Source organism: Haliotis rufescens, unplaced genomic scaffold (assembly GCF_023055435.1).
Source record: "Haliotis rufescens isolate VD_foot unplaced genomic scaffold, xgHalRufe1.0.p SCAF_26, whole genome shotgun sequence".
Taxonomy (NCBI): domain Eukaryota; kingdom Metazoa; phylum Mollusca; class Gastropoda; order Lepetellida; family Haliotidae; genus Haliotis; species Haliotis rufescens.
The window spans coordinates 6,922,754-6,979,321 of record NW_025963957.1 but is presented as its reverse complement, the minus strand read 5'-3'; the positions used below and the strand labels follow the sequence as shown (position 1 = coordinate 6,979,321).

Here is a 56,568-nt window from a genome sequence, read left to right as displayed (position 1 = left end):
TAACAACAATCATCAGCTATTCAAACGTGGACCAAAATATTGTGAACCATCTGCTACCCAATGGAACTTGGTAGAAGTGACATGTCAACTGATGCCTCCTATAAGTCAATACAAAGTCACGTTTGCATCAGCTCACCCAGTGACATGTAGGTGGTCAACAGCGTTCCACCACACAGCGGGAAGACAGGATCCTCCATATTGCAGCAAGACGTTATCACTTCGTGACTGCCACCACACTCAGAAATGATATGCAGAACGCCAGCGGCGTTAACCTTTCCACTCAGACAGTGCCTAATTGTCTCTGTAAGGATAGTCTCTGGTCACGGAAGGGCATGCATTCGCAACCCACTGACCCAACATCCTAGTCAGGCATCATTGGATTCGATTGAAGATCACGACAGTTGGACAGACGAGAACTGGACACTTTTCTCAGATGAATCGAGATTCTGTCAAGAGTACTGTTCACAGATCGCCATGCCCGAGTGTGGGGTAAACAAGGAGAACGATTTCAGGATTCCAGCGTAGCAAAACATGACCACTGTGGAGGGGGCTCAATCATGAATGGGGTCGGGATCAATAGAGCAGGAAAACCGATCTCCATGTCCTGCAGCAGAGCACGATAACATGTGTGAGCTCCAGGATGTGATCATGAGACGGTATGCTAGTGCAATCGGACAGGACGATAACACACGACGACATTTTGTCAGGGTCGTTTATGCCTATTTGGAGCAGGAGACCATTGTCCACATGAAGTGGTCAGCACAGTCACCAGACCTCAACCATATCGAAAACATGTGGAACGAGCTGCAGATCGCCCTCTCACGATGCCCTGTCCTTTACTTAAACTTTACTTAAAGTCACCAGTGCTCTTACTGAAGACTGGAAAATTTTCTAGAGAATACACGTGTTTGTGCACAAAGCGTGCAGATAGTCAATCAACAGTTCTTTGTTAAGGCCTTGTAAGCCATTAAGCAGAACATGGCATTTAAAATTTCCCAGATCTGTTCATTGTCGATAGCACCTATGCTGATGTAAATTTACTTTAGAGTTCCTGAAACGACCCAAAGTTGGTTAATTTGTTTATTTAGAGGCCTCTCGTGTATATCCAATGACTCTCTCTTTTCGTTGTATACACATATTGCCCAGGACGGCTGTATTATACCATGACCCTTTATATCTCTGCCTGCCTCATGATAAAAAGAAATTGTGTATGTTTCAGGAATTGAACTGGTAGCTCCGTCCAAACGCCTGGACATTTGCTTTTTTTGTGTTTTTTCATATGACAGGTGTGGTCTACTTTATCCGAGACTGGCACAACTGCGTCCTCATTTTAGCATGTATTCACACAATATTGTCCGTGGCTATTTCAGCAGATGCACACAATTTGACGCATTGACTTTTTAAGCTGTGATCCTTAGCAAACTTAGTAGAATGTGTCAAAACATTTGATTTTTCGACTTTGTTCACCACTATCCCTCAAGACAAACTTAAGGAAAAACGTCATTACGTGATCGTGGTGACCATAGATATAGTTATCATCAAAGGTTCAAAACAATTTGTCAAAATGAAAGCAAATATTACATGAAGTTTACTGACCAAACAATAGGTGAAATGCTGGACTCCTCACAGATAACACAGTTGTAGATTTGGGGATAGGGCATTTAGACAAGAAGGAGGCAATACCCGCTGCTGCCAAATGTTTTCCCCTCCTTGCTGATGTGTTTCTGTCTGGCAAAATATAAACATAGAAATTTGGCCAAGAGGTTTACCTCAGGTTTTGGGTATATCGATTATCTGATATTGTTCAAGGGTCAAATCGCCAATTCCATTCCACTGATTTACCCACCTGAGTTAGAAATAAAGGAGACCAGTGAAACCTCATTATCTGTTTCATATGCATAAAGATTCAGTTACAAAAAACTCTCCAAAAGAATGTATGACAAGAGGGATTGACAAGTAAACAATTGACCTGCCTCTGCATGTGTTGTGATGTGCTGCAGCTGGGTGCATATACCATGTATCATAATTATTTGATAGTGATTCATAAATACATGCTTATGAAGCAGTCAGAATATGCCTGTGGCATATGATTAGACACAGATATTTATCGCTATCTATTACAATTAGATAGCAAAAAAAACATGCAAATTAACTAATATAGATAAAAGAGCAGACGAGTGATTATTAAAATACGCATTTAATCAATACACACACAAAATTATGTGGGGTGCGTTCACAGTCACTTTATGTTGATTTCAGTCCTTGCTCTTCACAGACAGGGTAAACACAGCATTGTCCTGGCCATCTAGAGGCCTCCTCATGTTGTACACATTGGACGCACACTTCGACCCGGATCTGAAAATAAGACAGATATATCCTATATATAATGTTGCTATAAATATATATGCCAGGCATCTCTATCAACTCAAGGGCATTCAATATTTGTATTGCAGGGCCTTTTAACTATGACGTACCACCAGTAATGTTACCTTCCAAGAGTCTTTGTATCATCTACGGTTTCCAAAGACCATGGTATACGACTGTTACCTTCCAAGAGTCTTGGCATCATCTACGGTTTCCAAAGACCATGGTATACTATACCTTCCAAAGCTGTTTGTGTCCTACACGGTGTCCAAGCACCGTGATGTACTACTGTTTCCTGCCACGCATCTTGATGCCATCCACTCTGTCAAAGCACCATGATATACTCCGAGTATTATTACCTGCCAATGTTCTTGGCGTCCTCGATGGTCTCCGGCAGGTCTTGGTTGAGGGTCTCTGGGAGGAAGAAGGTCAACACTCCCGCCGATACCGCCGCACAACCGAACACCATGAGGGGAAGAGCTTCTCCAAACCCGCCCTTCACCAGCATGCTCTAGAAAAGGAAGAAATTACCAAATACAGGTCCAAACAAGACACTGGTTAGAGAGGTTACAAGGCGCAATCTGCAAAGCTAATCGTCTATAGACCCCATTATTGGATGCAGTACTAGAGCCAACAGTATCACTATACAAACAGATGCAAGAACACATGATCTGTATGTGAACTAAAACCTCTGGCAAGGCAGAGAATACAGAATGTGTTCATGTGTGCCTTTTTCAGGCCACGAGAGTTGTATTTTGTGACAATGGTTTTACAAAATGTGCCACTTACACTGAGAATCTTCTGAACCTACCAGATCTGCTATGTAGGGGGAAATGATCCCCCCTATTCTAGAGCACATGCTCCCGACACCAACAGCAGTGTTGCGGACGGGGGTTGGGTAAAGTTCGACAGTGAAGATGTAAAGCGTTGAAAACGCCCCTGCCGCCCCCATCTTGCCTCCAAGGGACAACACGACCAGGGTCCACTTGCTGTCTGGGCAATACAAAAGATCAATAATAGTCACAATAGAAGAAGTATTTACTCCTCAGTTCATCTCAAGGTGTGTGTGTGTAAAACTCATACAGCCTGCATAGATCCAATAATGCAACAAGGTAGGAAACTGTAGTTCTTCAACATTTCACGACAACATTGACTGATCACAAACTGCAGGTGAATGGGTGGTAATAGGCACGTACCCTCTGCAGCATAGAGGACTGGGAAGATGGTGGCGAGACAGGCAAGACCCCCGCCCAGCAAGAAGCTGCAATGCAGCCACTTCCGGCCAAGTCTATTGAGCAGGAACAGTGTCAGCACATACCCCACCGCCTCCACCAGCCCAGAGAGCACGAAGTTGATAATGACATTGCCGCTGAGGTTGGTGACATTCAATGTTAACCCATAGTAGATCAAACTGCAGACGGCCCTGTGTAACACAAATACACATTACAAATGTTCTACTGGATGACCAGTTCTTTTCGGTTCCGGGGGTGTTGAATTTAGGTAAGGTCAAGACCCGAGGAAAGTGACGTTGAAGTAAGAAAAGAACCTCGGTCTTGTTCCACAGAGGGCTCTCGGTGCTACGATTATCGAAAACCTATGTTAAAGTATGGGAGTTACGATCATCTTAGTGCTAAGATCTCTTTGTGGAACAGGGCTCTGGTCACATACCAGTGGAAGTTGATGATCAGACAGCGAATCGCCAGGGTTCTGTTTGTCAGCAGCTCAGACAGTTTGCCCTTGGGTGTATCAGTCTCCTCCACACATTTACCATCAAACATGTCTTCTGGAAGCGTAGTCTTGTTGACCTTTGCAAACTTCCGGATGATGACTTCTGCTTCTTCAAACCTGCCTTTGGACATCAGCCACCTTGGAGACTCTGGCACAATCCTTTAACAGTCAGTGGGAGTGTCATAAAGTGAATGTCATAGATTTCCAAATTTGACGCATCAGTGACAAGAATGATGTCCGAGGCAATTCCTTATTTTGACTTGTACACATATGTTCTCATGTTTTTTTCAGGTAACAACTGACTTGTCTTTGCTTGTGTTTATGAAGGGTGCCACCAATGGAGCAGGGTACGCTCCCCTTTTCGTGAACACCTGGTGTCATTCCTATTTAATAGTGATTCATAAACACATGCTCATGACATAGTCAGAATCGTACAATCGACTCTGCTTTTGGCAGAGATTTCTAATGAATATGGAAAGGGTTCTGTCACATTTATTTATCATGTGAATAACAACTTTGATGCTTACCACCAGTAGGAGAGGAAGAAGACTGAAGGGCCTGCCAGAGCGAGGACGTAATTGTGCCAGTCTCGGAGGAAATAGGCCACACCAGACATCAGAAGCATCCCCAGCATCCATAGAAACAGGCCTCCCATTCCAGTGTAGACACGTTTTGCGGGAGCTACCAGTTCAATTGCTGAAAAATCCCCATCACAGCAACTACACAAGGTACAATGGTATGTCCTCCACACTCATCCAGTGTCTTCAAGTGGCCAACATTGTAGAAAAGGTGAAATTTGAAAAACTAACCCGAACCCGGACCCGGACCCGGACCCGAACCCGAACCCGAACCCTAACGTCACGTTTCAGCAAAGCTTTACAATAAAACATTTTTTTGTGCTGACGAAGGATTGGATAGGAAATGTCCCTGCAATTTTGATGCCATGATCTTGATAATCTCCCTCAAGTTAGATACAATGTAACTGCATGTGGTCAAGCACAATTACGTAATTATCCACAGATCTAGGAATTAACCTTTTTAAAAAGAGTTTCATTTGAAAATATATTTGGTAAGCTTTCAAGAAAAGCTTACATTGCAACATAATACACACAATAACGGCAGCAAAAAAAATAATTGTTGGATGTTATATGATCTTTGTGTTCCAAATGTAGATTTATGTTTTGCGGTCGTTCAGTGACGTACAAACAAAGTGCCCTTGACGTACCCATGAAGTGACCATGACGTACCCATAACGTAGCATGCAATGCCCACCGATGTTGTCCCGCAGCCAGTAAGGAAACGGATGATGATGAGGGAAGCGAAGTCACGGATGACGTAGTTCAGGAAGCCGACACAAATCAACATAAACAGGAAGATCATGCACGCCTTCTTCCGCCCAAACCTTGAAAGGCAAAAATGAATCCAGTTATACCACAGGGCAGATAGAGTTGACCGGAAGTACATATAAGTTCTAACCTAGCTTTCTACCATAGGTAGCATGCTTCAGTAACCCAGAAAACATTAAAATGATACTATCTGAACCAAATGTATTCTTTTCCTGGGCATGCTATAACAGAGTCACAGAGTCACAGCCTATTCTATAATAGGTAGCATGCTTCAGTAACCCAGAAAACATTAAAATGATACTATCTGAACCAAATGTATTCTTTTCCAGGGCATGCTATAACAGAGTCACAGAGTCACAGCCTATTCTATAATAGGTAGCATGCTTCAGTAACCCAGAAAACATTAAAATGATACTATCTGAACCAAATGTATTCTTTTCCTGGGCATGCTATAACAGAGTCACAGAGTCACAGCCTATTCTATAATAGGTAGCATGCTTCAGTAACCCAGAAAACATTAAAATGATACTATCTGAACCAAATGTATTCTTTTCCTGGGCATGCTATAACAGAGTCACAGAGTCACAGCCTATTCTATAATAGGTAGCATGCTTCAGTAACCCAGAAAACATTAAAATGATATTATCTGAACCAAATGTATTCTTTTCCTGGGCATGCTATAACAGAGTCACAGAGTCACAGCCTATTCTATAATAGGTAGCATGCTTCAGTAACCCAGAAAACATTAAAATGATACTATCTGAACCAAATGTATTCTTTTCCTGGGCATGCTATAACAGAGTCACAGAGTCACAGAGTCACAGAGTCACAGAGTCACAGCCTATTCTATAATAGGTAGCATGCTTCAGTAACCCAGAAAACATTAAAATGATACTATCTGAACCAAATGTATTCTTTTCCTGGGTATGCTATAACAGAGTCACAGAGTCACAGCCTATTCTATAATAGGTAGCATGCTTCAGTTACCCAGAAAAGAATAAAATGATACTATCTGAACCAAATGTATTCTTTTCCTGGGCATGCTATAACAGAGTCACAGAGTCACAGCCTATTCTATAATAGGTAGCATGCTTCAGTAACCCAGAAAACATTAAAATGATACTATCTGAACCAAATGTATTCTTTTCCTGGGCATGCTATAACAGAGTCACAGAGTCACAGAGTCACAGCCTATTCTATAATAGGTAGCATGCTTCAGTAACCCAGAAAACATTAAAATGATACTATCTGAACCAAATGTATTCTTTTCCTGGGCATGCTATAACAGAGTCACAGAGTCACAGAGTCACAGCCTATTCTATAATAGGTAGCATGCTTCAGTAACCCAGAAAACATTAAAATGATACTATCTGAACCAAATGTATTCTTTTCCTGGGCATGCTATAACAGAGTCACAGAGTCACAGCCTATTCTATAATAGGTAGCATGCTTCAGTAACCCAGAAAACATTAAAATGATATTATCTGAACCAAATGTATTCTTTTCCTGGGCATGCTATAACAGAGTCACAGAGTCACAGCCTATTCTATAATAGGTAGCATGCTTCAGTAACCCAGAAAACATTAAAATGATACTATCTGAACCAAATGTATTCTTTTCCTGGGCATGCTATAACAGAGTCACAGAGTCACAGAGTCACAGAGTCACAGAGTCACAGCCTATTCTATAATAGGTAGCATGCTTCAGTAACCCAGAAAACATTAAAATGATACTATCTGAACCAAATGTATTCTTTTCCTGGGTATGCTATAACAGAGTCACAGAGTCACAGCCTATTCTATAATAGGTAGCATGCTTCAGTTACCCAGAAAAGAATAAAATGATACTATCTGAACCAAATGTATTCTTTTCCAGGGCATGCTATAACAGAGTCACAGAGTCACAGCCTATTCTATAATAGGTAGCATGCTTCAGTAACCCAGAAAACATTAAAATGATACTATCTGAACCAAATGTATTCTTTTCCTGGGCATGCTATAACAGAGTCACAGAGTCACAGAGTCACAGCCTATTCTATAATAGGTAGCATGCTTCAGTAACCCAGAAAACATTAAAATGATACTATCTGAACCAAATGTATTCTTTTCCTGGGCATGCTATAACAGAGTCACAGAGTCACAGAGTCACAGCCTATTCTATAATAGGTAGCATGCTTCAGTAACCCAGAAAACATTAAAATGATACTATCTGAACCAAATGTATTCTTTTCCTGGGCATGCTATAACAGAGTCACAGAGTCACAGCCTATTCTATAATAAGTAGCATGCTTCAGTAACCCAGAAAACATTAAAATGATACTATCTGAACCAAATGTATTCTTTTCCTGGGCATGCTATAACAGAGTCACAGAGTCACAGCCTATTCTATAATAGGTAGCATGCTTCAGTAACCCAGAAAACATTAAAATGATACTATCTGAACCAAATGTATTCTTTTCCTGGGCATGCTATAACAGAGTCACAGAGTCACAGAGTCACAGCCTATTCTATAATAGGTAGCATGCTTCAGTAACCCAGAAAACATTAAAATGATACTATCTGAACCAAATGTATTCTTTTCCTGGGCATGCTATAACAGAGTCACAGAGTCACAGCCTATTCTATAATAAGTAGCATGCTTCAGTAACCCAGAAAACATTAAAATGATACTATCTGAACCAAATGTATTCTTTTCCTGGGCATGCTATAACAGAGTCAAAGCGAATGGTACAGAGACTGTCAGACACAGAGGGACAGACACACGGACAGTAGGACAGAGCCACACGTACAGAAAGAGACACACATACCAAGAGATAAAGACAGGCCATGCTGGACAGACAAAAGAGGAGCCAATTGCAGAGTCTCTCTTAACACAGGGGTGCTCTCACATATCACTGATGATACTCTGCCCGAACGAGCCAACCAGCATCCCCGCCATCACCGCCATGTTGGAGTGGGACCGCATCACCACGTTGTCACACACCAGGGATAGCTGTGAAGAGGAACACGGGGCCAGAGATGATGAAGTTCGCAATACGTCACAGGACGCCCATTGCTAACAAGGATTCTTTAAATTCACAAGTGTATTGTTGAGAATACTTATAATCACATCATTGTCATGTATGATAAGAATTACGTTCATAACAAGAAATGTTTTGAGGCGATGGACCACATTACATTATTTTCACACACCAGGTACATCCATGGTTAGCACACACAATTCTCATAACGATTTGGATCCAAAACACTTTCAGGTCTTAAAGCCTCTGTACAGATGGTATTTGTATTGAAAAGTCAATGCAATAACTAGCAGTTTATGACGTATCGTTTGGAAAAGATTAAACCTATTGACAAGTTATAAGAAAAATATAACTCACATCTTCTGTTATGGTTGATGTAAAAATTGATTTGTCGTACACCCATTCGCTGCACTGGGACTGACTGGAGTTGTCTGACCTTTTAGCAAGGTCTGTGACGTCATCCGTGTAGACATCACATTTGGAGTATGCACCATCTTTAATGGGAATGGTGAAGTTGACCAGACGACGATGGTTGTCTCCCTGTATGGCGTAGGTGTCGTTACTGAGGCCGGGGACTGCACATCTATCGTCGGGAAACAGAGAGGAATTCAAAAAAACATGAGGAAAATGATTGACGACAATGTTGGCACCTGGAGTTCATGGACGTGGGGATGTTTGTTTCAGAGTTACTTAGTGCGTGTGTCTTGGAGAGAAAGGACGACTTAACGGGGCGAACTGCTTTAAATGTGTGTTAGTTGTAGGGGCAGAGTTGTGATTTACAGTGATTACCAGAGAGGGATATTACCTGTGATGGGGGAGGAGGTGTAAGGGTATGACCTGTGAGGGGGGAGGGGTATTACCTGTGATGAGGGAGGGAGTGTAAGGGTATTACCTGTGAGGGGGGAAGGGTATTACCTGTGAGGGGAGAGGGGTATTACCTGTGATGGGGGAGGGGGTGTAAGGGTATTACCTGTGATGGGGGAGGGGGTGTAAGGGTATTACACGTGAGGGGAGAGGAGTATTACCTGTGAGGGGTGAGGGGTGTTACATGTGAGGGGAGGGGTATTACATGTGAGGGGGGAGGGGTATTACCTGTGAGGGGGGAGGGGTATTACCTGTGAGGGGAGAGGGGTATTACCTGTGAGGGGAGGGGTATTACCTGTGAGGGGGGAGGGGTATTACCTGTGAGGGGAGGGGTATTACCTGTGAGGGGAGGGGTATTACATGTGAGGGGGGAGGGGTATTACCTGTGAGGGGAGAGGGGTATTACCTGTGAGGGGAGAGGGGTATTACCTGTGAGGGGAGGGGTATTACCTGTGAGGGGAGAGGGGTATTACCTGTGAGGGGGGAGGGGGTATTACCTGTGAGGGGAGGGGTATTACCGGTGAGGGGAGAGGGGTATTACCTGTCAGGGGAGAGGGGTATTACCTGTGAGGGGGGAGGGGTATTACCTGTGAGGGGGGAGGGGTATTACCTGTGAGGGGAAGGGGTATTACCTGTGAGGGGAGAGGGGAATTACCTGTGAGGGGAGGGGTATTACCTGTGAGGGGGAGAGGTCTTACCTGTGTGGGGGAGGGGTATTACCTGTGAGGGGAGGGGTATTACCTGTGAGGGGAGAGGGGTATTACCTGTGAGGGGAGGGGGGTATTACCTGTGAGGGGAGAGGGGTATTACCTGTGAGGGGAGCGGGGTATTACCTGTGAGGGGGGAGGGGTATTACCTGTGAAGGGAGGGGTATTACCTGTGAGGGGGGAGGGGTGTTACCTGTGAGGGGAGAGGGGTATTACCTGTGAGGGGGAGGGGTATTACCTGTGAGGGGGGAGGGGTATTACCTGTGAGGGGAGGGGTATTACCTGTGAGGGGGGAGGGGTATTACCTGTGAGGGGAGAGGGGTATTACCTGTGAGGGGAGAGGGGTATTACCTGTGAGGGGAGGGGTATTACCTGTGAGGGGAGGGGTATTACCTGTGAGGGGGGAGGGGTGTTACCTGTGAGGGGAGAGGGGTATTACCTGTGAGGGGAGGGGTATTACCTGTGAGGGGGGAGGGGTATTACCTGTCAGGGGAGAGGGGTTGTAAGGGTATTACCTGTGAGGGGAGGGGTATTACCTGTCAGGGGAGAGGGGTTGTAAGGGTATTACCTGTGAGGGGAGGGGTATTACCTGTGAGGGGAGAGGGGTATTACCTGTGAGGGGAGAGGGGTATTACCTGTGAGGGGGGAGGGGTATTACCTGTGAGGGGAGAGGGGTATTACCTGTGAGGGGGGAGGGGTATTACCTGTGAGGGGAGGGGTATTACCTGTGAGGGGAGGGGTATTTCCTGTGAGGGGGAGGGGTATTTCCTGTGAGGGGGAGGGGTATTACCTGTGAGAGGGTGTAGAAGTATTACCTGTGAGGGGGTATGTACATTGTGAAGATGGAGCTGAACGTGAGGAACGATGTGACCACCGAGGGGAGACACAGAAAGAAGAATATCCTCTTCTGATAAGTTCCAAACTCCCCCACGTGTTGCAGGATCTCATCGAATGTCTTCATGCTGAGAGATGAAAAGTGTTTGTTATGACAGGAGACAGTCGCAGGCGAGAAACACTTGACGAATGTTGGGAAACTAACATTAAATGCCACGTGATGAGGGGTCAAGAGATTGCATTCGTCAATATCTCGTCAACAAGCAATGCAGGAAGCCTGTCAAATAGTAATTATTTCTTTTACCTCTACTGGGCATGCTACTGTCGTGACATCTTAACATTAAGTGCGCTTTGAACTCAGCCTAACAGAGCCTAACAAATGCACTTATTATTATAATGTTTAAATAAATAAATGATTGGACTGTACCTGTATCGGGAGATGTTTTAGAGCGCACCTAATGCTGTTCCGTACGCTGTCACTCCGCGACTGTCCCAGGCCGACATATCCCAGTGTTATGGCAAGTTTCCATGCCCCGGACGTTCAGGCTGGCTGTGACATGAATTGTTATTCAGTTAAGACAAGCTGATGGACCGCCTCGTCTCTCTTCACGGTGTTTAATGGCGCAGCAAACATTTGACTCAAGAGTTCTGTCAACAAACTGTTCTGGTTTTGGTTTTGGTTTGACTTCAGGTCGCCTCCAGATCACAAAGATGTCCACATGTGTCCACATGTGTCCACATGTGTTTGCAGACTTTCCCGTAATGATCAAACCTCCAAGCCAGATGGCTGCTTGTCGTAAAAGGCGACTAACGGGATCGGGTGGTCAGACTAGCTGACTTGTTTAATGCATGTCATCGCATCCTAATTACGTAGATCGATGTTCATGATATCAATCACAGGATTGTCAGGTCCAGACTCGATTATTTACAGACCGCCGTCATATAGCTGGAATATTGCTGAATGCGGCGTTTAACCACACACAAACAAACAAACACAATTCAAAACGTTCATGTTCCTGGTTGCTTGTCGAAATTCATGTCGTTTGGCCGTTATTTTGAAGTGCAGACTGTCGGATTCTTTCGTAAAAACGACATAAAACATCGAAGCTGTTGGCCCAAACTTGGCAGGAGGCACCGGCATATGTGGCCCATCGTGGTGCTTAATCTCCCCGTCTGGCCGCCATATTGTATATGATGTGTTTCGTGTGGTTGCCGTGGAAACCAAACTTGACCTTGGAAGGAAACGTTTCGTACAACGTTGGTGGATGCTATTGGTAGGATCCATGTAAGGTGTCAGCGGTTTAGGGAAAATCGGAAGACATATTTTAGCAGGGCCGACTAGAACAGAGAACGGACGACGGGGAGTTTGTGGTACGTTTCGGCCACGTTCATATTTGTGTCAGGTGCCCCTGGCCCGGACAAGCCACTTATCGCTTTGGTGGTCGGCGAAAGGACAAGAGAGCTGTAGCCTGTCAAGGATGGACTACATGGAAGTACCATGACCTAGCGGTAAATACATGTACATCCACGCGTCAACCACCATCCACTCAACTAATGTGTCGCTGATTGCGCCTAAATGTCGCGTTTTTATATATTGTCACTGCAAAGTGACATTTACACGCTGTACGACTACTGAGGCGTGAGTGTCAAGTGAGCTCAGAAGGAACATCGTCCCAACTTGTTATCAGTCAATATGTATTCAGTTTATTGTAGAGCCTGTGAACTAATAAACAAGGCGTTACTTGCTTTCAGTAGATTTGGAGAGTGTACATTTTACTACTATACATACATAACGGTACTTGCTTTTAGTATATTTGGAGAGTGTACTGCTATACATAACGGTACAGACGCCGACCTGTTGCCCTATATATCTATCCTATCTCACACACTGTAGCATAACCCATCAAAAGGCAGGCTAATTAAAATACCATGGACAAAGAACTCAAGAATTAGGTATTATCCTGTATTCCAAAAAACATTATATTTCATCATATTATGTCGAAGGGAAGGTTGTTTCAGAAAACTGGATCAAGTTTGTATTGTACACTAGAGTCTGAATAAGAAATCAGCTGACACAGGGTTCAACGTTAACTTTACCTAGGCATGTGCTGGCGATGTATAATTCATGTGATGACAAACAGAGATCGGTTAGATTGAGTGGTAAACAGGAATATGTTTACATACATGAATATTCCAGAGACTAACGTTTACCTACAGTAAATGTAACACATCTCCCATACATACAGTAAAGGCTACAGTCCTGACCCAAGCTCATCTACAGGCTACCGTAGAGTTCCACATTAAGTATACATGGCATACAGGCTACCGTAAAGTTCATCATTAAGTATACATGGCATACAGGCTACCGTAGAGTTCCACATTAAGTATACATGGCATACAGGCTACCGTAAAGTTCATCATTAAGTATACATGGCATACAGGCTACCGTAGAGTTCCACATTAAGTATACATGGCATACAGACTACCGTAGAGTTCCACATTATACATACATAGAATACAGGCTACCGTAGAGTTCCACATTAAGTATACATGGCATACAGGCTACCGTAGAGTTCCACATTAAGTAAACATGGCATACAGGCTACCATAGAGTTCCACATTAAGTATACATGGCATACAGGCTCCCGTAGAGTTCCACATTAAGTATACATGGCATACAGACTACCGTAGAGTTCCACATTAAGTATACATGACATACAGGCTCCCGTAGAGTTCCACATTATACATACATGGCATACAGGCTACCGTAGAATTCCACATTAAGTATACATGGCATACAGGCTCCCGTAGAGTTCCACATTAAGTATACATGGCATACAGACTACCGTAGAGTTCCACATTAAGTATACATGGCATACAGGCTACCGTAGAGTTCCACATTAAGTATACATGACATACAGGCTACCGTAGAGTTCCACATTAAGTATACATGGCATACAGGCTCCAGTAGAGCTCCACATTAAGTATACATGGCATACAGACTACCGTAGAGCTCGACATTAAGTATACATGACATACAGGCTCCCGTAGAGTTCCACATTATACATACATGGCATACAGGCTACCGTAGAGTTCCACATTAAGTATACATGACATACAGGCTACCGTAGAGTTCCACATTAAGTATACATGATATACAGGCTACCGTAGAGTTCCACATTAAGTATGCATGACAAACAGACTACCGTAGAGATCCACATTAAGTATACATGGCATACAGGCTACCGTGAAGTTCCACATTAACTATACATGGCATACAGGCGACCGTAGAGTTCCACATTAAGTATACATGGCATACAGACTACCGTAGAGATCCACATTATGTCTACATGACATACAGGCTACCGTAGAGTTCCACATTAAGTATACATGGCATACAGGCTACCGTAGAGTTCCACATTAAGTATACATGGCATACAGGCTACCGTAGAGTTCCACATTCAGTATACATGGCATACAGGCTACCGTAGAGTTCCACATTAAGTATACATGGCATACAGGCTACCGTAGAGTTCCACATTAAGTATACATGGCATACAGACTACCGTAGAGTTCCACATTAAGTATACATGACATACAGGCTCCCGTAGAGTTCCACATTATACATACATGGCATACAGGCTACCGTAGAATTCCACATTAAGTATACATGGCATACAGGCTACCGTAGAGTTCCACATTAAGTATACATGGCATACAGACTACCGTAGAGTTCCACATTAAGTATACATGACATACAGGCTCCCGTAGAGTTCCACATTAAGTATACATGGCATACAGGCTACCGTAGAGTTCCACATTAAGTATACATGACATACAGGCTACCGTAGAGCTCCACATTAAGTATACATGACATACAGGCTACCGTAGAGTTCCACATTAAGTATACATGGCATACAGGCTACCGTAGAGATCCACATTAAGTATACATGGCATACAGGCTACCGTAGAGATCCACATTATACATACATGACATACAGACTTCCGTAGAGTTCCACATTAAGTGTACATGGCATACAGGCTACCGTAGAGCTCCACATTAAGTATACATGACATACAGGCTACCGTAGAGATCCACATTATACATACATGGCAAACAGACTACTGTAGAATTCCACATTAAGTATACATGACATACAGGCTACCGTAGAGTTCCACATTAAGTATACATGGCATACAGACTACCGTAGAGATCCACATTAAGTATACATGGCATACAGGCTACCGTAGAGCTCCACATTAAGTATACATGACATACAGGCTACCGTAGAGTTCCACATTAAGTATACATGACATACAGGCTACCGTAGAGATCCACATTATACATACATGGCATACAGACTACTGTAGAATTCCACATTAAGTATACATGACATACAGGCTACCGTAGAGTTCCACATTAAGTATACATGGCATACAGACTACCGTAGAGTTCCACATTAAGTATACATGACATACAGGCTCCCGTAGAGTTCCACATTAAGTATACATGGCATACAGGCTACCGTAGAATTCCACATTAAGTATACATGGCATACAGGCTACCGTAGAGTTCCACATTAAGTATACATGGCAAACAGACTACCGTAGAGTTCCACATTAAGTATACATGGCATACAGGCTCCCGTAGAGTTCCACATTAAGTATACATGGCATACAGGCTACCGTAGAGTTCCACATTAAGTATACATGACATACAGGCTACCGTAGAGATCCACATTATACATACATGACATACAGACTTCCGTAGAGTTCCACATTAAGTGTACATGGCATACAGGCTACCGTAGAGCTCCACATTAAGTATACATGACATACAGGCTACCGTAGAGATCCACATTATACATACATGGCATACAGACTACTGTAGAATTCCACATTAAGTATACATGACATACAGGCTACCGTAGAGTTCCACATTAAGTATACATGGCATACAGACTACCGTAGAGTTCCACATTAAGTATACATGGCATACAGGCTACCGTAGAGTTCCACATTAAGTATACATGACATACAGGCTACCGTAGAGATCCACATTATACATACATGGCATACAGACTACTGTAGAATTCCACATTAAGTATACATGACATACAGGCTACCGTACAGTTCCACATTATACATACATGGCATACAGACTACTGTAGAATTCCACATTAAGTATACATGACATACAGGCTACCGTAGAGTTCCACATTAAGTATACATGGCATACAGACTACCGTAGAGTTCCACATTAAGTATACATGGCATACAGACTACCGTAGAGTTCCACATTAAGTATACATGGCATACAGGCTCCCGTAGAGTTCCACATTAAGTATACATGGCATACAGGCTACCGTAGAGTTCCACATTAAGTATACATGACATACAGGCTACCGTAGAGATCCACATTATACATACATGACATACAGACTTCCGTAGAGTTCCACATTAAGTGTACATGGCATACAGGCTACCGTAGAGCTCCACATTAAGTATACATGACATACAGGCTACCGTAGAGATCCACATTATACATACATGGCATACAGACTACTGTAGAATTCCACATTAAGTATACATGACATACAGGCTACCGTAGAGTTCCACATTAAGTATACATGGCATACAGACTACCGTAGAGTTCCACATTAAGTATACATGGCATACAGGCTACCGTAGAGTTCCACATTAAGTATACATGACATACAGGCTACCGTAGAGTTCCACATTAAGTATACATGGCATACAGGCTCCAGTAGAGCTCCACATTAAGTATACATGGCATACAGACTACCGTAGAGCTCGACATTAAGTATACATGACATACAGGCTCCCGTAGAGTTCCACATTATACATACATGGCATACAGGCTACCGTAGAGTTCCACATTAAGTATACATGACATACAGGCTACCGTAGAGTTCCACATTAAGTATACATGATATACAGGCTACCGTAGAGTTCCACATTAAGTATGCATGACAAACAGACTACCGTAGAGATCCACATTAAGTATACATGGCATACAGGCTACCGTGAAGTTCCACATTAACTATACATGGCATACAGGCGACCGTAGAGTTCCACATTAAGTATACATGGCATACAGACTACCGTAGAGATCCACATTATGTCTACATGACATACAGGCTACCGTAGAGTTCCACATTAAGTATACATGGCATACAGGCTACCGTAGAGTTCCACATTAAGTATACATGGCATACAGGCTACCGTAGAGTTCCACATTCAGTATACATGGCATACAGGCTACCGTAGAGTTCCACATTAAGTATACATGGCATACAGGCTACCGTAGAGTTCCACATTAAGTATACATGGCATACAGACTACCGTAGAGTTCCACATTAAGTATACATGACATACAGGCTCCCGTAGAGTTCCACATTATACATACATGGCATACAGGCTACCGTAGAATTCCACATTAAGTATACATGGCATACAGGCTACCGTAGAGTTCCACATTAAGTATACATGGCATACAGACTACCGTAGAGTTCCACATTAAGTATACATGACATACAGGCTCCCGTAGAGTTCCACATTAAGTATACATGGCATACAGGCTACCGTAGAGTTCCACATTAAGTATACATGACATACAGGCTACCGTAGAGCTCCACATTAAGTATACATGACATACAGGCTACCGTAGAGCTCCACATTAAGTATACATGGCATACAGGCTACCGTAGAGATCCACATTAAGTATACATGGCATACAGGCTACCGTAGAGATCCACATTATACATACATGACATACAGACTTCCGTAGAGTTCCACATTGAGTGTACATGGCATACAGGCTACCGTAGAGCTCCACATTAAGTATACATGACATACAGGCTACCGTAGAGATCCACATTATACATACATGGCAAACAGACTACTGTAGAATTCCACATTAAGTATACATGACATACAGGCTACCGTAGAGTTCCACATTAAGTATACATGGCATACAGACTACCGTAGAGATCCACATTAAGTATACATGGCATACAGGCTACCGTAGAGCTCCACATTAAGTATACATGACATACAGGCTACCGTAGAGTTCCACATTAAGTATACATGACATACAGGCTACCGTAGAGATCCACATTATACATACATGGCATACAGACTACTGTAGAATTCCACATTAAGTATACATGACATACAGGCTACCGTAGAGTTCCACATTAAGTATACATGGCATACAGACTACCGTAGAGTTCCACATTAAGTATACATGACATACAGGCTCCCGTAGAGTTCCACATTAAGTATACATGGCATACAGGCTACCGTAGAATTCCACATTAAGTATACATGGCATACAGGCTACCGTAGAGTTCCACATTAAGTATACATGGCATACAGACTACCGTAGAGTTCCACATTAAGTATACATGGCATACAGGCTCCCGTAGAGTTCCACATTAAGTATACATGGCATACAGGCTACCGTAGAGTTCCACATTAAGTATACATGACATACAGGCTACCGTAGAGATCCACATTATACATACATGACATACAGACTTCCGTAGAGTTCCACATTAAGTGTACATGGCATACAGGCTACCGTAGAGCTCCACATTAAGTATACATGACATACAGGCTACCGTAGAGATCCACATTATACATACATGGCATACAGACTACTGTAGAATTCCACATTAAGTATACATGACATACAGGCTACCGTAGAGTTCCACATTAAGTATACATGGCATACAGACTACCGTAGAGTTCCACATTAAGTATACATGGCATACAGGCTACCGTAGAGCTCCACATTAAGTATACATGACATACAGGCTACCATAGAGTTCCACATTAAGTATACATGACATACAGGCTACCGTAGAGATCCACATTATACATACATGGCATACAGACTACTGTAGAATTCCACATTAAGTATACATGACATACAGGCTACCGTACAGTTCCACATTATACATACATGGCATACAGACTACTGTAGAATTCCACATTAAGTATACATGACATACAGGCTACCGTAGAGTTCAACATTAAGTATACATGGCATACAGACTACCGTAGAGTTCCACATTAAGTATACATGGCATACAGGCTACCGTAGAGTTCCACATTAAGTATACATGACATACAGGCTCCCGTAGAGTTCCACATTAAGTATACATGGCATACAGGCTACCGTAGAGTTCCACATTAAGTATACATGACATACAGGCTACCGTAGAGCTCCACATTAAGTATACATGACATACAGGCTACCGTAGAGCTCCACATTAAGTATACATGGCATACAGGCTACCGTAGAGATTCACATTAAGTATACATGGCATACAGGCTACCGTAGAGATCCACATTATACATACATGACATACAGACTTCCGTAGAGTTCCACATTAAGTGTACATGGCATACAGGCTACCGTAGAGTTCCACATTAAGTATACATGACATACAGGCTACCGTAGAGATCCACATTATACATACATGGCATACAGACTACTGTAGAATTCCACATTAAGTATACATGACATACAGGCAACCGTAGAGTTTCACATTAAGTATACATGGCATACAGACTACCGTAGAGCTCCACATTAAGTATACATGGCATACAGGCTACCGTAGAGTTCCACATTAAGTATACATGGCATACAAGCTACCGTAGAGTTCCACATTAAGTATACATGGCATACAGGCTACCATAGAGTTCCACATTAAGTATACATGACATACAGGCTACCGTAGAGTTCCACATTAAGTATACATGGCATACAGGCTACCGTAGAGTTCCACATTAAGTATACATGACATACAGGCTACCGTAGAGTTCCACATTAAGTATACATGACATACAGGCTACCGTAGAGTTCCACATTAAGTATACATGACATACAGGCTACCGTAGAGCTCCACATTAAGTATACATGACATACAGCCTACCGTAAAGTTCCACATTAAGTATACATGGCATACAGACTACTGTAGAGTTACACATTAAGTATACATGACATACAGTCTACCGTAGAGTTCCACATTAAGTATACATGGCATACAGACTACTGTAGAGTTCAACATTAAGTATACATGGCATACAGACTACCGTAGAGCTCCACATTAAGTATACATGACATACAGGCTACCGTAGAGATCCACATTATACATACATGGCATACAGACTACTGTAGAATTCCACATTAAGTATACATGACATACAGGCTACCGTAGAGTTCCACATTAAGTACACATGGCATACAGACTACCGTAGAGTTCCACATTAAGTATACATGACATACAGGCTACCGTAGAGTTCCACATTAAGTATACATGGCATACAGGCTACCGTAGAATTCCACATTAAGTATACATGGCATACAGGCTACCGTAGAGATCCACATTAAGTATACATGGCATACAGACTACCGTAGAGTTCCACATTAAGTATACATGGCATACAGGCTCCCGTAGAGTTCCACATTAAGTATACATGGCATACAGGCTACCGTAGAGTTCCACATTAAGTATACATGACATACAGGCTACCGTAGAGATCCACATTATACATACATGACATACAGACTTCCGTAGAGTTCCACATTAAGTGTACATGGCATACAGGCTACCGTAGAGCTCCACATTAAGTATACATGACATACAGGCTACCGTAGAGATCCACATTATACATACATGGCATACAGACTACTGTAGAATTCCACATTAAGTATACATGACATACAGGCTACCGTAGAGTTCCACATTAAGTATACATGGCATACAGACTACCGTAGAGTTCCACATTAAGTATACATGGCATACAGGCTACCGTAGAGTTCCACATTAAGTATACATGACATACAGGCTACCGTAGAGATCCACATTATACATACATGGCATACAGACTACTGTAGAATTCCACATTAAGTATACATGACATACAGGCTACCGTACAGTTCCACATTATACATACATGGCATACAGACTACTGTAGAATTCCACATTAAGTATACATGACATACAGGCTACCGTAGAGTTCCACATTAAGTATACATGGCATACAGACTACCGTAGAGTTCCACATTAAGTATACATGGCATACAGACTACCGTAGAGTTCCACATTAAGTATACATGGCATACAGGCTCCCGTAGAGTTCCACATTAAGTATACATGGCATACAGGCTACCGTAGAGTTCCACATTAAGTATACATGACATACAGGCTACCGTAGAGATCCACATTATACATACATGACATACAGACTTCCGTAGAGTTCCACATTAAGTGTACATGGCATACAGGCTACCGTAGAGCTCCACATTAAGTATACATGACATACAGGCTACCGTAGAGATCCACATTATACATACATGGCATACAGACTACTGTAGAATTCCACATTAAGTATACATGACATACAGGCTACCGTAGAGTTCCACATTAAGTATACATGGCATACAGACTACCGTAGAGTTCCACATTAAGTATACATGGCATACAGGCTACCGTAGAGTTCCACATTAAGTATACATGACATACAGGCTACCGTAGAGTTCCACATTAAGTATACATGGCATACAGGCTCCAGTAGAGCTCCACATTAAGTATACATGGCATACAGACTACCGTAGAGCTCGACATTAAGTATACATGACATACAGGCTCCCGTAGAGTTCCACATTATACATACATGGCATACAGGCTACCGTAGAGTTCCACATTAAGTATACATGACATACAGGCTACCGTAGAGTTCCACATTAAGTATACATGATATACAGGCTACCGTAGAGTTCCACATTAAGTATGCATGACAAACAGACTACCGTAGAGATCCACATTAAGTATACATGGCATACAGGCTACCGTGAAGTTCCACATTAACTATACATGGCATACAGGCGACCGTAGAGTTCCACATTAAGTATACATGGCATACAGACTACCGTAGAGATCCACATTATGTCTACATGACATACAGGCTACCGTAGAGTTCCACATTAAGTATACATGGCATACAGGCTACCGTAGAGTTCCACATTAAGTATACATGGCATACAGGCTACCGTAGAGTTCCACATTCAGTATACATGGCATACAGGCTACCGTAGAGTTCCACATTAAGTATACATGGCATACAGGCTACCGTAGAGTTCCACATTAAGTATACATGGCATACAGACTACCGTAGAGTTCCACATTAAGTATACATGACATACAGGCTCCCGTAGAGTTCCACATTATACATACATGGCATACAGGCTACCGTAGAATTCCACATTAAGTATACATGGCATACAGGCTACCGTAGAGTTCCACATTAAGTATACATGGCATACAGACTACCGTAGAGTTCCACATTAAGTATACATGACATACAGGCTCCCGTAGAGTTCCACATTAAGTATACATGGCATACAGGCTACCGTAGAGTTCCACATTAAGTATACATGACATACAGGCTACCGTAGAGCTCCACATTAAGTATACATGACATACAGGCTACCGTAGAGCTCCACATTAAGTATACATGGCATACAGGCTACCGTAGAGATCCACATTAAGTATACATGGCATACAGGCTACCGTAGAGATCCACATTATACATACATGACATACAGACTTCCGTAGAGTTCCACATTAAGTGTACATGGCATACAGGCTACCGTAGAGCTCCACATTAAGTATACATGACATACAGGCTACCGTAGAGATCCACATTATACATACATGGCAAACAGACTACTGTAGAATTCCACATTAAGTATACATGACATACAGGCTACCGTAGAGTTCCACATTAAGTATACATGGCATACAGACTACCGTAGAGATCCACATTAAGTATACATGGCATACAGGCTACCGTAGAGCTCCACATTAAGTATACATGACATACAGGCTACCGTAGAGTTCCACATTAAGTATACATGACATACAGGCTACCGTAGAGATCCACATTATACATACATGGCATACAGACTACTGTAGAATTCCACATTAAGTATACATGACATACAGGCTACCGTAGAGTTCCACATTAAGTATACATGGCATACAGACTACCGTAGAGTTCCACATTAAGTATACATGACATACAGGCTCCCGTAGAGTTCCACATTAAGTATACATGGCATACAGGCTACCGTAGAATTCCACATTAAGTATACATGGCATACAGGCTACCGTAGAGTTCCACATTAAGTATACATGGCATACAGACTACCGTAGAGTTCCACATTAAGTATACATGGCATACAGGCTCCCGTAGAGTTCCACATTAAGTATACATGGCATACAGGCTACCGTAGAGTTCCACATTAAGTATACATGACATACAGGCTACCGTAGAGATCCACATTATACATACATGACATACAGACTTCCGTAGAGTTCCACATTAAGTGTACATGGCATACAGGCTACCGTAGAGCTCCACATTAAGTATACATGACATACAGACTACCGTAGAGATCCACATTATACATACATGGCATACAGACTACTGTAGAATTCCACATTAAGTATACATGACATACAGGCTACCGTAGAGTTCCACATTAAGTATACATGGCATACAGACTACCGTAGAGTTCCACATTAAGTATACATGGCATACAGGCTACCGTAGAGCTCCACATTAAGTATACATGACATACAGGCTACCATAGAGTTCCACATTAAGTATACATGACATACAGGCTACCGTAGAGATCCACATTATACATACATGGCATACAGACTACTGTAGAATTCCACATTAAGTATACATGACATACAGGCTACCATACAGTTCCACATTATACATACATGGCATACAGACTACTGTAGAATTCCACATTAAGTATACATGACATACAGGCTACCGTAGAGTTCAACATTAAGTATACATGGCATACAGACTACCGTAGAGTTCCACATTAAGTATACATGGCATACAGGCTACCGTAGAGTTCCACATTAAGTATACATGACATACAGGCTCCCGTAGAGTTCCACATTAAGTATACATGGCATACAGGCTACCGTAGAGTTCCACATTAAGTATACATGACATACAGGCTACCGTAGAGCTCCACATTAAGTATACATGACATACATGCTACCGTAGAGCTCCACATTAAGTATACATGGCATACAGGCTACCGTAGAGATTCACATTAAGTATACATGGCATACAGGCTACCGTAGAGATCCACATTATACATACATGACATACAGACTTCCGTAGAGTTCCACATTAAGTGTACATGGCATACAGGCTACCGTAGAGTTCCACATTAAGTATACATGACATACAGGCTACCGTAGAGATCCACATTATACATACATGGCATACAGACTACTGTAGAATTCCACATTAAGTATACATGACATACAGGCAACCGTAGAGTTTCACATTAAGTATACATGGCATACAGACTACCGTAGAGCTCCACATTAAGTATACATGGCATACAGGCTACCGTAGAGTTCCACATTAAGTATACATGGCATACAAGCTACCGTAGAGTTCCACATTAAGTATACATGGCATACAGGCTACCATAGAGTTCCACATTAAGTATACATGACATACAGGCTACCGTAGAGTTCCACATTAAGTATACATGGCATACAGGCTACCGTAGAGTTCCACATTAAGTATACATGACATACAGGCTACCGTAGAGTTCCACATTAAGTATACATGACATACAGGCTACCGTAGAGTTCCACATTAAGTATACATGACATACAGGCTACCGTAGAGCTCCACATTAAGTATACATGACATACAGCCTACCGTAAAGTTCCACATTAAGTATACATGGCATACAGACTACTGTAGAGTTACACATTAAGTATACATGACATACAGTCTACCGTAGAGTTCCACATTAAGTATACATGGCATACAGACTACTGTAGAGTTCAACATTAAGTATACATGGCATACAGACTACCGTAGAGCTCCACATTAAGTATACATGACATACAGGCTACCGTAGAGATCCACATTATACATACATGGCATACAGACTACTGTAGAATTCCACATTAAGTATACATGACATACAGGCTACCGTAGAGTTCCACATTAAGTACACATGGCATACAGACTACCGTAGAGTTCCACATTAAGTATACATGACATACAGGCTACCGTAGAGTTCCACATTAAGTATACATGGCATACAGACTACTGTAGAGTTCCACATTAAGTATACATGACATACAGTCTACCGTAGAGTTCCACATTAAGTATACATGGCATACAGGCTACCGTAGAGCTCCACATTAAGTATACATGACATACAGACTACCGTAGAGTTCCACATTAAGTATACATGACATACAGACTACCGTAGAGATCCACATTAAGTATACATGACATACAGGCTACCGTAGAGATCCACATTATACATACATGGCATACAGACTACTGTAGAACTCCACATTAAGTATACATGACATACAGGCTACCGTAGAGTTCCACATTAAGTATACATGGCATACAGACTACCGTAGAGTTCCACATTAAGTATACATGACATACAGGCTCCCGTAGAGATCCACATTAAGTATACATGACATACAGGCTACCGTAGAGATCCACATTATACATACATGACATACAGGCTACCGTAGAGATCCACATTATACATACATGACATACAGACTACCGTAGAGTTCCACATTAAGTATACATGACATACAGGCTACCGTAGAGATCCACATTATACATACATGACATACAGGCTACCGTAGAGATCCACATTATACATACATGGCATACAGGCTCCCGTAGAGTTCCACATTAAGTATACATGGCATACAGTCTACCGTAGAGTTCCACATTAAGTATACATGACATACAGGCTACCGTAGAGATCCAAATTATACATACATGGCATACAGGCTACCGTTGTGTTCCACATTATACATACAAGACATACAGACTACCGTAGAGAGACACATTAAGTATACATGACATACAGGCTACCGTAGAGTTCCACATTAAGTATACATGGCATACAGACTACCGTAGAGCTCCACATTAAGTATACATGGCATAGAGGCTACCGTAGAGTTCCACATTAAGTATACATGACATACAGACTCCCGTTGAGTTCCACATTATGCATACATGATATACAGACTACCGTAGAGAGCCACATTAAGTATACATGACATACAGGCTACCGTAGAGTTCCACATTAAGTATACATGACATACAGACTACCGTAGAGCTCCACATTAAGAATACATTGCATACAGGCTACTGTAGAGTTCCACATTGAGTATACATGACATACAGACTCCCGTTGAGTTCCACATTATACATACATGATATACAGACTACCGTAGAGAGCCACATTAAGTATACATGACATACAGGCTACCGTAGAGCTCCACATTAAGTATACATGACATACAGACTACCGTAGAGATCCACATTAAGTATACATGGCATAGAGGCTACCGTAGAGTTCCACATTAAGTATACATGACATACAGACTACCGTTGAGTTCCACATTAAGTATACATGACATACAGGCTACCGTAGAGTTCCACATTAAGTATACATGGCATACAGACTACCGTAGAGTTCCACATTAAGTATACATGGCATACAGACTACTGTGCAGCTCCACATAAAGTATACATGCCATACAGACTACCGTAGAGTTCCACATTAAGTATACATGACATACAGACTACTGTAGAGTTCCACATTAAGAATACATGACATACAGGCTACCGTAGAGTTCCACATTAAGTATACATGACATACAGACTACCGTTGAGCTCCACATTAAGTATACATGACATACAGACTACTGTAGAGTTCCACATTAAGTATACATGACATACAGACTACCGTAGAGTTCCACATTAAGTATACATGACATACAGTCTACCGTAGAGTTCCACATTAAGTATACATTGCATACAGACTCCCGTAGTGTTCCACATTAAGTATACATGACATACAGACTACCGTAGAGATCCACATTAAGTATACATGGCATACAGGCTACCGTAGAGTTCCACATTAAGTATACATGGCATACAGGCTACCGTAGAGTTCCACATTAAGTACACATGGCATACAGTCTACCGTAGAGTTCCACATTAAGTATACATGACATACAGTCTACCGTAGAGTTCCACATTAAGTATACATTGCATACAGACTACCGTAGAGTTCCACATTAAGTATACATGACATACAGACTACCGTAGAGATCCACATTAAGTATACATGGCATACAGGCTACCGTAAAGCTCCACATATACATGGCATACAGACTACCATAGACTTCCACATTATACATACATGGCATACAGACTACCGTAGAGTTCCACATTAAGTATACATGGCATACAGTCTACTGTGCAGCTCCACATAAAGTATACATGACATACAGACTACCGTAGAGTTCCACATTAAGTATACATGACATACAGACTACTGTAGAGTTCCACATTAAGAATACATGACATACAGGCTACCGTAGAGTTCCACATTAAGTATACATGGCATACAGACTACCGTAGAGTTCCACATTAAGTATACATGGCATACAGACTATGTGATTTCATTTCTTGTTTGATTTCATTCATTGTTTGTGTAAGAACTAGCGATGCGGCGTCTGCAACGCGTGGATTATTTATTGCTAAACGCGCACTCAGCAATATTCCAGCTATATCTAAATAATCGAGTCTGGACCAGACAATCCAGTTATTGCAACGCGCGGAGCGTCTACGAGCTGTTGGCATGCTGGAAACCGGCAGAAGTCAGGCAGATCTGGCAGTGGCTAATACGTTCAATGTTTCACAATCTGTGATTAGCAGACTATGGAACAGGTTTCAACAAACCAAACATGTTTGCGGTCGATCCCGTGCAGGGCGTCCTAGGTCAACAAGAAGAGTACAAGATCGACTGATCCAAAACCATATGCAGGCTCTACCAAACTGAGCTCAAGCGGGGATTCAAATAGTATAAACTTTCATCAGGCTGCTGGAGTACGCGTTACGGGGTCAGACGATTTAGAAATAGTCTACTTTCAACTCATCTCCATGCCAATCTCCATCTACCTCACGCTCTTTCTTCAAACTGATTTTACACAATCCGTTCATATTTCAATATTCAGCTACACTAGATATGTCAAGTATGCTCTTAATGCAAATATTTCTACTGCTACACTTAGTGTCAAGTGAGCGAGATATCTGTTACGCCGTTAGCGATATACAAGTAATATCACTGCGAAGAACACCAGAGAGGGCTTCACACACGGTACCCACGTAGGGAATCGGGTGAGTGAGTGAGTGAGAGTTGTTTTGCGCCGTTTCAGCAATATATCATCAATATCAAGGCGGGTACACCAGAACAGGGCTTCACACATGGTACCCAAGTAGGGAATCGAACCCGCACATGTCCCCACTGTACCACCTCACCGCAGTGCTACGTCAGGGTGGAGAAAGCACCTATTTACACTATTCCATTGATGTGTCGCGGCGTGTCAGTATACTACGGAAGGAGTCCGACATTATAAACGCCGTTAGTCGGTACAATACTCACAATCATAATAGCGACAAGCGGATCTGGTCTGGATCGAGGCTACGGCTAGTCGATTGTTTTCATCTCTCGTGCAAATGTTTAAAATGTGAAGATTAAGAACTGTAAATGATACTTACTACATCTCAGTGACCACAAGAGACTCTTCTCCAAATGAAATGCGCCATTATAACCGCAGTAAAACACAAAGATCACAGACACTCGGACCAACAACAATGGATCAATCACAGGGGAGAGTGAGTAATGGACACCAACCATTATCGTCAACACCGGTCATGACGAACAGTCTACTACTTCGCCTGTAGAACTACTTACTTAGCCTGACATAGTTGGAGATAGAGTGCAGATGGTATATCGCCAATAGCTCAACAATTCCAACCCCAGAACGTCACGTTTAATGGTACACCTCACGGACAAATGCCTTTGTTAACCTCGACAGTAAACAATGTGTCGCCATATCGTGGCCTTATGAAGCCAGATCAGGTTGAACTGCTACAAAGACTCTCTAATATAGAGGGACACAAGATGCTTACATAACTGATGTATAAATCCCCCTGATAACTCCAAATACTCCTCTCAAGAACAAATGCAAGTCTTTGAACCTGAAGCAATTCATTTCACGGCACTATCTGATAGCATATGTATATTGAGTGACTTTAATGCTCGGACAAGGGCACTGCCAGACTACGTAATGTTTGAGAACCCTGACCTTCTCGACATGAACGACCTGGAACTCTACATGAACGAGGCACTTGTACTGCAGCAGAACGGCATATCTCCTACCCGAGCTAATGCAGACAAAACACTGAATAATTATTGCTAGAGACCAAACATCGTTATTGTAAACGGTAGATTTGGATCAGATTCAAAGACAGGCAAATGTACCTCAAACCGCCGTGGAGCGGTGGATCATTATTTGCAGTGGGAAACTACTGAAGCTCGCAGCTGACTTTAGCATCCATGACTTTCCCCCCTTGATGCATGACATTGTATCCAATTGACGTAGATCGATGCTCATGATATCAATCACTAGATTGTCTTTCCAGACTCGATAAATTACGGACCGCTGTCATACAGCTGGGATATTGCTGAGTCCGGCGTTAAACAACACACAAACAAGAAACAAACAAACAACATTCAAAATGTTCATGTTCTTGGTTGCTGGTCGAAAGTCAGGTCGTTTGGCAGTTATATTGAAGAGCAGATTGTCTCTCGTAAAAACGGCATAACACGCCATATATTTCCGAAGTTGTTGGCCCAAACTTGACAGGAGGTACCGGTATATGTTGCGATGGACTCAACATCTTGATTGTAAACGGTAGATTCGGATCAGATTCAAAGACAGGAAAATGTACCTCAAAATGCCGTGGACCGGTGGCTTATTATTTGCAGTGGGAAACTACTAAAGTTCGCATCCATGACTCCCCCCCAATTATTTCCTGTCGTACATTGCCCCCTGTCCACGTCGTTCCCCTTTAGGCCGCTACCCCTACCTGAACCCGTCACCCCTCCAGATACACCTAGACGATGGCAGCCCGAATGGGAGGGGATATACTTTGAGAATCTCGATGCATGATATAGCAGCTATCAGAGAGGAAACAGACAATCTTAATTATAAGGCATGTACTCTTTCTGACATTAGTCATGTAGCAGATACTTGTCTAAAATACTGTACGATTCTGTTGTTAAAACATTCGGCACGAGTAGACACTTCCACAACTGTGTTAGGCCAGGACCCGTATAGTTTAGTAATAACTGTAAGTCGGCTGGACGAAAGTATCACTGGGAGAGTGTATAACCAGCAGAAAAACGGGATCGATAGAGCGCGGATGCTATAGAAAAACGGTGAAAGTTTTCAAAAGCATGTAAGTCAAAAGAAAATTTATGTGAGCGTCTAACAGAAAATCAAAACAACCAAAGGAATTTTTTTTTGGAAAAATTATAAATTCTCTGTCCAGGAAACAAAGATGAACACATTACTCTCGACAAGTTATTTGCCTACTACAAGGGTGTCAACGACGGTCCCGAAGAGGATGTGAACGTCGACGGCGACACCACTGAAGCAGCTACGTACAAATGAAGCTATCGATGCTTAGAAGAAGAAATCGTGAAGGCGATCCATGGACACAATACAAAGCAGGGCCTGTGGTATCGACAATGTGTTCAACGAGTACATAAAATCGCCAAAAACGTTACTTTTACCTGTGTATAAAAAATAAATATTTTACCTTGTTCTTTACTCGGGCATTCACCCTGAGGGGTGGCTTGAAGGGATTGTCAAGCCTATTTATAGCAACATAGGTGAACGATATAACCCTGCAGATTACCGCCCAGTAACACTGTTAAGCTGCATTAGTAAACTGTTCACATCTATAATCAAACGTCAGTCTTTAGAATCGACAGGTATCCTGTGAGACAACCAGGTTGGTTGAAGGGACGTTCGTCTATAGATCTTGTATGTACGCTTCATAGGCTTTCTGAACTACTACAAACAAGGAAACGTAACTCTGTTGCGCTTTCAAAGATTTCAGTAAGGCTTTCGATAATATTTGGAAAACTGGTCACAGGAGAAAAATATTGAGCTATAATTTAAAATGTAACCTATTTGATTTAATCAAATGTATATACAGCGGTATAAAATCTTGTTTAGAACTTAATGATAAACATTCTGATTTCTTTTATGGTAATAATGGTGTTAGACAAGGCGCAAATTTATCGCCAGTTATTTTTGCATTATACATAAATGACTTAGAAACCTGACTGACATCCAATAAGGTGGAAGGTGTAACACTTAGACCAGATGATGATGAACTGGATATGTATCCGTCTGCTTGTAGTGTTATATGCGGACGAGGCGTGCTTCAAGCTGATAGCCCTCATAAATTACAGAAACCACTTGATTCTTTTCATAATTATTGTAAAGTAAACAAACTGGCAGTTTACCTGGATTTACCAAAGATGTTTATACTTGGCAGTAGAAAACATGCAGGTTAATACACCTTTTAAGTTGAGACTTTCTGAGCTTTGTTTGCTGGCGACTAGGCGCTTCACTCTGGAAGTGTGTGTTCGAATCCCAGACGGGACTCGACCCAAAAAGTATTGTAATCTGTATTTTACTAAGAAAGCGTTATCCCAAATATAACATTTGTTACAAGCCAATAAAGCTATGCATTTGTTATGCCAACGTGTCTGGTATATTTATATGTCCATTGAATGTAAACTTTATTTATTTCACCATACGTTATGTCCTTTTTGTTATGCGGATAAGAAATATGGGGTTTCGAAAATGTTAGTTCCATCGAAAAGGTACATACCGACTTTCTAAGATACTTTATATCAGTCGTAGTACTCCCTTATACATGCTGGACGGAGTAACTGGTCGGTCACCCCTAACACACAATATCAAATCCCGTACACTCTGCTACTGGTCCAAAATAGTATTAGGAAACTGTTACTCTACCTACATTATACCAAATAGCACTGAAAACACTTACTGAAATACGACTACCACGTAACTGGCTCCAGTTTATTGAAGTATCTCTGGGTAACATTAGACTATCCATTATCTGGCAACCCCAAAATAGTATTTCACCCACACGGTTTAAACATGCAGTTAATCTACGAATTTCCCACCAGTCGCTCCAATATAGGAGTGAATAAGTAGCATCTTCCTCTAAAGGTGTCACTTACCTTTGTGCGAAATCATGTTGTAATATTTCATGGCTTCAGACTAAACTGGGCACAAAGAATCATAGCATATTGTTAAAATATAAAACCTCATACCATAAATTACCAATCGAAACTGGTCGCTGGGAAAGTATTCCCCACGACCAAAGATATTGTCAAACCGGTCCAAGTCAAATCGGTGACGAATTCCACTTCATTTTTTAATGTTAAAATTTAATGAAAGAATGAGGCACCTGCACAAATATTTTGACCCCAACAATAATCTATATGAAATATCAAACTAATGATTGTTTTGTAACCCACGTTCTGGTCCGAGCATTGACCGATACACTCCATGTCGTAACGGTGACGTTAGCCCGTGTTGTCCTCGCTATACCGTCATTGAATCAGTGACACAACTGAGCCCACTCGCCATATCGTCATTGAATCAGTGACACAACTGAGCCCCCTCGCTATACCGTCATTGAATCAGTGACACAACTGAGCCCACTCGCCATACCGTCATTGAATCAGTGACGCAACTGAGCCTCCTTGCTATACCGTCATTGAATCAGTGACGCAACTGAGCCTCCTCGCTATACCGTCATTGAATCAGTGACACAACTGAGCCTCCTCGCTATACCGTCATTGAATCAGTGACACAACTGAGCCCCCTCGCCATATCGTCATTGAATCAGTGACACAAGTGAGCCCACTCGCTATACCGTCATTGAATCAGTGACGCAACTGAGCCCCCTCGCTATACCGTCATTGAATCAGTGACACAACTGAGCCCACTCGCCATACCGTCATTGAATCAGTGACGCAACTGAGCCTCCTTGCTATACCGTCATTGAATCAGTGACGCAACTGAGCCTCCTCGCTATACCGTCATTGAATCAGTGACACAACTGAGCCTCCTCGCTATACCGTCATTGAATCAGTGACACAACTGAGCCTCCTCGCTATACCGTCATTGAATCAGTGACACAACTGAGCCCCCTCGCTATACCGTCATTGAATCAGTGACACAACTGAGCCCACTCGCCATACCGTCATTGAATCAGTGACGCAACTGAGCCTCCTCGCTATACCGTCATTGAATCAGTGACGCAACTGAGCCTCCTCGCTATACCGTCATTGAATCAGTGACACAACTGAGCCTCCTCGCTATACCGTCATTGAATCAGTGACACAACTGAGCCTCCTCGCTATACCGTCATTGAATCAGTGACACAACTGAGCCCCCTCGCTATACCGTCATTGAATCAGTGACACAAGTGAGCCCACTCGCCATACCGTCATTGAATCAGTGACATAACTGAGCCCCCTCGCCATACTGTCATTGAATCAGTGACACAACTGAGCCCTCTCGCTATACCGTCATTGAATCAGTGACACAACTGAGCCCCCTCGCTATACCGTCATTGAATCAGTGACACAACTGAGCCCACTCGCCATACCGTCATTGAATCAGTGACGCAACTGAGCCTCCTCGCTATACCGTCATTGAATCAGTGACGCAACTGAGCCTCCTCGCTATACCGTCATTGAATCAGTGACACAACTGAGCCTCCTCGCTATACCGTCATTGAATCAGTGACACAACTGAGCCTCCTCGCTATACCGTCATTGAATCAGTGACACAACTGAGCCCCCTCGCTATACCGTCATTGAATCAGTGACACAAGTGAGCCCACTCGCTATACCGTCATTAAATCAGTGACGCAACTGAGCCCACTCGCTATACCGTCATTGAATCAGTGACACAACTGAGCCCACTCGCCATACCGTCATTGAATCAGTGACACAACTGAGCCCCCTCGCTATACCGTCATTGAATCAGTGACACAACTGAGCCCACTCGCCATACCGTCATTGAATCAGTGACATAACTGAGCCCCCTCGCCATACTGTCATTGAATCAGTGACACAACTGAGCCCTCTCGCTATACCGTCATTGAATCAGTGACACAACTGAGCCCACTCGCTATACCGTCATTGAATCAGTGACACAACTGAGCCCCCTCGCTATACCGTCATTGAATCAGTGACACAACTGAGCCCCCTCGCTATACCGTCATTGAATCAGTGACACAACTGAGCCCCCTCGCTATACCGTCATTGAATCAGTGACACAACTGAGCCCCCTCGCTATACCGTCATTGAATCAGTGACACAACTGAGCCCCCTCGCTATACCGTCATTGGGGGCGGTTGGGTAGCCTAGTGGTTAAAGCGTTCGCTCGTCACGCCGAAGACCCGGGTTCGATTCCCGACATGGGTACATTGTGTGAAGCCCATTTCTGGTGTCCCCCGCCGTGATATTGCTGGAATATTGCTAAAAGCGGCGTAAAAACCATACTCACTCACACTATACCGTCATTGAATCAGTGACACAACTGAGCCCACTCGCTATACCGTCATTGAATCAGTGACACAACTGAGCCTCCTCGCTATACCGAGTAGAGTAGAAGTGACCACACTGATCACACCAAGTTAAGGGACCTGGGGCCCACATGCAGACAGTGATGTAAGCTTTTTCTTCATAAGAACAAGGAGGCTCGTTAACACTGCCTGAGGTGCGTCATCACAACAACCCCATGTCGCCCCGACCAGGCTCGTTATACTCCCAGTTGACAGCAACCTTGTGGTGTGATGATTGACAGGCACCACAAACTCAGCGAGACATGACTCAGGCATCAAAACACATGCAATCATCACATCACATTTGATAGTTTTGAGGCCCAATTTTACTCTTTACTTTCTATTTAATGATATAAATAATTCGTTCACTGATATTTCTCAACGAATTGTGTTATCAATGAATATATTCAAAGATAGCAACAGATAACATTATCAATCAATACAGTTTTGTCATTGGTCTAACAAAGGACATATTTATACACAGCGGCTCATAAACAGAGGAGTAATAAAAACACACATCACATAACATCACATAACATCACGTCACATCACGTCACATCACATAACATAACATCACATCACATTTCAATTGTGTCCCCATCATTGCTGCTGCCATTAGGCAGTGTAAGATGGCGGTGCGTGTTTGCACGTGGGGTTTATCACACCGCACCGACTGCTTCAGTCATGGCGCATGGCCCCGGGATACAGAGCGGAGGGAGAGCCAGACAGTCTGCACCGCGAGCTGGCCTGCAAGTGTTTATTCAAGCTTTCTCACATATCTGCCCCTCCCCGCCGATGGGTGTGATGTGAACGCTGAGGTTCCCGCGTTACGGCAGCTGGAGGCCGCTGCATGGACGACAGGGAACTCCAAACTGTGTCCCAGTGGTTACTGAACAAAGTCGTTTTGGTGGATACTCAGAGCAGAACCACGTGAGTCTGTTAGACACGTGGCCAACTGAAGCGCTAAACTCTGACCTTTGGCGTGATTCTCCCCGCGCTGTTCTCTGCAACCCCGGATTGTTACCCCCAGCCTCTGGAGCAGCCCTTAACCCGGTAGGTAGATGATGACCATGATGTTCTTCCTTGCGAGAAGTAGCGAGAGTTGGCACCGTTGACTTGTGCCGAATCATAGGGGTATTTGATAGAACTTTAGAACCAAACCCAACACCCGGCGTCCACGGAGGCAGGTGACACTAATGACATCAACCAGAGAGAAAACATTGTTATAACCCACACTATGGACATGTACAAGGTAGTAAACACTGTTATAACTCATACTATGGACATGTACAGGGTAGTAAACACTGTTATAACCCATACTATGGACATGTACAAGGTAGTAAACACTGTTATAACTCATACTATGGGCATGTACAAGGTAGTAAACACTGTTATAACTCACACTATGGACATGTACAATGATTTCCTCCTACATTAAGACCAAATTAAACACAAGGAATTAACACTTCTGTATTATTCATGCGCTGGCGGTTGTTCCCGTGGACTTGTGAGTGGGCAAAGGTTGACGTCATTTCAGTGAGACTTTGTTAATGAATATTCAAGTATTTCGTGAACAGCAATGCAGTTTCGGCATGTCGCGCCCGCCTTCGTGTCGTGGTCGTGTCTGTCACAATGAGGCCATAGTTGAGTTATTCTGCAGTGACGTGCTAATCTGGTCACGTGTACAGTCAGTTTTCACGAGGTTCGATATCCTACCTGCTTCACCTGGCGCTATGTGATTACACGTGGAGACGAAGGTATCTTGCGAGGCATGATAGTCAATGTTACATAAATGATTGGTTATCCTACGACTTCATACTTTCCTTCAAGGAAGACTACTCTTGCGTCTTATCATGTTACTCAAGTTTAGACAGTTTTAACGCGGGATAATAATTAGTTAAGAATTTAAAATTTTAAAGGGCTGTCATTGTCAAACGCTCGTTAGGTATAGATGATCCCTGTTTCTAGATGGGGATTAACTGATGTTTAAGGGGAAGCAGTGCTGTGTGTGAGGGAGTCAGAGTGTGCTCACACCCACTGACAGACAGTCATCCCTATTTCAATACAGATACGTTGACGATCTCATTCACTTAATGCCATGAAGTTTGGCTTAGATATTCACAAGCGGGTATTCTAAAGAATGTTGAATGATATGTCAGTGATGTCTGTACCATTGGCAACATGTGTTGTAAACCAGACAAACATAGAACAAGCGGTGCAATAAAGCACTGTTACCGTACAACAACCTAGCACTCATTGTCGACAACACCTAGCGATGTGACCGACATCTGTGTTACTATGTGACCGACACCTGTTACTATGTGACCGACAGCTATTTCTATGTGACCGACATCTGTGTTACTATGTGACCAACATCTGTTACTATGTGACCGACAGCTGTTACTATGTGACCGACAGCTATCACAGTGTGACCTACAGGTGTTACTATGTGACCGACAGCTGTTACTATGTGACCGACAGCTGTGTTACTATGTGACCGACAGCTATCACAATATGACCTACAGCTGTTACTATGTGACCGACAGCTGTTACTGTGTGACCGACAGCTGTTACTATGTGACCGAGAGCTATCACAATGTGACCTACAGCTGTTACTGTGTGACCAACACCTGTGTTACTATGTGACCTACAGCTGTTGGCATGTGGCCGACACCTGTGTTACTATGTAACCAACACCTATTACTTTGTGACCGACAGCTGTTACTATGTGACCGACAGCTGTTACTATTTGACCGACAGCTGTTACTATGTGACCGACAGCTATAACTATGTGACCGACAGCTAGCACAATGTGACCTACAGATGTTACTATATGACCGACAGCTGTTACTATTTGACTGACAGCTGTTGCTATGTGACCTACAGCTATTACTATCTGACCGACAGCTATTACTTTGTGACCGACAGCTGTTACTATGTGACTGGCAGCTGTTACTATGTGACCTACATCTATTACTATGTGACCGACAGCTATCACTATGTGACCGACAGCTGTTACTATGTGACCTACAGCTATTACCACGTGACCGACAGCTATCACAATGTGACCTACAGGTGTTACTTTGTAACCGACAGCTGTTACTTTGTGACCGACAGCTGTTACTATGTGACTGGCAGCTGTTACTATGTGACCTACACCTATTACTATGTGACCGACAGCTATCACAATGTGACCTACAGCTGTTACTATATAACCGACAGCTGTTTCTATGTGACCGACAGCTGTGTTACTATGTGACCGACATCTGTTACTATGTGACCGACAGCTGTTACTATGTGACCGACAGCTACCACAATGTGACCTACAGCTGTTACTATGTGACCGACAGCTGTTACTATGTGACCGACAGCTGTGTTGATATGTGACCGACATCTGTTACTTTGTGACCGACATCTGTTACTATGTGACCGACAGCTATCACAATGTGCCCTACAGCTGTTACTATGTGACCAACACCTGTGTTACTATGTGACCGATAGCTGTTGGCATGTGGCCGACACCTGTGTTACTATGTAACCGACACCTATTACTTTGTGACCGACAGCTGTTACTATGTGACCGACAGCTGTTACTATTTGACCGACAGCTGTTACTATGTGACCGACAGCTATAACTATGTGACCGACAGCTATCACAATGTGACCTACAGCTGTTACTATATGACCGACAGCTGTTACTATTTGACTGACAGCTGCTACTATGTGACCTACAGCTATTACTATCTGACCGACAGCTATAACTATGTGACCGACAGCTATCACAATGTGACCTACAGCTGTTACTATATGACCGACAGCTGTTACTATGTGACTGACAGCTGCTACTATGTGACTTACAGCTATTACTATCTGACCGACAGCTATTACTTTGTGACCGACAGCTGTTACTATGTGACCTACAGCTATTACCACGTGACCGACAGCTATCACAATGTGACCTACAGCTGTTACTATGTAACCGACAGCTGTTACTTTGTGACCGACAGCTGTTACTATGTGACTGACAGCTGTTACTATGTGACCGACAGCTGTGTTACTATGTGACCGACATCTGTAAATATGTGACCGACAGCTGTTACTATGTGACCGACAGCTATCACAATGTGACCTACAGCTGTTACTTTGTTACCGACAGCTGTTACTATGTGACCGACAGCTGTGTTACTATGTGACCGACAGCTGTTACTATGTGACCGACAGCTGTTACTATGTGACCGACAGCTATCACAATGTGACCTACAGCTGTTACTATGCGACCAACACCTGTGTTACTATGTGACCGATAGCTGTTGGCATGTGGCCGACACCTGTGTTACTATGTAACCGACACCTATTACTTTGTGACCGACAGCTGTTACTATGTGACCGTCAGCTGTTACTATGTGTAACTACGTCATCAACAGCTGTACAATAACTGTACATCTGTACAGTAACCACGGAAGTAGTTCATACAGCTCAACAATCACTATCCAATAAAATAGAGTTATTTATACAGGCAACAGGCTTCACCCTTCCTGTCTAATGAGGAAGTGGAGTATAGGGTTGTCCGGTGTGTAACAGACGCTTGATCCGGTGCCTGTCAAGGACCTAACTAAACATGAGCGACGTTGACCACGGCGACATAGTCCTGGATGACCTGAACGGCAAAGGTGAGCAACTAAGATTTTCTTGGTTAAGGTTGAAATCATTAAACCATAGCACTGATGTGAATTTAATGTTTTACCAAACTACTTACTGTTTTACATGAAAGACCGGTGAGTATATATTCCATATTGTATGACACTTTGATACTGGTTCTGAAACAAGGTGATTGATGTAAAATCGGTGGGATCGTTGAACGTTATGATGGATGCATATCCTGTAATGGATATGGCGATACGTATTTCACTAATTAGGGGCAAGGCTGGAAGAGCCGTCTAGCTGCCTGTACAGACATGCCAGAAACCCACGATTGGGGGTTCGAATCCAGGTACCGCCCTGAATATGTTTCTTGGTTTGTCTGCACAGCGCTCGTGGGTTTCACCAAAGTGGTAAGCGTCCGAGACCTGCATCACGTCTAGCTTTCCTCCCATGTCCAGCTGATACGCCGTGATATAACTGGAATACTGTTCAAAGCGGCATTAAACCTCACTCACTCACTCACTCACTCACTCACTCAATCACTCACTCACTCACTCACTCACTCACTCACTCACGAGCTCACTCACTCACGAGCTCACTCACTCACTCACTCACGAGCTCACGAGCTCACTCACTCACTCACTCACGAGCTCACGAGCTACTGTCAGTAGTGACCCAGGTCAATGTTAATGGGGATATATACGCCGTCTATTTGCGCTAATAAACACACACGCTTACTTCTTGTTGTTATATCATTGTTTATTATCACGAAAATATCTATTTTAAAAGTATTCTTGTACATTGTCACAAATCTAGTAGATCACACAATAAACAACCTTATCACTCGCCCGCTAAACGGCTGGTGGGAATGTAATCAGTATAACATTCATCATATAGATGAGGAAAAAATAGTTCTGATAAAAATGCGGAAACATGTTGCCACTAGCTGGAGGCGTTATTGTAACATAAAAGTTACATAAACCTCATTGTCGTCGGTGGAGAAACATTACCTTCAGCCGCAAGCGCCCTAGGACTAACATCGGGTAATACAGAGTGAGTGGGTGCTGTGATATATATTTGGTAATAATCGACAATATTGTTGGGATATATTTGGTAATAATCGACAATGTTGTTGGGATATATTTAGTAAAAATCGACAATGTTGTTGGGATATATTTAGTAATAATCGACAATGTTGTTGAGATATATTTGGTAATAATCGACAATGTTGTTGGGATATATTTGGTGACAATCGACAATGTTGTTGAGATATATTTGGTAATAATCGGGGTAGTAGCCTAGTGGTTAAAGCGTTCGTTCGTAACGTCGAAGGCCCGGCTTCGACTCCCCACATGGGTACAATGTGTGAAGCCCATTTCTGGTGTTACCCGCCGAAATATTGCTGGAATATGGATAAAAGCGGCGTAAAACCATATTCACTTATTCACTAGTGTTCTGTCGTTTTCAGCAACCACCCCAGAGGATGACACAGAGAGGGAGAAGGAAGAGGGTAACACAGCGTCCCCCCCGGACCAGCCTGGAACACCTCCCCCTGTCACCCCTCCTGCCTCCCACCCGCCTGTCCCGGGGGAAGACCGACACTGCCCCCTCTGTAAGAACAAGATCCCCCGCTACTCGTGCCGCGGGGGTAGTGTGGACGTATGTGAAGACGGCCGATGTCGATCCTGTGAAAATATCACGTCGGTGCCTTCGTTGTCGGACCTGCTCGGAGAGGACGTCACGGGCGACGACTTTCAGACCGAGGTAATTAAGTCAGTGCTGTGACTATAGTAACACTCGTACACGTTGAACAACGTCCACGTGTCTACAGTAACATTTACACCTACTGGCAGTCGGTGGTCAAGCGCACTGTGGGTTCTATGCTGCTATTATCGTACAGTCAGAGGTCACATAGGTAGTCGATGGTCAGGGTGTCACTGTGGGTTCCATGCTGCTATTATCGTACAGTCAGAGGTCATATAGGTAGTCGATGGTCAGGATGTCACTGTGGGTTCTATGCTGCTATTATCGTACAGTCAGAGGTCACATAGGTAGTCGATGGTCAGGATGTCATTGTGGCTTCCATGCTGCTCTTAACGTACAGTCAGAGGTCACATAGGTAGTCGATGGTCAGGATGTCACTGGCTTCCATGCTGCTATTATCGTACAGTCAGAGGTCACATAGGTAGTCGATGGTCAGGATGTCACTGGCTTCCATGCTGCTCTTAACGTACAGTCAGAGGTCACAGGGTCAGTAGATTGCCAGGATGTCACTGGTTTCCATGCTGCTCTTAACGTACAGTCAGAGGTCACAGAGTCAGTAGATGGCCAGGATGTTACTGGTTTCTATGCTGCTATTATCGTACAGTCAGAAGTCACAGGGTCAGTCGATGGTCAGGATGTCACTGTGGGTTCTATGCTGCTATTGTTGTACAGTCAGAGGTCATAGAGGCAGTAGATTGTAAGGATGACACTGTGGGTTCTATGCTGCAGGTCGCACACAAAAGTCAGCTGCTGTTGATAGGACGACAGGAGGCTGAGTTGGAGACCATCATAGACCGCCTGATCAGAAACCATGGAACCAAGGAGAAAGCGCTGTTGTACGCCATCACACACTTCCCTACTGAAGCTAAGGTAGACACTGTTGTACGCCATCACACACTTCCCTACTGAAGCTAAGGTAGACACTGTTGTACGCCATCACACACTTCCCTACTGAAGCTAAGGTAGACACTGTTGTTTGACATCCACACTTCCCTACTGAAGATAAGGTAGACACTGTTGTACGCCATCACACACTTCCCTACTGAAGCTAAGGTAGACACTGTTGTTTGACATCCACACTTCCCTACGGGAAGATAAGGTAGACACAGTTGTACGCCATCACACACTTCCCTACTGAAGCTAAGGTAGACACTGTTGTACGCCATCACACACTTCCTACTGAAGCTAAGGTAGACACTGTTGTTTGACATCCACACTTCCCTACTGAAGCTAAGGTAGACACTGTTGTACGCCATCACACACTTCCCTACTGAAGCTAAGGTAGACACTGTTGTTTGACATCCACACTTCCCTACGGGAAGATAAGGTAGACACTGCTGTACGCCATCACACACTTCCCAACTGAAGCTAAGGTAGACACTGTTGTTTGACATCCACACTTCCCTACGGGAAGATAAGGTAGACACTGTTGTACGCCATCACACACTTCCCTGCTGAAGCTAAGGTAGACACTGTTTGTTTGACATCCACACTTCCCTAATGAAGCTAAGGTAGACACTATTGTTTGACATCCACACTTCCCTACTGAAGCTAAGGTAGACACTGTTGTACGCCATCACACACTTCCCTACTGAAGCTGAGGTAGACACTGTTGTTTGACATCCACACTTCCCTACGGGAAGATAAGGTAGACACTGTTGTACGCCATCACACACTTCCCTACTGAAGCTAAGGTAGACACTGTTGTACGCCATCACACACTTCCCTACTGAAGATAAGGTAGACACTGTTGTTTGACATCCACACTTCCCTACTGAAGCTGAGGCAGACACTGTTGTACGCCATCACACACTTCCCTATTGAAGCTAAGGTAGACACTGTTGTTTGACATCCACACTTCCCTACTGAAGCTAAGGCAGACACTGTTGTACGCCATCACACACTTCCCTACTGAAGCTAAGGTAGACACTGTTGTACGCCACCACACACTTCCCTACTGAAGCTAAGGTAGACACTGTTGTTTGACATCAACACTTCCCTACGGGAAGATAAGGTAGACACTGTTGTACGCCATCACACACTTCCCTGCTGAAGCTAAGGTAGACACTGTTGTACGCCATCACACACTTCCCTACTGAAGCTAAGGTAGACACTGTTGTTTGACATCCACACTTCCCTACTGAAGCTAAGGTAGACACTGTTGTACGCCATCACACACTTCCCTACTGAAGCTAAGGTAGACACTGTTGTACGCCATCACACACTTCCCTATTGAAGCTAAGGTAGACACTGTTGTTTGACATCCACACTTCCCTACTGAAGCTAAGGTAGACACTGTTGTACGCCATCACACACTTCCCTGCTGAAGCTAAGGCAGACACTGGTGTACGCCATCACACACTTCCCTACTGAAGCTAAGGTAGACACTGTTGTTTGACATCCACACTTCCCTACGGGAAGATAAGGTAGACACTGTTGTACGCCATCACACACTTCCCTACTGAAGATAAGGTAGACACTGTTGTTTGACATCCACACTTCCCTACTGAAGCTGAGGCAGACACTGTTGTACGCCATCACACACTTCCCTATTGAAGCTAAGGTAGACACTGTTGTTTGACATCCACACTTCCCTACGGGAAGATAAGGTAGACACTGTTGTACGCCATCACACACTTCCCTACTAAAGATAAGGTAGACACTGTTGTACGCCATCACACACTTCCCTACTGAAGCTAAGGTAGACACTGTTGTTTGACATCCACACTTCCCTACTGAAGCTAAGGCAGACACTGTTGTACGCCATCACACACTTCCCTACTGAAGCTAAGGTAGACACTGTTGTACGCCATCACACACTTCCCTACTGAAGCTAAGGTAGACACTGTTGTTTGACATCCACACTTCCCTACGGGAAGATAAGGTAGACACTGTTGTACGCCATCACACACTTCCCTGCTGAAGCTAAGGTAGACACTGTTGTACGCCATCACACACTTCCCTACTGAAGCTAAGGTAGACACTGTTGTACGCCATCACACACTTCCCTACTGAAGCTAAGGTAGACACTGTTGTACGCCATCACACACTTCCCTATTGAAGCTAAGGTAGACACTGTTGTTTGACATCCACACTTCCCTACTGAAGCTAAGGTAGACACTGTTGTACGCCATCACACACTTCCCTGCTGAAGCTAAGGCAGACACTGGTGTACGCCATCACACACTTCCCTACTGAAGCTAAGGTAGACACTGTTGTTTGACATCCACACTTCCCTACGGGAAGATAAGGTAGACACTGTTGTACGCCATCACACACTTCCCTACTGAAGCTAAGGTAGACACTATTGTTTGACATCCACACTTCCCTACTGAAGCTAAGGTAGACACTGTTGTACGCCATCACACACTTCCCTACTGAAGCTAAGGTAGACACTGTTGTACGCCATCACACACTTCCCTACTGAAGCTAAGGTAGACACTGTTGTTTGACATCCACACTTCCCTACGGGAAGATAAGGTAGACACTGTTGTACGCCATCACACACTTCCCTACTGAAGCTAAGGTAGACACTGTTGTACGCCATCACACACTTCCCTACTGAAGCTAAGGTAGACACTGTTGTTTGACATCCACACTTCCCTACTGAAGCTAAGGCAGACACTGTTGTACGCCATCACACACTTCCCTACTGAAGCTAAGGTAGACACTGTTGTTTGACATCCACACTTCCCTACGGGAAGATAAGGTAGACACTGTTGTACGCCACACACACTTCCCTGCTGAAGATAAGGTAGACACTGGTGTACGCCATCACACACTTCCCTGCTGAAGATAAGGTAGACACTGTTGTACGCCATCACACACTTCCCTACTGAAGCTAAAGTAGACATTGTTGTTTGACATCCACACTTCCCTACGGGAAGATAAGGTAGACACTGTTGTACGCCATCACACACTTCCCTACTGAAGCTAAGGTAGACACTGTTGTTTGACATCCACACTTCCCTACTGAAGCTAAGGCAGACACTGTTGTACGCCACACACACTTCCCTGCTGAAGCTAAGGTAGACACTGTTGTACGCCATCACACACTTCCCTACTGAAGCTAAGGTAGACACTGTTGTTTGACATCCACACTTCCCTACGGGAAGATAAGGTAGACACTGTTGTACGCCATCACACACTTCCCTGCTGAAGCTTAGGTAGACACTGTTGTTTGACATCCACACTTCCCTACGGGAAGATAAGGTAGACACTGTTGTACGCCATCACACACTTCCCTGCTGAAGCTAAGGTAGACACTGTTGTACGCCATCACACACTTCCTACTGAAGCTAAGGTAGACACTGTTGTTTGACATCCACACTTCCCTACGGGAAGATAAGGTAGACACTGTTGTACGCCATCACACACTTCCCTGCTGAAGCTAAGGTAGACACTGTTGTACGCCACACACACTTCCCTGCTGAAGCTAAGGTAGACACTGTTGTACGCCATCACACACTTCCCTACTGAAGCTAAGGTAGACACTGTTGTTTGACATCCACACTTCCCTACGGGAAGATAAGGTAGACACTGTTGTACGCCATCACACACTTCCCTACTGAAGCTAAGGTAGACACTATTGTTTGACATCCACACTTCCCTACGGGAAGATAAGGTAGACACTGTTGTACGCCATCACACACTTCCCTACTGAAGCTAAGGTAGACACTGTTGTTTGACATCCGCTCTTCCCTACAAGAAGCTAAGGCAGACACTGTTGTTTCACATCCACACTTCCCTACTGAAGCTAAGGTAGACACTTATTATCGTGCAATATGTTGGGTTCGTGTTCAGGTGCAGATCTTCGTGAACACCCTGCTGCACCGCGGCGCCAACCCGTCGACGTGCGACAGCGCCTGGCAGACCCCCCTCCACCACGCCGTCAAGAGGAACTTCAAGGGTGTGTGTAGTAAACTGCTGGAGAATGAGGCCCTCCCTCACGTCCGAGACAAGGACAACAACATGCCCTACCACTTGGCCCTCAACAACAACAACGACGACATCGCTGCGATGTTGCTGTCGGTCATGCCACATACGGTGTAAGTCGAGCGTCACTTGACGCACGAGTAGAAAAAGGGGGTCGTACGGCTTCAAAGATTCATTGTTTACTGACAATGTCTGTAGACGGTCAGTAGTGTAACATAGATGTGTGTTATGTTCAGTAACGGATGCCAAGGACGATTACTTACCTGTTGTGTCTGTTTTCAGAGTACGGAGTCTGTTTGTGGCTACCGAGGATGCCGGATCGGCCGCCGAGTGCAGTCTACATGATCTCATAAACAACAACATGCAGGTAATGGTCTTTGACGCATTATCTTACAGATCACCGTGTATACGGGTGACGTAACTAAGTGCAGGTACATATGACGTTATATTGGTAGATGGAACAAAGTGCATGGACGTTATACAGGCAGGTAGGTGGGTATAATTCCAGGTACAGATGACGTTATACAGGTAGGTGGGTATAATTCCAGGTACAGATGACGTTATACAGGTAGATTGATGTAAGTGCAGGTACAGATGACGTTATACAGGCAGGTAGATATAATTCCAGGTACAGATGACGTTATACAGGTAGATTGATGTAAGTGCAGGTACAGATGACGTTATACAGGTAAATAGCCCTAGGTGCAGTTACAGATGACGTTATACAGGCAGGTTGGTATAAGTGCAGGTACAGATGACGTTATACGGGTAGATGGGTATCAGTGCGATAGATTCTAGGGTGTTTCCGTTGGGTGTATGGCTCATTATGTAATAACCTCGATACCGTGTGATAGAATCTCCTCGGTTTCAGTAAATACATTCCTCAGATATTATGAATATTTGTATTACAGCATGCGGCACTGGGCGTCCTAGACGCCATGATGGACCGTCTGGGTGACAGTGGTCACGTGAGGGTGTTCTATCACGTGCTGGAAGTAGATGCAAAAGGGCGCTCCCCATCCCACCCCGAGTTTGAATCCCACGACAAGTCCTGTCTCCATCTGATCTCACAGCGAGGTCTGAAGGTAGGCCAGCAATGACGGAGATGGATGCGTTGTGCTGTCAGCTACTAAAGAAAGATCCGTTCCAATTTTTAAATCTCAAGGCAAGTTAATCCGAAAACTTACCCATCGATGGCCTGGAAACAGTCTGTTGTCTCTAGTGTCCGTGCACCAATTGTCCGGCAACTCTGTCCGAAAACTTGCTGACTCATCAACGATTGTATGTGTTGTCGTGTTGTGTTGCAGTCGCTTGTCTTCCATGACGTCGTCCGTCTCCTAATACGCCGGAAGTGGAAGAAATACGCCAGACTCAGATTCGAGTAAGGGTATATTATGTGTGTGTGTGTGTGTGTGCGTGTGTTGGTGTGTGTTGGTGTGTGTGTCTGTTGGTGTGACAGCTTGTACTAGTCCGGACAAATGCCCACTGAGATACCATGCCGCAGTTTAACATGAATACCCCACTCAGACACAGTATACTGACTCCGAGCCGACCAGTCCTTGTTTTAGCCCCTTAATGCCGAGCGTCAGACAGGGTAACAACAAGCCCCCCGACATGACGTGGCCGGGGATCGAACCCCGGACCTTCCACGAAGGCGGTCTATTACTATCTTTAACAAGACTCTGTATGATGTCTTTTATCGCGAACACCTGATGTCATCACTGGTTTTCAGTGATCCATCCAGAAATATTTTCCTTCCTCTTTTGATTTCTACGCCAAGTGAAATCTGTTTTGTCGCATAAGCGAGACTGGTTATTCTCTGGCGTTGGCGCTTTATATAATATCAGCTGACATCAGTGTTAGTGTAGGTATGTGGTGTGAGCTAGTGAATGTACGGAGTCGTCAGTGTACTCTGTATGCTGCAGCGTGATGTAGCGTGTTTAACTTCTCTAAAATATGACGTATCGTGTTTTTTACTTCACTAAAGTAAGACGTAACGTGTTTGACTTGTCTGCAGTGTGGCGTAGCGTGTTTGACTTCTCTACAATATGACGTAGCGTGTTTGACATCTCTACAATATGACGTAGCGTGTTTGACTTCTCTACAATATGACGTAGCGTGTTTGACATCTCTACAATATGACGTATCCTGTTTGACTTCTCTTCAGTATGATCAAACGTGTTTGACTTGTCTTCAGTTTGACGAATTATGTTTGACTTTATTACAATATGCCGTAACGTAGTGTGTTTGACTTCCCTTCAGACTGAACTGTTTGCTGTTCTGCGTCACGCTGCTGTGTTTGACCTTCTCCGTGGCTGTATCTACCCTGACCTCTGACCCCGCCTTATACTCGGACCCCCTGCAGATCGCCCGGGGGGTGGCGGAATGCTTTGGGGCCGTCCTCGTCCTCGCCACCCTGGTGTTGGAGCTGAACCAAATGCGGAGGTAGGTCTGTCCTCCCACAGTGTGTGGACATGCGCAGTAATACATACACTGGGCTAGACATAGTTACACTAACACAGTAACGCCGTTTTACCACAACAAAATATTAACAACTGTTTTACTCCTTTCTTCAAACAATGACAAAGTAATATCACTTCTGACAAGATGTCTAGTGTGAGATATATGACATGTTCCAGACATCGAGGAGACTACTGGAGGGATAAGTTTAACTGGATCGACCTGTCGTCCTCCTTCCTGCTGCTGATGGTGATCCCGCTCCGCTTCACTCACAGACAGGAGCAGTGGCATGTCTTCTCAATGGGCTATCTGCTGTGGACGCTCAGGATGTTCAAGTATGCCGCTGTCTTCAGGTAACTGCAAGATAACACCATCTGTTCAGGTAACTGCAAGATAACACCAGGTGTTCAGGTAACTGCAAGATAACACCAGGTGTTCAGGTAACTGCAAGATAACACCAGCTGTTCAGGTAACTGCAAGATAACACCAGGTGTTCAGGTAACTGATAGATGCACATCAGGTGTTCAGGTAACTGCGAGATAACACCAGGTGTTCAGGTAACTGCAAGATAACACCAGGTGTTCAGGTAACTGCGAGATAACACCAGGTGTTCAGGTAACTGCGAGATAACACCAGGTGTTCAGGTAACTGCGAGATAACACCAGGTGTTCAGGTAACTGCGAGATAACACCAGGTGTTCAGGTAACTGCGAGATAACGCCAGGTGTTCAGGTAACTGCGAGATAACACCAGGTGTTCAGGTAACTGCAAGATAACACCAGGTGTTCAGGTAACTGCGAGATAACACCAGGTGTTCAGGTAACTGCAAGATAACACAGGTGTTCAGGTAACTGCAAGATAACACCAGGTGTTCAGGTAACTGCGAGATAACACCAGGTGTTCAGGTAACTGCAAGATAACACCAGGTGTTCAGGTAACTGCGAGATAACACCAGGTGTTCAGGTAACTGCGAGATAATACCAGGTAATCAGGTAACTGCGAGATAACACCAGGTAATCAGGTAACTGCAAGATAACACCAGGTGTTCAGGTAACTGATAGATGCACACCAGGTGTTCAGGTAACTGCGAGATAACACCAGGTGTTCAGGTAACTGCGAGATAACACCAGGTGTTCAGGTAACTGCGAGATAACACCAGGTGTTCAGGTAACTGCGAGATAACACCAGGTGTTCAGGTAACTGCAAGATAACACCAGGTGTTCAGGTAACTGCGAGATAACACCAGGTGTTCAGGTAACTGCGAGATAACACCAGGTGTTCAGGTAACTGCGAGATAACACCAGGTGTTCAGGTAACTGCGACATAACACCAGGTGTTCAGGTAACTGCGAGATAACACCAGGTGTTCAGGTAACTGCGAGATAACACCAGGTGTTCAGGTAACTGATAGATGCACATCAGGTGATCAGGTAACTGCGAGATAACACCAGGTGTTCAGGTAACTGCGAGATAACACCAGGTGTTCAGGTAACTGCGAGATAATACCAGGTAATCAGGTAACTGCGAGATAACACCAGGTAATCAGGTAACTGCGAGATAACACCAGGTGTTCAGGTAACTGCAAGATAACACCAGGTGTTCAGGTAACTTATAGATGCACACCAGCTGCAGGTAATCAGGTAACTGCGAGATAACACCAGGTGTTCAGGTAACTGATAGATGCACACCAGGTGTTCAGATAACTGCGAGATAACACCAGGTGTTCAGGTAACTGCGAGATAACACCAGGTGTTCAGGTAACTGCAAGATAACACCAGGTGTTCAGGTAACTGATAGATGCACACCAGCTGTTCAGGTAACTGCACGATGACACCAGGTGTTCGGGTAACTGATAGATGGCCATTTCCCTGCAGGCGGACGGGAGCCTACGCCCTGATCCTGTGGCGCATCATCAGCAGGGACATCCTCCAGTTCATCCTGTTCTTCCTCGTCATCCTCCTTGCTTTCACCGGGTCCTTCACCTTGGCACTCAAGGGAGAGAACGCCCTGACCGTGCATAACGAAACCAGGTGGGCAGTTTCATATTGCTGTAGCACTATATACATAACACACCACAGACGTATGTGTTGGCGAGAGTTATTGAACTGCAATGCAACAGATCATCCAATAGCAATAGGTTCCCTGGCTGAGGAAGACGCTGATAGGAATGTGATCACCGACAGGGACGACAAGGTAACCATGTTTCAGCATCTACAGGGTAGCTATAAATTCCATATTTCAGCATCTACAGGGTAGCTATGGTTTCCATGTTTCAGCATCTACAGGGTAGCTATAGATTCCATGTTTCAGCATATACAGGGTAGCCATGGTTTCCATGTTTCAGCATCTACAGGGTAGCTATGGTTTCCATGTTTCAGCATCTACAGGGTAGCTATGGTTTCCATGTTTCAGCATCTACAGGGTAGCTATAGATTCCATGTTTCAGCATCTACGGGTTAGCTATGGTTTCCATGTTTCAGCATCTACAGGGTAGCTATAAATTCCATATTTCAGCATCTACAGGGTAGCTATGGTTTCCATGTTTCAGCATCTACAGGGTAGCTATAGATTCCATGTTTCAGCATCTACAGGGTAGCTATAGATTCCATGTTTCAGCATCTACAGGGTAGCTATAGATTCAATGTTTCAGCATCTACGGGTTAGCTAAAGTTTCCATGTTTCAGCATCTACAGGGTAGCTATAAATTCCATATTTCAGCATCCACAGGGTAACTATGGTTTCCATGTTTCAGCATCCACAGGGTAGCTATAGATTCCATGTTTCAGCATCTACGGGTTAGCTATGGTTTCCATGTTTCAGCATCTACAGGGTAGCTATAAATTCCATATTTCAGCATCTACAGGGTTACTATGGTTTCCATGTTTCAGCATCTAACGGGTAGCTATGGTTTCCATGTTTCAGCATCAACAGGGTAGCTATAGATTCAATGTTTCAGCATCTACAGGTTAGCTATGGTTTCCATGTTTCAGCATCTACAGGGTAGCTATAAATTCCATGTTACAGCATATACAGGGTAGCCATGGTTTCCATGTTTCAGCATCTACAGGGTAGCTATGGTTTCCATGTTTCAGCATCTACAGGGTAGCTATGGTTTCCATGTTTCAGCATCTACAGGGTAGCTATAGAATCCATGTTTCAGGATCTACAGGGTAGCTATAGATTCCATGTTTTAGCTTCTAACGGGTAGCTATGGTTTCCATGTTTCAGCATCTACAGGGTAGCTATAGATTCCATGTTTCAGCATCCACAGGGTAGCTATAGATTCCATGTTTCAGCATCTAACGGGTAGCTATGGTTTCCATGTTTCAGCATCAACAGGGTAGCTATAGATTCAATGTTTCAGCATCTACAGGTTAGCTATGGTTTCCATGTTTCAGCATCTACAGGGTAGCTATAAATTCCATATTTCAGCATCTACAGGGTAACTGTGGTTTCCATGTTTCAGCATCTACAGGGTAGCTATAGATTCCATGTTTCAGCATATACAGGGTAGCCATGGTTTCCATGTTTCAGCATCTACAGGGTAGCTATGGTTTCCATGTTTCAGCATCCACAGGGTAGCTATAGATTCCATGTTTCAGCATCTACGGGTTAGCTATGGTTTCCATGTTTCAGCATCTACAGGGTAGCTATAAATTCCATATTTCAGCATCTACAGGGTTACTATGGTTTCCATGTTTCAGCATCTACAGGGTAGCTATAGAATCCATGTTTCAGCATCTACAGGGTAGCTATAGATTCCATGTTTTAGCTTCTAACGGGTAGCTATGGTTTCCATGTTTCAGCATCTACAGGGTAGCTATAATAGATTCCATGTTTCAGCATCAACAGGGTAGCTATAGATTCAATGTTTCAGCATCTACAGGTTAGCTATGGTTTCCATGTTTCAGCATCTACAGGGTAGCTATAAATTCCATATTTCAGCATCTACAGGGTAACTATGGTTTCCATGTTTCAGCATCTACAGGGTAGCTATACATTCCATGTTTCAGTATCTACAGGGTAGCTATAGATTCCATGTTTCAGCTTCTAACGGGTAGCTATGGTTTCCATGTTTCAGCATCTACAGGGTAGCTATAGATTCCATGTTTCAGCATCTAACGGGTAGCTATGGTTTCCATGTTTCAGCATCTACAGGGTAACTGTAGTTTCCAGGTTTCTTGTTGTTTGTGTGTCTGTTTGTTGTTTAACGCCGCTCTCGGCAATATTCCATCTATATGACGGTGGTCTGTAAAGAGTCTAGACCAGGCAATCCTGTGGTTGATATCATGAGCAGCGATCTACGCATTTGGGGTACGATGACATGCATCAACAAAGTCAGCGAGCCTGACCACCGATCCCGTTAGATGCCATGGGTTGCTGAAGACCAATTCTAACCCTGATCTAACCAGCATCTAGGGGTAGATTTAGATACCATGTTTCAGCATCTACGGGATTGATATGGTTACTATATTTACTACGGGGTAGATATGTTTTTCATGTTTCAGCAGCTGATGTCTGATATCCTTATGTTCAGGGGTTCAGGGGAGCCACGACTGCCACTTTTCAGCTTCTACACGTCTTGTCTTCGTGTTTTTCAGCAACTACTGGAATGTCATGTTTGTCGGTGTACGGACACTGATAGAGGCATACGCTGTAGTGGAGTATGCAGGCGAGGGAGGATACCCGTATGTGAACAATTCATTTTTCCATCACAGTCAGTGAGTGAGTGAGTGAGTTGAGTTTAACGCCGCTTTTAACAGTATTCCAGTTATATCACGGCGTGTCAGTGGTGCAGGTCTCTGGCGTTTACCACTTCGGTGAAACCCACGAGCACGGGTATGGTGCTGACAAACCTAGAAACATTATCGGGGCGAACCGGGATTCGAACCCACAATCATAGGTTGCGAACTGCGGCGTCTTAGACGACTGGGCCACGCGTGCCCCCTTTCCATCACAGAAATATTCTGATTGTGCAATAGTATAGAGAGATCTGCATTATATAATACAGTAAATTACAGGAAACTCATCGCCCAGAAAGGACGTATTTTAAAGAAAGCACGTTCTTCCCAACCCCAACCAATATCAATATAGTATAGAAGTCAATATCTGAGAAATATTAAAATTGAGGGCACGGAGTGTTTTAAAACTAAAGTGCAGATTATGATTGACAAGTAGTTACAACTATGTGATAACTGTTTGGTTTAATTCGGTGGCAGCATGAGAGGTTATTTGCCGGTTCCGTGTAAATGTTAGACAGTCAAGACAGCAATAATAAACCTACCAGCTGATGATGATTTCCTGCAACATGTCGTCAATGATACCTCAGCCTATATGATGTACAAGTACCCATAAAAGAGGAGAACATCCGATTCTTTTATATGATACCATAGTTACGCTGTCATGACAATTTAACTTCGCTAATATGCAAACTTCTTTATCATTGTATAAATGCCAATTTACGTCACCATCATCGTTATACTTGGACACCACAATTGTTTGTCTTTCACTCTGTCATCACTGTCGTCGTCTTCAGGCCGATGAGCACTTTCCTCATGGTGACCTTCCTATTCTTCTGCTGCGTGGTACTCCTCAGCATCCTCATCGCCCAGCTCAGCGACACCTACCACTACGTACAGAGAGACGCACAGCGTGGGCTGGAGCTCAATAGGGCGTGGATCATCAGCAGAGTCGAACTCAACAGTATATATGTCGGCAAGGTGGGTTATCACCAGAGTCGAACTCAACAGTATATATGTCGGCAAGGTGGGTTATCAACAGAGTCGAACTCAACAGTATATATGTCGGCAAGGTGGGTTATCACCAGAGTCGAACTCAACAGTATATATGTCGGCAAGGTGGGTTATCACCAGAGTCGAACTCAACAGTATATATGTCGGCAAGGTGGGTTATCACCAGAGTCGAACTCAACAGTATATATGTCGGCAAGGTGGGTTATCATCAGAGTCGAACTCAACAGTATATATGTCGGCAAGGTGGGTCCGTGGATCCCCTACTCAGGGCGTGCCTACATCCACTGCCACGTGTCCGTGTTTCAGAGCAGCAGGTTCAAGACGTACATAGAGATGGAGGAGATAAATAACCCACGTGACATCCTTAAACGCTGGGACGGCCCGGAGCTGAGTCAGATGAACAAGAACATCCGGGACCTGTGGGATCATCTGGACTCAAACAGGATGACCCTTCTGACCATCCAGTCCAGACTCGCCAGACAGGAGAACAGCCTCGTGCTCATCCAGTGAGTGAATTTTCTACATGGCCCGAGTAAATAGGTGCTACTGGATATATGTTATTGTGGCCATGTTTCACAGAGTACATCACGTTATTGTGGCAATGTTTCAAAGAGTACATCACGTTATTGTGGTAATGTTTCAAAGAGTACATCTCGTTATTGTGGCAATGTTTCAAAGAGTACGTCACGTGTTTTTGGATCTGTTTCAGAGAGTACATCACATTTTTGTGGCAATGTTTCATAAAGAACATCACGTTCGTGTCGTCATGTTTCAGAGAGTATCTGGAGCACCTGGTAAATTCAGAATCACGTGACAAGCTAGGAACGGCCCGGAAGGACCGAAGGACATGACACCAAGTAGTGACCTAGACTGTAACTGATGTGTCTCAGTAACTCCTTGTCACACATGCAGATCCTGCATCGACCCAGGGACGTCATCAATATCGTCATCACCATCGTCGTCACCTCTGTCATCATCATCGTCGTCACGTCATCGTCATCACTGTCATCACCACCATTGTCATCGCCATCATCATCACAATCATCATCACCATCGTCGTCACTACTGTCACCGCTGTCATAACCATTGTCGTCAACATCATCATCACCACCGTCATCCCCATTGTCTTCGTCACGCCGGGTTCGATTCCCGACATGGTACAATGTGTGGAGTCCATTTCTGGTGTCCCCCGACGTAACATTGCTGGGATATTGCTAAAAGCGGTGTAAAATCAAACTCACTCACTCCATTGTCATCACCATCATTCCCACCACCAGCATCTCCATCACCATCACCATCATCGTCAAGATCATCATCATCACGATCGTCGTTATCATCGTCGTCAACGCGGTATTTTTGAGCAACTATCACCTCCATCAGCACATGACACGTGAGTGCTTACACTGATACAGCGGTATAGCGGGGACTGGTATACGTCTCGACTTCAAGGAGTGTCTCACGTGCATGAGAATACACACTGTACAGCAAGATTCAGGCTTCTCGCGTGGTTTGTCTCATGGGAGGGGAATGTCTGATCTCATCTGACCAGTCGTGTGTTAATTGTGAGACTGTCTGGTCCAAAGGGGAGACAATCCACCATGCTTTCCGGGAAAGCCCACTTACCCCCATCATCGTAGAGATAAACGACCATCACAAACATCTTTACATCTTGAACTTTGTTGGATCTTTATTGCTGAAAGTTAGCTTGATGAGCCACAGCTACATGTGAGTGTGTATCCTTTCCGTGACACGGCAACACAACACAACTGTGCTACATGAACAGACACCAGCCGCCATCCATGACCAAATCAACAACACACACATCCCATATTTGTCTTCTCAAAAGTGCATAAGTTACAACATAACATTTATCCTACCACCATATAATCCCTGAAACTGACTGCCGTGTTCTCCAACTGCACCCATACGTGTACCCACGAACTGAGAAATAAAGTTTTATACACGGTATTTCAGAGTTGTCTTGTTTTAAACCAACGACAGGCAGTGACAGAAGCGTCCATAAAATCAGGATTTCATGCGTTATGCCTATGCTGTGCGGGCCTATGCAGGGGGTTTGCTGACAGGATGGCATTCACTGATCTGCATAATATACTGTGAGCCGACGGACTTTTGAATGTCGTGGTTTAAATACTGTACAGCCTGTAAATTCACCTCGCTTTTGTCGGTTTGAATATCATAAAAAAATTCTTCTTTGATAGGCATTTAGAAGTTGGAGTACTAAGTAAGGATAGGATTCATGGATGACAACTTCTTTATTACAATTAAGAGCGACGTGTCGGTGTAGGTTCTAACACCACTTGCTTGATAACGGTGTTAGAACCTACACCGAGTTCATCCATAAATCCCATCCTTACCGAATATCATCATTGCAACATCTACTGTGCTTAAAGGGAGACTACCCCGTCTTTAGAAACTAAACTTGGTCAACTTGATACTACTGAAACACCCCAGTACC

The 56,568-nt window shown here is 43.8% G+C and overlaps 3 protein-coding genes across 6 annotated transcripts; 2 read left to right on the top strand and 1 right to left on the bottom strand.

Moving 5' to 3' along the window:
- Positions 1-2,181: 2,181 nt before the first annotated feature.
- Positions 2,182-35,534, bottom strand: LOC124137320 (organic cation transporter protein-like). 3 transcript variants are annotated; one of them, XM_046503572.2, is made up of 12 exons: positions 35,517-35,534; positions 11,290-11,412; positions 10,844-10,990; positions 8,815-9,040; positions 8,326-8,429; positions 5,340-5,494; positions 4,620-4,788; positions 4,033-4,251; positions 3,561-3,787; positions 3,176-3,357; positions 2,724-2,875; positions 2,182-2,355 (listed from the first exon to the last, which is right to left on the bottom strand). In XM_046503572.2, the coding sequence occupies exons 3-12, from the start codon at positions 10,987-10,989 to the stop codon at positions 2,256-2,258; spliced, it is 1,680 nt and encodes a 559-aa protein (XP_046359528.2). In that variant the 5' UTR covers position 10,990; positions 11,290-11,412; positions 35,517-35,534; the 3' UTR covers positions 2,182-2,255. The 3 variants fall into 3 exon arrangements, with proteins under 3 accessions (XP_046359528.2, XP_046359527.2, XP_046359532.2); XM_046503571.2 differs by lacking the exon at positions 35,517-35,534 and having other exon boundaries at positions 11,290-11,656; XM_046503576.2 differs by lacking the exons at positions 2,182-2,355; positions 35,517-35,534 and having other exon boundaries at positions 2,736-2,875; positions 3,176-3,353; positions 11,290-11,687.
- Positions 35,457-56,058, top strand: LOC124137315. 2 transcript variants are annotated; one of them, XM_046503561.2, is made up of 15 exons: positions 35,457-35,594; positions 39,058-39,211; positions 40,651-40,946; positions 41,676-41,816; positions 45,750-45,994; positions 46,164-46,248; positions 46,793-46,966; positions 47,189-47,262; positions 48,144-48,326; positions 48,521-48,694; positions 50,214-50,369; positions 52,941-53,027; positions 53,876-54,059; positions 54,399-54,598; positions 54,868-56,058. In XM_046503561.2, the coding sequence occupies exons 2-15, from the start codon at positions 39,160-39,162 to the stop codon at positions 54,941-54,943; spliced, it is 2,127 nt and encodes a 708-aa protein (XP_046359517.2). In that variant the 5' UTR covers positions 35,457-35,594; positions 39,058-39,159; the 3' UTR covers positions 54,944-56,058. The 2 variants fall into 2 exon arrangements, with proteins under 2 accessions (XP_046359517.2, XP_046359518.2); XM_046503562.2 differs by lacking the exon at positions 35,457-35,594 and adding an exon at positions 36,159-36,298.
- On the top strand, positions 37,375-38,606 carry LOC125383679. Its single transcript, XM_048402382.1, has 3 exons — positions 37,375-37,731; positions 37,785-37,924; positions 38,108-38,606. The coding sequence occupies exons 1-3, from the start codon at positions 37,375-37,377 to the stop codon at positions 38,604-38,606; spliced, it is 996 nt and encodes a 331-aa protein (XP_048258339.1).
- Positions 56,059-56,568: the final 510 nt, after the last annotated feature.

Bases quoted from the DNA above. Each gene is read 5' to 3' on its own strand.
- LOC124137320 (XM_046503572.2), bottom strand. From the start codon at position 10,989: ATGAAGACATTCGATGAGATCCTGCAACACGTGGGGGAGTTTGGAACT. The intron at 3,788-4,032 runs GTATGTGACCAG...TGTGTTACACAG, and splicing joins CTGATCATCAACTTCCACTG to GGCCGTCTGCAGTTTGATCT. The intron at 2,876-3,175 runs GTAGGTTCAGAA...TTCCTTTTCTAG, and splicing joins CCCCCTACATAGCAGATCTG to AGCATGCTGGTGAAGGGCGG.
- LOC125383679 (XM_048402382.1), top strand. From the start codon at position 37,375: ATGACCGACAGCTGTTACTATTTGACTGACAGCTGTTGCTATGTGACC. The intron at 37,732-37,784 runs GTGACCTACAGC...TGTGACCGACAG, and splicing joins TGACCGACAGCTATCACAAT to CTGTGTTACTATGTGACCGA. The intron at 37,925-38,107 runs GTGACCGACATC...TGTGACCGACAG, and splicing joins ACCGACAGCTGTGTTGATAT to CTGTTACTATGTGACCGACA.
- LOC124137315 (XM_046503561.2), top strand. From the start codon at position 39,160: ATGAGCGACGTTGACCACGGCGACATAGTCCTGGATGACCTGAACGGC. The intron at 53,028-53,875 runs GTATGTGAACAA...CGTCGTCTTCAG, and splicing joins GCAGGCGAGGGAGGATACCC to GCCGATGAGCACTTTCCTCA. The intron at 54,599-54,867 runs GTGAGTGAATTT...GTCATGTTTCAG, and splicing joins AACAGCCTCGTGCTCATCCA to AGAGTATCTGGAGCACCTGG.